This window comes from Cryptotermes secundus, unplaced genomic scaffold (assembly GCF_002891405.2).
Source record: "Cryptotermes secundus unplaced genomic scaffold, Csec_1.0 scaffold1116, whole genome shotgun sequence".
Lineage (NCBI taxonomy): Eukaryota > Metazoa > Arthropoda > Insecta > Blattodea > Kalotermitidae > Cryptotermes > Cryptotermes secundus.
The window spans coordinates 400,956-472,057 of record NW_019738890.1 but is presented as its reverse complement, the minus strand read 5'-3'; the positions used below and the strand labels follow the sequence as shown (position 1 = coordinate 472,057).

Genomic DNA, 71,102 nt, shown 5'->3' with positions numbered 1-71,102 from the left:
AAGCAGTCTTCTGGGATTTGGCGCCGTGTATATGTGGTGTTAACCCCACATATACACGGCGCCAAAGCCCAGAAGACTGCTTTCTTCATAGTCACCGCCGTGAAAGCCTCAAATCTTACATTCTGCAATATTATTTGACTGATACTTCACATCCAACAAATTATTTCAGTTTTGTAGGGTCAGATTTGTGAGCTAAAAAAATAAATAAATTACCCGTTTGGAGTTATGCACTAGCGTGACTCTTTTGGCCTTTCAGCCTTCATCCTGTTTTGCAGTCAGCAGTTCTTAGACGGCTGTCTCTGTAAGGGAAAGAATTTTTGGCTTTTGGATTTTGGATTCTTACTGATATGTTTGTGGTGTGTCACATAATTTGTTTCCAAGAGTGAACAGTGTACAGGACCATGGCATAGGAAATGTATGTAAATTAATTAATAAGGAAATACACTGGCCTCAAAATGAAAGACAGTAAGTTTGTTAAACAGTGAGTGTAAAGGAAGTTTTGTACTTCATATGCCAGTGAAGTTACTTACTTACTCATGGAGCTGAGCCCTTCTTGAGGAGCCGCCAATTCTGCAGCTACTCAAGAATTTCCCAGCATTTTATGGAACCCAAAGGTTCATTACTGTGTTCACAAGAGCCATCCACTGGTCCCTATCCTGAGCCAGATCTATCCAATCCATACCATCCCATCCTATCTCTCTAAGATCCATTCTAATATTGTCCACCCACCTACGCCTTGCTCGTCCCTGTGGTCTGTTTCCTTCCAGCTTTCCCACCAATATCCTATACACATTCCTCGTCTCCCCCATTCGTGCTACATGACCTGCCCACCTCATCCTCCTTCACTTGAATTATACTTGGAGAAGAGTACAAGTTATGAAGCTCCTCATTATGCAGTTTTCTCCAACCTCCTGTCACTTCATCCCTCCTCAGTCCAAATATTTTCCTTAACACCCTGTTGTCAAACACCCTCAGTCTATGTTCCTCCCTTAATGTCAGAGACCAAGTTTCACACCCATACAGAACCACAGGCAATTTCAATTTCACGATTCATGCCAGTGAACAGCTGCTCAAAATTTCGGTGTGGCAATTTTAGGAGTTGGAAATGTTAAAAAGACAGGAATATGATCCTGAAGATATAAATGTCTCTTTCACATTCACTTCACATCTATTGATTTGATGTTGATGCCAGTACTCACAGGATTAGAAAGAAAATAGGAGCAGATTTCTGTGGCTCCCAAGTGCTCCATTCAGAGCCAACTGATGTTGCTGTGCTTGTTGTGTGCTTCATACTAGTTTGTTCTTGGCTTATTCTTCGGTCCAGGAGGAGGAGGTAACATGTTCCCCCAGATAGTCAGTTGACTTTCAGTGGACTACATGGCATTATATCCCACATGAAAACTCTTCATAACCACTGCTGTGAGAATCTCTAATCCTACAAGGTAAAAGTACTTCGAGAAGCTTAACATGAAGGCAAGAGTAACAGAATACAGTAGTTAGATATGTAGAGAATTCGGCGCCCACCCCAGAAACGTGAAAAGGATTTTTTATGGTAGATTCACGACATTCGGTTGCCTGTAATATTAGTAATGATGGACCTCAAAATTTGTACAACTTTGGCATTTTACATCATAATATTCAGAGTCTGGGAAACAAAGTGATGGCTTTAAATGTGTTAAGTTCTTGGTCATTAAAGCCTGCCATCCTATGCTTCTCTGAACATTGGCTTTATAGAGATTATCATTCAGATATTAACATTGATCACTATAAATTGGTGGCTAATGTTTGTAGGATCTCAAATAGATATGGGGGTTAGATATGTTCATGGCTATAACACTATTCATAAACACAATTTGTACGTACAATTTTGTAATACTGAACGTAGCAAGAGAGGTGTGATTAGTATGGGAACAAAAATATTTAATGGCCTTCCGAGTGAATTAAAGAATGTAATAAATTTTAATGTTTTTAAGCAGAAACTTAAGAATTATTTGTTATGTAATGTCTTCTATTCTCTTCAAGAATCTTTTAATAAATGTTAACATGGACTGCTTGTTGATAAATCTGTCAGTATATTTTTATGCCTTTTTTGGAGTATTTCCTATTATTAATAATTGTTGACATAGACTGCTTGTTAATAAATCTGTCTGTATGTTTAAAATATTTATTCTTATGTTTTTTTTTTGAGTATTTATTATTCTTAAATTGAGTTGAAGATGTATTTTGGAACGTATTGCTGTATTATAGTGATGAATCACTGTGTGAATGTTATGTTATTTTTGATGTGAGGTTGTTAATATTTGACATGTCCCATTGTAATTCTCGCCAGCTATGGATGAAATAAATAATAATAATAATAATAATAATGTAGTCAATACAACAACAAAAAGGGAAAATTAAGACACTGATTTTTGTAATTTAGCCACCTGCTTAAGTCGATCATTAGTGGAACCACACATGGTCAACATAGACAGCTTTTATGGTAGGTAAATTAATATTAATATGCCCTTAATAGCAGGGGGCTCTTCTCTGGCAATTGAAAATCCTTTGCAGGATATGGAAATATTTTTTTATTAAAAACATGATGCCAAAACTGTGGGAAGAACAGTATGTGTTTAAAAAAATAAGTCCTTAAAGAGAGGTCTTCTTTTTAAATCCTCCAGCCAATCCAGGTAACCCTTTACATCTGAATACGAGTACCTTCATTTTAGGAAAAGCTCTCTTATGTGTGTACACAGTTTGTATGCATTCTGTTTGAGCATAATTAGAAAACCTGATTTCAGATTAAAATCTTTGGAGCCATTTGTTCGACACTTCATGGGGCAAAAGTTCCTTGATATTCTGGAGGTTCAGAAGAAGGAAGATGTTACATCTATCATGGGTAAGTCATGAACTTCAGTGGCAAACAGAATAACTGAATAGCATTCTGTGGCACTCTTGAATTAGTGTTGACAGATCTTGTGTTCTTCATTACAATTCCAAATGAGTGTAATTAAATCAGAATCAGAAATTTATGTCAGTTTTTAGTAATTATTCCTGTACACACAGAATTTAAATTCCTTGAAAAACCATGCAGAAAAATTAAATTGGCATTGAATGCATTAAAGTGCAGAATATCATGAAACAGAATGTTTATTAAGTTTTTAAGCTGTGAGTTTCAAGTTATAACAGAATTTTTAAAAATGAATTCATTTGCCTATATACAAAGTTCTGAAGTAACCAGTTATTATATGCACATCCTAGTTTACATTCCTGATTATTTTTGCACCTCTAATTGTTTATCCTTTGAGGAAGAAACACTGGCCTATCCTGTACTTTCATAGGTGGGTTTGTACCACTTAGGTCCTGAATGCCTCATTTAAAGCAGAAGATGTAGGATGCGTGTCAGAATTGGTTCACATGCAAATTGAGTGGTGGCAGTCTACACATAGTTCACTGTTTCTTACATGGTTATCATCTGCACCGAGGCTGCTGGTGGGATATGAAATGCTTAACATCATGAAAGGTTTGAGTCTGTTGCATTTTCATGTGTAGGCCTACATCTATACAGTATATATGTAACACTTACTGACAGTGAACAGCCATTTGCAATAACTGGTTACAAATGACCATAAGATTGTCTCCCCCACTAAACAGCATGGAATAATTTTCCGTGTTTTGAGTCACTCATGTGGCAAACATGATTAAAATAACTTTTTCTGTAAATGCCCTTGTACTTATAGCATGCTTAGAGCTTCATGCACAGCTGATTTGTTTGGATTTGTATTGACTAGAGGAGAGGAAGCAGGTTAAATTGCAGTGATTGCAGAATCCAAACTAAGATAATCTGCATGGCAAAAACATGATATGAATACAATTCTCAGGAATACAATAAAGACTCCATAAGAAGAAAAACTGATTAGCAGAAGAGCAGAGAGATTTGTGCAGTGGTGCTAATTAATTTAAGAAAGACCACTGACCAAGGAATTACTTGGTTGAAGATGAAAATGGTAATCTGCCTGGAGATTCTCACAGTTTTTATTGATAGGTGAGAAGATTACTTCAGTCATCTAGTATATATGGAGGCATGCAGTAGCATAGTTGGTTGAGACACTATGCAACAAGCCAGAAGGTAGTGGGTTTGATTCCCGATGAGGTCACTGGATTTTTCAATTTACCTAATCCTTCCAGCCGCACTATGGCCCTGGGGTTGACTCAGCCTCTAGCAGAAATGAGTACCAGGAATTTTTGTGGGGATAAATAGCAGCCAGGGCATAAGGCTGACAACCTTACCACCATCTCTGAGCTGATTATCTAAAGAAAGTGTGGGAGCCTTGACATCTCCTAACCCTATGGGCCTTCATGGCCTGTTACAGGGACAGCTTTACCTTTTACCTTACATTTACCATCTAGTATATATATGAGAATAATAATATTAGGGAGACTGAAGTGCATAGAGCTGAGCCATTAATATTCAGGAATTTTGAAATTGAAATTGCTGATCCAAGCAGGAGGTAGAACATTTAATTTCTGAAATTCACAAACTGTTTCATTCTGTTCGGACTAAGGAAGAATTGCCACAGCAGTAGAAGGATTGTATCATTGTGCCTACTACTGGCAGTAGTAATTATTAAGGAGTATTATTTTTCAATCAGCTGTATAGAAAATATAATTAGTTGGTTTCCAATGGCTGCATTTAGGATCATTTAACCCATTTTTCTTCTTGCTTCCCAATAGAGACCACTCAAGTTCTTACTTTCTTGCATCTTGAAGAAGTTTGCACTTTTCTTTTGGGAAGCTTTGCCAGGTTTGTTGCTCATTTTGCACTACCCAGGGGACATGTATGACTTAAAGAATGTCACGAATGTGAGCACATTATACTCTTAAGGTAAACTCCACACTTGAACAAAATTATTGGGGTTCATTAATATGGATTTAAATGTAATAGTTCATCTTCTGAGCAGGTTTACTGCCTCCATCAGATACTTGAGACAAGACAGGAGTACAATAGGTCTGTACATTAGCTATTTATAGACTTCAAGAAAGCCTATAACTCTGTTTGGACAGAAGTATTATACAACATTCTCATTGAATTTGGTTTAACCATTAGCTCGGTAAGGCTAATTATAGAGTATCTAAGCGAAAACTATACTAAGGCACAAAGATAAATGGTCCTTGATACAAATCCTGTTCTGAATGTCATAAATAAGGAGATGCTTTATAGTCATTGCTGTGGTGGTGCAGTGGTTCCCGGAGCAGCCCAGGACCTTCTTCATGGTGGAGATTCATCAGTGGGATGTTTGCCTCAATACCTATTTGCTACTGTTTTTAATGGCCTCTGTGTTTTTAGCTGAGAACAATCCCCAAATGAGTTTCATTTGAACAACCCTGATATAATGTTCCTTCCAAACCCATTTTTATGTAACTCATTGCATGCCACACACTGATGCATTGACTGGAGGAAACTGTGTTAAAGCCACCATGGCCAAATCAGAATGACATGCTGATGTTTGGAAGAAAGAATGGGCTTCCATATGATGTATACCAGCTATAGTTTGAAGTAATTGAAGAAGGTATTGCGGGTTTTTCTGTGCAATTGCATTAACCCTCAGACTGTCTTGATATTTCTTACAGGCAGTTCTGTGGTCGTTCTTAACAGTCAGAGAGTTAAATGTAACAAAGGTGTTTTTAGTATAGAAATAATCTGAGGATTCCTATAAACTTTGCATTGTTTGGTTTCCTTTTCAGTGAAGAATGAATGCGTAAATTCAGTACTGCCTATTTTGACAAGATACAAATTGACTAAGGAAGCTGGTGACTTGCTTTGTATCTCATTTACATCCTTGACTGAGTATTTATGGCTCCTGAGGGCTGCTTGTGAATGTCTCACTCCGTTTGGCTCACGGGCAGTTCTTTATCTTGCTGCTGCTGTTTCAGATTTCTACATTCCTTCAAATGAAATGGTCAGTAAGTAAATTGTAACCTGTAATACAGGTTTCTGTAAATGTTATGGTTTAATTATAAAAACAGCAATTATTTTCTGCCTTTCAGCCGATACACAAAATGCAGTCCGAAGCAGGCCCACCAACCATATATTTGAAGCTTGTCCCTAAAATGTTGGAACCACTAGTAAACATATGGGTACCTAATGCATATGTTGTTTCATTTAAACTTGAAACAGATGATGAACTTCTCATTGATAAAGCACATGCGGCCCTTAATAAATATAAGCACAAGGTATGTTACATATTTATGAGGAATGTAAAGGTTTTAATTTGAAACAGTTCATTTAATACAGTTAGATTTGAGATTTTCATGGAGGTAATATCAGTACTGTTGTCTTCTGGGATCTGCTGCATGTAGTCTAGTACATGTTTACAGATGATTCAGAGGATCATATTACATCCATCTTCAGTGTAGAAGCATAAGCTGAGCATCCAGTGAAGTTGTACAATACAGAGAGAGAGGGAGGGAGGGGGAGAGAGATATATATGCTGAGAAAGGCCCCCTCAGCTAGCCAACTAAAGAAAGGAGAAGAATGAGAGATTATTATTCTTCCTACTTCAGTTGATTTGCTCATTTCTTCTTTTTCTGGCCATCTTTCTTCCTGTATTCTAGCATTTGTATCTCCACACTTGGCTTATGCTGGGCTACTTGGTGTCACATCCCAGAGGACAGTAAGTTTCATTTATTATTATATGATAAAAACGGTATTTCATTTTTAACTCTTTAAATTGCAGTTGTGATTCATTGTGTAACAGGAATATCAGCTTTTTGTGCTGTTTCAGATGGTCATAGGAAACGTTCTTCAGACTCGAAAACAGAGAGTAGTTCTTGTGATGCCTAACACAACCAACGAAATTCAACTGAGTTCTGAAGAAATGGAAGCTGGACTTGAAATTGAATCAAAAATAGTTGCAGATATTGCTGAAAGACATAACTTATTTATGAAAGGAGCTTCATATAATTCTTGAGGTTTTTGTGGCAGTGTTTGGATTGTGATCTTCTTGGTTGTGTGTCATGCAGTCTTGTAGGCGGATACCAACATTTCGGAGCAAGTGACTACTGCATCTTTAATGCTAAGATCCACAGGAGGAGAAGTCAAGACAACCCAGTCTGGGGCAATATGAGCAGTGACAGCCCTTCTTGCAGCCTGTCTGTATACTCTAAATAGGCATGTCCAACGCATCAGTCGCGATCGACCGGTTAATCGCGGGATGATTTTTGGTTGATCTCATAGGCCTATAAGGAAATTACCCATTGAGCAAGGCATCTCTTGAAAATGAGATATTAACCCTTAAAAATGACATTTTTCTCAAGACTCTTTCTGGACAAGAATCATTTTGGAAGTTAGTGCCAAGATGCAGTGAAATTGTACACTCCTGTTTCGGTTCAACTTATATGTGTGAATCTGCGTTTTCTTACCTAAAATCTTACATTCCAATATGACAGATTAACATCTCTAGGATTGCCTGAAACTGGCCCTCACCCAATACTCACCTGACTTCCAACAGCTGGTGAATGAAATGCAGGCCCAGACTTCTTACTAACGAACAAGGCAAGTCTGTACTTTCAATGTATGTATGTTGCTTTTACAACAAACATCATGTGTCGTGTTATTTTTACCAATATTTTTGCTTATAGCGAGGTACTGTGATAGGAGGGGGTGGTAGATCACTGGCAGTTTTGACACTAAAAAGTCAATCACAATCTGTTTGAAGTTGGACATGCCTGCTCTAAATCATCCTCACGCTGCACGCTTCAACCCTGAAGATGGAGGCAGCATATTCCTCCAAAGTGTTCATATTCTCTTACAAGAGTCAATCGTGTCAACTCAGAAGGTCACACAGCCTGAAGGATCATCCTAGCTAATTTGTGTATGAAAAGTGAAATATTTTTATATGAACTTATTGTATTGTAATGTAGTATGTGTGACTATAAATGAGGTATGGATTGAATATCGGGTTTATTGACCACTTTTACACATCACTCAGAACTACATGTATTTACAGTGCTATTGCTGATCTGCACACTTTACAGGCCAGTACACACCCACACCAGGGTTCTCAGGCTTCACTGGTTGTATCCTGGCAACAGATTTCAACACAATAACTATACCAGTCTCACTGAATTACACACTCCAAATATCACACATAAAGTCTTCTCTTCACAGGCTGGCTTTAAAATCTCAACTGAACTCGTTGCCATCTCTTCCCAGTCATATTTGACTGCTGTCTCAAAGAGACTTCCTCAATTATTCTTCCAGCTGGCTTGGGATCCTCGTTATATAGTCTTGGACTGGATCCAACAGAAAACACTGTTTCCATCGTTATAGCTCAACAGTACCTTGATTGTTTGCTTGCTTATTTGTTGCCCCAGGAACCCATTTACCGAGTCTTTGCCTAGTAATTAATGTGCCATCGCCACACCACTCTCTCTGGTCATCTCTAACCTATATATGGAGAACTTCGAGGAGAGGGCATTTGACTTGGCCCCACACAAGCCCCGCTGCTGGTTTCGCTATGTGGATGACACCTTCGTCATCTGGCCACACGGGCCCGACAAGCTTAAAGACTTCCTGAACCACCTAAACAGTATCCACCAGTGCATTCAGTTCACAATGGAGACTGAANGGGGGGGGGGGGGGGGTGTATTCAGGAAGAACGGATACAACAACCAGCAGATCCACAGAGTTCTCAATTGTCAGCCCAACATCAGCCGGCATTAAGATAAACTGGGCTCAGTCGCCTTCCTGCCCTATGTCGGGACTACATTCAACCATAGTAGCAGAGTACTTTCCTGACACAACATCAAATCAGTGGGTCTGCCTCAAAACAAATTATTCACTTTCCTCCGGCTGGTCAAAGATAGCCTGGGACTAAGGACACCAGGTGTATACAGTATCCCATGCGAGTGCGGCAATGTCTATATTGGACAGATGGGCCACTCTGTGGACACAAGGTTGAAGGAGCTTCAGTGGCACATCTGTCTCGAACATTTGGACAAGTCAGCTGTAGCTGAACATAGCATCGATTCGGGACACTGCGTTCAGCTTCAGAATACCTCCATCCTCACCACCAAGACACGATATATGGATCGCATCATTAGGGAAGCCATTGAGGTTGAACTCCATCCTGACTATGAACAGAGAGGGGGTTTTGTCTCAGCAAGTCATGGAAGCCGCTCATCTGTTCCCCCAAAAAAACCCTGGGACATGACGCCAGATCCACAAGGCCACACAGTCCATGACCGACTCGCATAGCAGTCCCCCAGATTAAGGGTTAATGCCCTCCTGGTAGACAAAGAAGATCTGTAACAAGAAATGAGGATTTTTTTTATGGTGAGAGAATTCTGGTTAAGCTAGTGACTTCAGGACTAATGGTTTAGACAGATTAAATAATACTTACAGAGTAAGTGCTGAATGAAACTAAGAATATTTGAGAATCAAATCACAATCCTATGATGATAACAGATTATTACTAAATTCTTCTGATAATAATTCATTCAGTATATATCATCAAAATATTAGGGGCTTACAAGGCAAAGCAAATGACCTTATAAGTTCATTGTATCCATAACTGCACATTTGCTATGTTTAACGGAAGATCACCTAGATTACCTGGATTTAGATCATACTTATATAGAGCATTACATTCTTGGTGCGGAAAGTTGTAGACAAACTCTTGGATAAGGTGGAGTATGTATTTCTGTACATGAACTATTAAAATTTTTTAATGTTAATGTTAAATGAGGTCTGTGAGGTAACTTTTCATATTTAGATATCATTTTAAAACCCCTGAAGTAATTCAGAATTTTTTATCTTTGTTGATATAAATGTAAATTATCTTTCTGATGATAATATGAAAAAACAGTTAGACACCTTGTTATCTTCTTTTAACCTCTCTAAGTTGGCAAATCTGATAGCTCATCGGGGAACAAATCTAATATTTCTTGTTCTCCAAGAGAACGCTTCGCCTGCAACCGCTTTCGTCTCTGATCCATGTTGCACTGCTAACTTCCTGGTTCATACATGGAAGCTTGGACTCGAACAAAGGCTTTTTTCTTTAGGGTGTGACAGGAAATGAGCGTCATCATGTTACTGGCTAAGCTAGCAAACATTCCTGAGGTCAACTACGCAGTAGTTATGATGCAACATGGCCACACAGCGAGATATAGTCGGTTGCAACATAACGCGTCAGAAAAGGACTAGTTGGACCACCCGGTCTCCAGCGCTATAGAAACGTAGATGGCCAATTGGCCCCTCCGGTCCTGAATATGTTAACATTTGAAGAACTATTATTATTGTATAAATATTATGTATTTGTTCTTGACTTGTTCCATATCCTGTGGTGTCATCCTGTACTTGGATCTACTGAATGTGAATAAATACAAATTCAGATATTTGAGAATGATATGTGCGATATATAAGTTGTGAAGTTTTCATCGTGTGTTATGGTTCAGATTTTGGTTATTGGGGTTGCGACACTGAGTAGATAACAGTGTCTTGGAGGAACATGCTCCCTTCATCTTTCAAGCCTACCCCCACAACCTGACGGTGTATGTACTGTTTATACGGAACAGTGGTCTCTGAACTGTAAGTGAAAGCGAAAAGTTACCCTAAAAAGAGATTAGGTAAGTCAGTTCATAAGATAAATGCTCTTCTGCCTGTTCTATATATCTGTGGGTGCTGAAATAAAAACATATGAGGTAAAACATATTGTCATGTGTTACTGACTGGACACAGGGTTTGGTATGATAACTTGATTTATGCACCACATACATTGTAACTCAACTACAAAGTTTTGACTAGGTTTGAGCACGATAGACAGCCTCACATCCAAGTTCTGCTTTCAAGAACATGATCCTTTACATGGCTCCTCTTAGGTCTGTTTTCAGCTTCCATTTATTCCTTTTGCGCCTTTGCTGTGCACAGTTTGCCTCAGTTAATTGCGCTTCAGGGACTTGGTTGGTTTTGTGACATTTCTGAGGTGTGTTTCCATCCTCTGTGGATCCATGTTGTATCTCTTCCATAGCCATTTTTCCTTAGTGAATTCTGCTTCCAGTGACTTGATTCTTTCTGTGGCAGCGCTGAGGTCTGTTTTCATCTTCCTATTCTCCTGGTTCCATCTCTTCCATGCACAGTTTTCCTCATTCAGTTCCACTTCCAGTGATTGGAATCTCTTTATGGTAGCTCTCAGGTCTATTTCCAGCATACCTTCCTTGCTATTGTATCTCTTCCGTTGAGAGTTTGCCTCATTCATTTTCACTTCCAGGGATGTGATCTTCTTTTTGGAATTTCTCAGGTCTCTTTGTAGCCTCCTTTTCTCCCCTTTATATTTGTTTTGCACACAGTTTGCCTGAATCAGTTCTGCTTCCAGGGACTAAATTCTTTCCATGGCAGCTCTCAGAAATAATTCCAACTTTGCTTTCTCCTTATCAGAGATCATCTGCATGCATTTGGCCTCACTCAGTTCCATTTCCAGGTTCTCAATCCTACAAGTATATTGACAATATAAAACATCTGAGTTTGGACAAGTCTCTTCACTAGGCTGAAATTCTTCATCACTCACTACGTATTCACTACAAAGTGATGGTGACACATACAAATATCCCCGGAATATCTCGTCACAGTCTGGAAGTAGAGTAGTATGTAATTGTTCAGAAAAGTTGCTGTTATCCAACTTATTACTTTCTGTAAGTGGAAGTGGTGGCAAAATTTTCTTCTGTGCCAGGTGAGACCAGTTTGTTTCTTCTAAGAATGGATGCCTTTTGAGTTCCAGGAGTCTTTTGAGTTGGAATGAGGATATTGAACCATCTTCCTATAAATATAAAATCATTATCATATAAAATTGAATTGTTTAAACCAGCATTAAAGAGATATCTTTGCTCATGGTCATTTTATTCATTAGAGGAGATTTTTAATCAAAATAATTTGTAATACTGATTGGATGTAAATGGGAATAACTGTGTTATATTTTTTAATTTTAATTATGTTTATTACTTAGTATTATGTGATATTGTTTTATGATTAATGTTTAATGATTGTGACAAATGAACTTGGAGTAGTAAGAAGTAAAAGGTTGTATTTCTAACAGTGTATGAATCTATGTTGTTATGATATGGCTTGATTTAATGTTAAACCATGTATCTTTTTATGTTTTGTATGAGATTGTATAAGTTTGACTAGCTCTATATCCTATGGGTGCTAAAGCCCCTGTACAGGATTTGTGGAGTTATTTAATAACAATAAACAGTAAAGTTCCTCGGCATCATCTTTTCCTCCACCCAAACGCTTTCGTAGATCCTTGTCTAATAATTTAGAGATGAAGTTTGCCGCTTCAAAGGATAAGTCATCTGGGATATGGGGTTCTTGCGCAATTATTCGGAAAGTCAATTTCTCATGTGTCTCTGAATCACTTCGACGTTTAAGGGGTGACTCTCGTACGAGGAGTTGATATGTAACGATACCAAGACTCCACCAATCCACTGTCATATCATAGTCTGCGTTACTTCTTGCAATTACCTCTGGAGCCATGTATTTTAATGTACCACACCTTGAGTCTGCTCAATGCTTGTTGTGTGGAAGGAACATCCTGCTGAGACCGAAGTCTGGAAGGATTGCATGTCCATCGAAGTCCAGCAAAATATTCTCCAGCTTAACATCACGATGGATGATACCCATCTTATTTCGATTTCTGCAGCCTCATTTGTTTTGTTCTGATTTTTTGTCACACATTAGACAACAGCCACATAATGCTTATTTCCCAGTAGGCTCTATATTCTTCAGTTTCGGTAAAGAGCCACTCATTTTCCCCGGTCGTAAATGCCAAGAAAAAATGGATCAACAGAAGTTCTAATGTGATGGGTTAAGACTTCTTTGCATTTTGCCTTGATACCAGCCCATTTGTATCGACAGATGGAGAAACAAAAGCTCGTATTAATACATTCACTTCAGAATGTTTGGAACGGAGTGCACAGTTGCTCCATGTTTCTGATGGTTTGTTTCGGTAAGACGGACGACTTTGTCGTGGGTGTAAGCCGGGAAATCAGTGTTCTTATGTTACTCATGTAATGTATGTTACATATTGTTAAACGCGCCTCGTTTTATAATACGACGTAATTGCTATATATATTCCATACGGTCTATACGTTCATTGTCAGCTAGCCCAATTTCTGTTCGAGGCGTTGATGCCATCTGTTGGAGGAGCGAGAAACTTTACGACTTCAACGCGGGGAAGTGTATTATTTGAATTTCATGGCAGAGTGAGAGAGAAAGCTATCCAGGTTATTGATTTTCCCCACTGGGTTGCGCGATTTCATTTTTCGCGTGAAATAACGGGCCATCGGGCAGTGAAATTTTGTTAAAACCCGATTCGGGCCATTCGGGCTGTTACGAAGCATACTGTAGCGATCGGTAGCGATCGTATCGAGTGACTACATGGACGTAGGTTGATGTAGGAACAATTTTGTCGTGCTTTTAATACTGTATATTTGAGACTACTTACCCCACTTACCCAGCAACGAAACGAACATTAGCGCGACTGAAAAGCGTGCATTGATCTGCCAGGCGATCGCCAGGGCACAACTGACCGTAACTCACTGTGTTAGTGAAAGTACAGAGCAATATGGCACTAATGTGTGATGGTAACCGTTTGACATAGTTAGGACTGGAAGGATGGAGTTCCGAGACCCGGGCCATTAGAGGGTGAATCATCATCAGTATTGAAGCAGGTACTTAAAAAGTCCATAATTATCTCTTTCCATATAATAAACAAGCATTAAGTTTTCATGCAGCTTTGCTCACTATTAGGTGATATTCATCCTGGGGAGAAGTCAATACTAAACACCGAATGAGTAAATAGAATCAAGGCTTCAGTGTTCACTGTTGTTAGGAACGAAAATTAAATACAATAGAACGCCGATTATCAGAATTAATTAATGACAAAGGTGGTTCGGATAGTCAAACGTGGATAATTGGATTAAATTCTTGTCCACGAAAAATACCCTTATAACACTATTATAATGTACTGGACTATTATAATAATCACTCACTCATGGAGCTGAGTCCTTCCTGAGAATCCGCTAATTGTGCAGCTACTCAAGAACTTCCCAGCATTTTATGGAACCCAAAGGTTCATTATCATGCTCACGAGAGCCCTCCATTGGTCCCTATCCCAAGTCAGATCAGTCCAATCCATACCATCCCATCCTATCTCTCTAAGATCCACTTTAATATTGTCCACCCACCTACACCGTAGACCCACAGTGGTCTCTTTCCATTTAGCTTTCCCACCAGTATCCTATATGCATTCCTCTTCTCACCCATTTGTACTACATGCCCTGCCATCCTCATCCTCATTGACTTGATCATTCTAATTATTCTTGGAGAAGAGTACACGTTATGAAGCTCCCCATTATTTAGTTTTCTCCAGCCTCCCATCACTTCATTTCCCTTCAGTCCAGATATTCTCCTCAGCACCCTCTTCCCAAACACCCTCAGTCTATGTCCAAGTTTCACACCCATATAGAACCACAGGCAAAAGTATAGTGTTGTATATTCTGAATTTTATGTTTTTAGACAAGCAGTGCGCTGTGGGCTGGATGGCTGGGGTTCAAATCCCAGTAGGGGCAAGATTTCTCTCTACTCCACAGCATTCAGACCAACTCTGGGGCCACCTTTCACCTAGTATAAAATATTATTTTGAGGAACATTATTAACAGCTAAAGTTGAAATTTAAATGAGGTCTGCCACTTGCTCCTTTACTGTTTAAACCACTGGACTGTCTCATAGTACCACATACTTTAATATACTAGAACTCTGCATTCTTCCCACACAGTGTATTTGTGTGTTTCATGTGATTCTCGCAATAAACAGTGACTGTTTCCCTAAACAACATTAACCGGTTCGACTTTGTAGCAGAGACATAATGTGTTTCCTGTGAGGTACAAACTGGATTTGTATATATTACTTATAAATAATTAGGTATTTAAAGGGTTAATCCAATAGTAAACCTTATGGACGATTCAGGCCTGTTTACAAGCAGAGAAATCTTCACCATTGTGACATAAAGATATCGGTTTGGATGTAATAGTCCATTTGGATTAATAATATATATAATCATATCTAAACAAATGTTGGTTGAGTTCACTAGTCGAAAATAATTTTGTTTGCCAGACATTTCTCCACAAGAGAAGCCGCCCCTGCTATCACTGCTGTAATTACATTTGTCTGTAATAGTTTTCCTACATCTCAGTGTTAGCACCCTGGAGCATAATGTAAAGTATGGCTTTTTGTAGCAGTAAAGTGCTGCTGGCTTCTTCTGTGACCCTGCATTTGTTTGATTGCTGTGCAAGATATATGGATATATGATATTTCATACTTTGCTGAAAAATAAAGGGTTCTAGAAGTTTCACCATGGGGCATGCAGTAACGTAATTGGTTGAGGCACTATGCTGCAAGCTGGAAGGTTGTGGGTTCAGGTTCAGATGAGGTGGATTTTTCAATTGACCTAATCCTTCCAGCCGCACTATGGACCTGGGGTTGTCTCAGCCTCTAAGAGAAATGAGTGTCAGGAATCTTCCTAGTGGGTAGAAGGTGGCTGGTGCATAAATTTGACAACCTTACCGCCATCTGTGAGCTGGCTGTCTAGAGAAAATGTGGGAGCCTTGACATCTCAACCCTATGGGCCTTCACAGCCTCTTACAGGAATAGCTCTTTTTTTTTTTTACCCTTAGAAGTTTCACCATGTTCTGTGAGACAAGATTATAATACTAACAAAGCAGGTAATAAAATATTTGATGATTGCCGCATTTAGATTGAATAACAGGAAAATTGTTATTGACTATTTGACAGGAGCTTTACGCAGATGCTAGTAAAGCTCCCGTGACATCAGAGTTTCTACAATGGAGATCCCCTCAGCAGTGCAGACTCAAGAAAACAATGGGAACAATCTTAATGTGGAGCATGTGAACACCAATACTGAGCATGGAGATGAGAATGATGAAGCGAACACTAATAACAACCATCAACATCACACTGCTGTGGGAAGTCTGTGTGCACCAGCAGGGCTGACCTCCACACCTCGTAGCAGTGTTGAGGACCTGAGCGAGTATACAGATGCTGATGAGTCTGTCTCCTCTGCACCAACGGAGTTCTTGGCTGAAGTGAGTTTTACTGATGTTCATATCTGAATTTATGAGAAACACTGGACTGAAAGCAGTCAGTCAAACCCTCATTTAAGGTCGTTTTTGGGAAAAGTGGATTTGAACATTGAAGTGATGAAAATATTAAGTGGAGGAAATTAATCATCAATTGTTGACTTGGGATCATTGAAATTGTATGTTAAATAAGGGAAAACCTTAAATTGAGGGACATTAATACGGAGTTCGACTGTACTCTGAAGAACAAGATGCATTTTTTTACATTGAAATTAAAATTCTTACAACAATGACTAAGAAGATAACAGTCTCCTGGGTTGTAATACCATGTAGTTCAATAGAAGTCCACTTTAGTTTCAGAGGAACATACCACCCCCATCTTCAGGATTGAACATTAAGCCAAGCAAAAATGCAGATTGAAGCTAATGGCTTATTGTACTCTTTTATCGTGAAGATGAATCCAAGCAAGACACAGGCAAGAAATAAGCAGCTTGGCTTACTACTTGCCCTGAAGGTGGAGATAATATGTTCCTCTGAAAAGCTGGTAAATTTCTACAGAAATACATGGCATTATAACGTAGGTCATATTCTATGCATTTTTAAAATTAATCCATATCATTGGTTCTCAACCTTGGTCAGAATTCCATTTTATAATATATTATATTATATTATAATATTTTATAATAATAATATAATATAATATTACAGCCATGACAGTAGCGTAGTTGGTTGAGGCACTATGCTACAAGCCGGAAGGCCACGGGTTCAAGTCCCAATGAGGTGTATATTTTTTTTCAATTGGCCTAATCCTTCCAGCCACAATATGACCCTGGAGTCGACTCAACTGCTAACAGAAATGAGTACCGGGAATCTTCCTGGGAGGTAAAGGGCAGCCGGCGTGTAAGGCTGACATCCTCACCACCATCTATGAGCCGATTATCTAGAGAAAATGTGGGAGCCTTGACGCCTCACAACCCTATGAGGCTTCACTGCCTGTTACAGGGATAGCTTTACCTTTACAGCCATAACCACAGCAAAATACATCAGCAGTTTACAAACAGTATTAAGAAAATAACAAATACTTGTGTAGGATCTGAGGCTCTCACAACAGTGGATATGAAGGGTTCTATCTTCTGGGTTATAACATCATGTAGTCTGTTGAAAATCAACTAAAATTTAGGAGGAACTTGAAGGAGCTACCCATTTTATGCTGGTATCTTGCTTGGTTTATTTTCCAACCCTTAAAATGGAGCTGACATGTTCCTCCAAAATACTGGCTGATTTGCAGCTGACTGCATCACGGAAAAGAGAACTCTTCAACAAATATATAAGTCATACATATGAAAATACTAGTTTACACCATATTCTGTTCATTTACACAACAAAAGAAAAATTTGTTGGAAGGATTTCCTTGTCTTCCTTCTGCCTTGCATGTATTTATCAGTGTCTGTCTGTCTGTATATCCATCTGTATCTGTGAATCTGTCTCTGTATCCCCCTCTCTGTTTTTGTTAAGAGGTTTGGGAGATTACTTTGCTGTCAGTGGGGCCCCCTAATTTTTCATTTTCTGTGTGGTCTGTTTGTGTCTAGAGAAAATGTGGGAGCCTTGACATCTCACAACCCTATGGGCCTTCATGGCCTGTTATAGGGATAGCTTTACCTTTTACCTTTTTACTTATGGTAGGCTGAAATCTGTTAAACATGAATGTTATGTGAGAGAGATTTGAGGTTCTTAGGGTAATGACCATGGAACTTGCCACCTCCTATGATATGACACTGTGTGGACTGACAGAAAGTTACCAACATTTTGGAGCAACCTTCTGCTTCCAGGAGATGGGTGCAGCAGATTACTTTAAATCGTTAGTAACTTTCTACTGCACTACAGGCCACGTGTTCACACCAGGCCTGTAGGTTGCATGCGAAGAGAGGTACAGCAAGAAATAGCAGGACAGTGGTTGCAGTTGCACTGAGGCAGTGAAGGAGAATGATGCACTGTAACTAAGGCCTGTACACACCCTGCAGTCCTTGTTAATTAATGAGCTTGACCTAATCCTCTTCTCACCCTGATGAGAATTGCCAGGTATGTAGAAACATGAACAGTATGTGGCATCATATCCCAGATTACAGTAATCTCAAATCTCTTTATTATGTCAGGGCACATATTTCTTAATTTTATTTTATGGCTTGCTCTTTGCACAGTTCCTGTCTGCAGTGATGCTGAAGGATTATGAAACAGCCCTAAAATACTGCAAACTGAGTAAGTATGATGACTTATCTGCTTTTGTTTTGCTTTTTTTTTTTTTGTGCTGTCGGTGTCAGAGGTTTGTAACATCAATGATAAGATCATTAATCAATACGGAGTGGGTGGCAGAATGAAAATTGACGGGGGAGATCAAAGTACTTGGAGAAAACCTGCCCCTTAGTCACATTGTCCACCTCACATCCCATATGACCTGATCTGGGATCAGACCTGGGCCATTGCATTGGGAAGCCAGCTGGTGACTAACTGCATGAGACATGGCATGATCTGATGCGTTGTTATTCCATGTTAGGTGGGCCCCCTGTTGCCTGGCATGGTGTGTCCTGAAGTTGTAGGTGGAATAGATGGCCTCCAGGTATGACAGTCAGCTGTGAAAAGCTGATAAAGAGTGGTCTTCCAGCTTGGTAATTAGGTGGTGGGGCATAACTTCTCCTCACTAAAAAAAGCCTCCATGTTGCAACATATTTGGCTGAGCCTCAGGGTAAATCTTTGGAATGACTTAATAAATGGAAAATGAACATTGGATTTGGAACTTGGAATGTCAGGAGTCACTGTAGTCACAGTCAGTGAAAACTGCAAGAGAATTAGCAGATTGTTAGTTAGATTTAATGAGAATCATATAGCGCAAGAGAGACATTGAACCAGGAGATGTTTGAAGAATGCCGTCTTCTGGGATGTGGAGCCATGTAGATCCTGTATGAACCGACGTTTCGGAGGAACGTATCGCCTCCATCTTCAGGGTAGAAACTGTGAGCGAGGAATCAGCTTGAGCAGGTGGCTGCATCCTTCAGATTTTTCTACCCTGAAGATGGAGGCAATACGTTACTCCGAAACATCGTTTCACACAGGATCTACATGGCGCCACATCGTAGGAGATGGCATCCTTCATAGTCACCGTCGTGAAAATCTCAAATCTTAAACCAGGAGATGTTTATTCACATTTCTGCTTAAATATGAGTGCTTACCATTTTGACCATGCAAATGAAGGGAGCATGTTCTTGTGGAATGTTGGTACACCTATCTGTCATACCACACAACGTCACATCCCAGAAGACTGTAACCTCGTGGTTCAGTGTCCTAGTAATGAAACTTCAATTCACCTTAGCACTATACATCCATCTCAGAATATTATGTTTTCTTATTTCAGTCCTGCAGTATGAACCCAACAATGCTACTGCCAAGGAGTTCTATCCGTTAATTGTGGAGAAGCTGCAGCTCAGTGAGTATTGCTTACTCTGTTATGAATCGAGTGCCAGTTGGAGATGAAGCCCAAACTTAAAAAACTGAGGATGTGCTACTTGGGGGTCAGGGGTGTCGCACACTGCAGGGGACAGTGGTAGTTGATGTTCTCACAGCAGAGCTTATGATGAGTTCTGTCTTCAGGGATATAACATCATGTAGTCTATTGAAAGTCAACCAATGTTTTGAACAATATGTCACCTCCATCTATTTTTTATGAGGATATCAGAGCAGTTTTTGTGAAGAGTTCTATCTTCTGGGATATAATGCAGGGCTTACTACCTACTTCACACTGGTTTTTTGCTTCACTTATTCATCCCTGAAGATGGAAGTGGCATGTTTCTCCAAAAAGTTGGTGGATGTTGCACAGACTACGAGGCATTATATCCCGAAGATAAAACTCTTAAGTGATAAATGTGTTTGGAGCAATTGCAGATGAATGTGAAACTTGGGAAGAATATAAGGGACTTTCTCATAATGCCCAGTTCCCTTTCTAGTAAGAGGAATAACATGAGAGATGTTCAAGTGAAATCTATTCATGGTGCTGTAAAATCAGGTTTAATGAAGACTGCAAGGCCACAGTGATACAGGGGTTACAGCAGCAAGCCAAAAAGTTGTTTGCAAAAAGTATCCATCAGCTGATGTTTCAGTGGGATGCCTGCCTGGGGACTATTTTTAACACTCTGCTGCTTACTCAGAACAATCTCTGGACAGGTTTCATTTGAAAAATGGTCATAAATCTTCATGGGATATAGCGCCGTGTAGTCCACTGAAAGTCAACCGACTTTTCAGAAGAACGTGTCACCTCCATCTTCAGCCTTCACGCTGGTTTCTTGCTTGTCTTATTCTTCAACCCTGAAGATGGAGGTGATATGTTCTTCTGGATCATCGGTTGACTTTCAGCAGACTGTGAGGTGTTGTATCCCATGAAGATGGTATGCTTCATAACCATCCGTGTGAGAACATGAAATCCTACATACTGTCATAAATCTGTTTACAAAATTTGCAACTTGTCATACATTCTTGAAGTGAAACATTAAATATCTCCTTATGTCAGTAATTTTGCTGGCAATTCTGCTAGATTTTAGCAATGTTTTCATACTCTTTTATCCTACCATGTTAGCTATAGCATGAGGTCAGCAACACAGGTAATGCTGAATGCAGTATTATTTTTGTGAAAAAAGAACTATGATTACCTCTCTTCTGCTAAATATATTTAGATTGGTGACACAGAGTAAGAAATAGAGAATACATTGTACGTGGTGCGTTCTGCATATAATGCCTCCTATTTTTTTGGTTAATATGTAACGTCTGAGCTGCATGTTGGTGGTGTTGTAGTAAAGGTTGAACCTTCCCACCAATGTACTGTTAATTTGGTTGTCGTGGGACAGATAGCGACAGCAGAGCAGTCTACCAAAATGGCGTCTGACATAGAAGTGCGTATGAAGGAGAAATGTGTTATTGAATTTCTCACTGCCGAACAAATTGTACCCATTGACATCCATCGACACTTGCTAAAGGTGTACAGAGACAATACAGTGGATGTCAGCACAGTGATTCGGTGGGTAGTGCGTTTCAGCAGTGGCGAAAGTGAAGTGCACGACAAGCCACGCCATGGGCGTCCCGGCTCAGCTGCCACTCCTCACAATGAACAGCGCCTCATCTAAACAGATCAGCAGATAACAACCAGGGACTGTCAATTCTGAACGCTACAAAACGACGCTGACTAAGCTGAAAGCCCGTATTTCCCGAGTCAGGCCAGAGAAGCAGACAACCTTTCGCTTGCAACATGATAACGCTAGACCCCATACCAGTTTGGCTACCACCATGCATATTGGAAAGTTTGGCAGGACTGTCCTACCACATCCACCTTATAGCCCCGATTTAACACCTTCAGACTTCCATCTCTTTGGGCCTATGAAAGACGGACTACACGGGCTGTAAGAAAGTGGCTAGCCTCTGCTGACGCAGACTTTTACGGGCACGGCGTACAGGCTCTTGTTCATCGATGGCAAAAGTGCATAACGAATGGTAGTGATTATGTGGAAAAATAGCTTTAGAGGCATTATATACGGAATGCCCTTAGTAATTTCCTATCTTATAAATGTTTAACAATTTTGACTTTCTGTTTCAAAAGTTATTGGGGAAACACACACACTTCTATGGATATGGTATTTTGTTTGAATTTCTGTTGCAGAAACAGAGATCAGAACACAACCCCCTAACAATATGTGGATTATGCAATATCACTGTTCTCATTTCTGAGTGCCACACTGGCAAATGTTGAGACAGTGCTGTACTTATTAGTCAGTAGGACTTGAGGTTCTCATGGTGCTGATTATACAGAGTTATATCTTCTGGGATACCATGTAGTTTGGTTAAAGCTGATGTTTTGGAGGAGTATGTCGCTTCCCTCTTCAACCCTGAAGACAGAGGTGACATCAGTTGACTTTCAACAAACTACATGGCATTATATTGCAGAAGACAGAGTGCTTGTCATTAGATACTGAACATGGAATGACAGTGTACAAATTCTCCTTGTGTGCATTACTGTAGTTTGTAATGGATTTCACTCACTTCTCACATGATTCTAGATGGTACCTGTCACAGTCTTCTGTATAGAGAGCTCTTGCTGTCTCGTGCAAGCATGTGTATACCCCATCTCTTTCTTACCACTTGAGACATGGTACTACAGTATTACCTTTTACATATTCTGCAATAGCTGTGTTATTCCAATATTTGCAGATACATACTGAAGACTTAAATTGGGTCTGATCGTCATTGTTGTTGTCCTATAATATCCTCCCAGATTTGCATCCTTTTATTCCATTTCTTCTTTGTAACTTGTCACGTTTGAGGGAAGCATTTTTAGACTTAGGTTCCCCAATAGAGATAGTTCCCTGCCCAGAGCATAGACCAGCACTGGAAGGGTGAACATTGAAAGCCTCAGTGTTTTCTTCAAGTATGTTACATTCAGGTTTTTAAGTGATATTGCAGTTAGATATGTTCAGGGTGGGTCAGCCCCCTTGGTGAGTGATGGTGGTTCAGAGACCTCCAAAGTGATGTTCAGTGAGAATTTTTCTAAGCTGGCAATGTTGTTCATTGCTTTTATACCTGCTCTACATCATTTGGTAACATTTATTGAAAAGACAGTTCCTATAGTTTGCTATACTTCAAGCTTGAAGCTAATTTATTTTCTTTCCTCTCTTGTGACCTCTCATCCTGTCCTGCATTACATAATTTTTATGTTACTGTTGTTTATGGTAAATTCATTTTCATTCACCCAGGCTGCCAGATTTTTCATAATGTTCTGCAAATTTGAACTGAGAAAATAGTGACCATATCATCCATACATTCACATGCATGCACACTCTCTTTTTTTGTACTGATGTTGTGAATCTTACAGGATTGAATGACATCTAATGAGGCAATGCAGGATAACACCAGGCCCAAAGGGTCACATTCCATTCAGCTGCACGTCAAGAATCAATGTCTTATTTATACCAACAATAATTTATACCATGTTGTATGTTGGCATAATTTCAGTTAGAAGGTTCAGCTGCTTACTTTCCCTTATTGCCTTCTTTAGCTTCTTTATGAGTGTGATGATGTAAAACCCTTGGCACTAGTCATAAATGTATTTTTCTTGTGGGTGACAGAAGGGTAAAGAGCAGGTGACATTAAAGTCATATTATACATAACAGGAGCATATGGGAATAGTGATTGTTAATATAGATTAGACTTTCATTATACCTGCTTTTTGAAGTATAAGAGAATGTATTATATCATAGGCATCACCAGTATAGTATCAGGACCTAAACCATTTGACAGATTGTCTTACAATTCTGTATGAGAAACTTTCATGAACAGTTGTTGGATAGTTCAAGTTTTCAGGCATATTGATCCATAATAAAGCCTAATTTACATAGGGCCATGAGTGGACTTTTTCAAATACCCTATAAACCGTTTCACAGATTTTGTTGAAATTCAGTAAGGGAAACTTTCACAAAATGTTGTTAGGTACCTCTGATTTTCAGCCATATTGAACCACAATAAGGCCTACTATGCATAAGGTCATAAATAGACTTATCCTCAGATTCTGTTCAAATTTGATATTGGAGACGTCTACTAATTTGCATATCATTATTCCAGTTTTTAAGTACAAAGAATGTCATTTGTTATTTTGTGTGCTGAATTATGGAGAACTGTAACAAGGAGGTTATCTTTGAAAGTAGAAACATTACATTCATGCTTACAAACACATTGAATTTTAATAAGAAACATCCAGATCTATAAATATACCACTGGGCATTAATAGGTCAAAAATACCTTGTTACATCCTCAGTCAGAGTAAGAAATAATTTTCTTAATTGGATCAACCAGAATAACATTTAGTTATTACTGACCACATACGTCAGTGTTACATTTGTCCTTGCTGAATCAGGTTAAAAATGAAATAACGTCTGCATGAAAAGTTAAATACAAGTACAGTCAGTCTGCTCCTGAAATGTCAATTTTAAAAAGGTAAATTTATCCCTGTAACAGGCTGTGAAGGCCCAAAGGGTTGTTAAGATGTCGATGCTCCCACATTTTGTTTAGACAGTTGGCTCACAGATGGCAGTAAGATTGTCAGCCTTATGCACCGGCTGCCCTTTACCCCCCAGTAGCTGACTCAACCCGAGCACTGTAGTGTGGCCAGAAGGATTAGGCAAATGAAAAAAATCCAACTGATCGTGATTCGAACCCATGACCTTCTGGCTTGTAGCATAATGCCTCAACCAAGTATACTACTGCATGCGCCCCCTGAAATGTCAGTTAGTTACAAGAAGTGTTAATAGTGGTGTCAGACTCCTTGCATATATCAGACTTTCGGCAAAAACTTATGTTGTGCTAAAGAGTAATATCCTCTGGGATGTCATGCAATATAATCTTGTAGAAGCTTAGCAACATTTCAGGGGAATAAACTTCATCTTCAGGGTAGAAAAGTAAGCAGCATAGCAGTAGAGAGTAAGCTTCATTCATTCAAACACTGATAAACTTCTACCAGATTATGTGGCATGACGTCCCAGAAGAAAGTACGCTTCATAGTCACTGCTGTGAGAACCTCAGATTTGACTTATTTTGTATTGTTGCATAACCCACGCGAATACATGAAGCGGTCTTATGTGTTATTAATAAGACGAATGTGTTTACAGTGAAGGAGCAGGAAGAATCTAATAGCAGCAGCAACAGTGACAGAAGTGAAGACAGCAGCGGTGGCAATGATGACTCAAGCAGTGATGGTGAGGAGAAGCCCATGAGGTCTTCGGAGTCTGATTCCGATGCCACTACAGCAAGTTATTCAAGTCTGGAAGACGAGGAAGCTGACGGAAATGACAAACATCAGAAAAACGACAATGCTGATGCAGGTAATGGTAATGACCTGAAAGGAACACCACCAAAGATAACCTCTATAACAAAACTCATCAAGGAAATGACAGTTGAACCGTCTGTCACAATATCAGTAAGCGGAGTACCCAACAGCGAACCAGCCAGTGACACACATCAAGCATTTCAGAGCACAAGTTCTGATTCTGAGTCACCTACAGAACCCGTGAGCCAGCCGACGATAGCTGAACTTCGTGCCAAGGTGGTACCTGGTAAGGCGAAGTAATGCAACTGCAATAAAATGGGAGCTCGGCAGCTGTGCAGTGCTAGCTCTAGAGTGGTGATAGTTCACAGTTTGGAACACTTAAGGTAGCAGCACAGGAGAAGACAGAATCTTTCTCAGTCAGAAGTCTGGAGAGCCAAGGGTGGTAATAGAGTTTAATTGCTGACAACACTATATCTGTTTATCATATGAAATATTCTGTTTTTTATTATCATGAACCAAAAAATCCTTCAGATCCCCTACACATGAAACACACAGTTTCTGCCATTAAGATTGTGAGACATGTTTAAATTAATATTCTGTATTAATTTCATTTATTATATTAAAACACCTACAGAGTACATACAAAGTGAAACTTACTTTTAAACCTTAAATTAAGAATATGATAAATTTGATAGCATGGAAGGAGAATTTCTTATTTTCAATGTGTTATTCATCAAAGCTCCTGGAATCATCTTATATTGTCAATGTATTTCAGTCTAATATGGCTTACATATCACACAGAAATATAAACAGAGCAACAGTGTTGGTGCAGCACATAATCATTCTCGGTAAAGTTCAAGTACTGTATGCAGTAAAATATCAATACTGTTAACTCTAAATGATATGTCAATTGCAGAACATTGTGTTTATTTTGTACAGTTAATTATTGCTGAGAGGTTTGTTGGTGGTCATGTGTCAGGTATAAGCATTATTCCTGTTATAATCCATGCTAGGATGTCTCCTTTTTTGCCTTAAATTCAGAAGCACAGAGATGCAGTCCTGCATTCATGGAAGTTTACAAGCAAAGTGCAAATTATCAATCTCAGTATCTTTCACCAGAATATCAGAGGACTGGGAAGCAAAAGTGATGAATTAATACATCATTTTGAAGTAGACAACATAAATCATCACTTATTATGTCTAAATGAGCATCACATGGTTGAACAGGTGCTGCTGCATCTCAATGAATGGTTACCTATTATGCTCCAGCTTCTGGCCAAGAGGCCTACGTAGGGGACACATGTTTATTTTTGCTATGACAGATCGACATTTCAGTAAAATTGATATTTCTCATCACTGTAAGGAGCAGGACTTTGAAATCTGTGCAATTCAATTAGTAACTAAAACATCTAACCTAATTATATTAAGCTTGTGCAGAGCTCCTACAGGAGAGGTTAATGAATTTCTAAGGAGGTTAAATGCAACTTCAAAAATATCTGTATAGTCCAAAATCTGAGTTTATAATCTGTGGATACATAGACATAAACTGTTTAAATGAGAATAACCATAAAAAAGTAAACTCTTTACTAAAGTTGTATGATTTGTCACACATTGCGAATTTTGCAGCAAGAATCCAGAATTCCTCGGCTACAGCCATTGATAATATTTTTATAGATAGTGTAAGGTTAGGCTCTTCTTGTACATTTCCTATAGTCAGCAGTCTCTCAGACCATGATGCTCAATTTCTTACAGTTAATAATATTATTACAAAATATTATTACCAGAAAAATTAATAATTAAACCATTGCTCAGTTTCCACATCTGTTAGAAAATGAAACATGGGAACCTGTTTTCAAAAATAAGGCTATAAACTATAAGTTCAGTTGTTTTTTATATATTTTTCTAAATATCTGTGAAGCTAGTTTTCCTATTCAGCATAAAAAATGACCGAATTACACAAGGAATAAAAATATCCTGCAAACATAATAATCTCCACATGAGAGCATATTACATTAAGTATTGCAAAATTCTGAGCAGAGTCTTAAAAGAGGCCAAACTGTGGACTTATAGCAAAATTATATATAAAAAAACTGTGGTTTTAGTCCGCAAGCTAACTATACTGACATAGCGTCTGCCACTTATCAGCAAAGTTAGTGCCAACTTTAGCGGATAGAGGGTGTCGCGTGATCAGCACAACAAATCCCCGTGGCCATTAATTTCCATTTTCTATACTGGAGCAAAATTATATAATCATATAAAAACAACCTGGACTATAATAAAACATGAACAGAAAAATTACACGTGACTGAAATGATACCATCTCTTCTTACAAATGATGAAAAAGTAAAGGGCACAGAAGTACAGTGGAACCTCGCATAACGAGCATAATTTGTTCCAGAATCTTACTTGTAATGCGAAACACTCGTTAAGCGAAACAATTTTTCCCATATAAATTAATGTAAAATACAATAATGCATTCCATGCCGAAAAAAAATACTCAAAAAATTTTATGTATAACGTTTATTCAAAGAAAATTATATATACTTTGTTAAGGAGCGTGAATCATCTTCATCTTTTCTTCTATACAGGATGAACCAACCTGGAATGCGAATTCGACTTGCAGAAAACAAAAATGAGAATATATAACCATTGCATAGATATTCTTGTCACTCCCTTTGAAGCATCTATCTCCTTAATCTTGTCCTTGTTCTTGAGGATAGTGCAAATCATTGATGTAGACCGATTGTATATGCGTGCTAGATCAGCCATGCTCACACCTCCTCCTCGCTTTTCAATGATTTTACTTTTCATTTCTACGGTTATTTTTATTCTCTTGTGGCTATCTTTTTGCGGCTTTTTCTTCAGGGACATTTTTGCAAGGGTTATTAAACTTTGCACAAAAAAAATCACAAATAATATGTCTGAACACAAGTTTGGAAAAATGTGTGATCACAAGCGACACTAAGATGCTAGCGGAAGGAGTGCTAAACACAGACTGATGTAGCAAGCGCATAATCCGGGACTTCCCCTCTCGTCACTCATTATGCGGAATGTCGCTCGTTAAGCGAGTAATTTTTTTACAATTTGTTTTGTTCGTTATGCAAATTACTCATTATGAGAGGTGCTCGTTAAGCGAGGTTCCACTGTAATTGTTGATGCCTTCAGTACTTTTTTCCTGACAATTGCTTAAAATCTAAACTTGCATCATAAATTGAGAGGTGATGCCATTTCATTTCCTAGCAAATTCACTGCTTTTAAGACCATTCCAACCACTGAAACTGAGATAAAAACTACAATACATTCCCTCATAGCAAAATCTCCTCAGGTTATGATGGGATAACAAGTAAAATTTTAAAAATTTGTGCATTTCTAACCAGTCAGCCATTAACTCACATTTATAATCAGTCAGTATTCACAGTGATCTTACTTAATTGTCTTAAGATTTCAGTAAAAAGAAGACTACTAAAAAATGGGACAAAACTAGTATGTCAAACTACAGGCCAATTTCACTATTAACACTTTGCGGACTTGCGATTTGAATATTTAAATCACCCTGGGGATCTGTATTTTTATACCTGTTACCCTAACTTGTGCACTGTTCACTTCAAAAATTAATATAAAATCTCCTAATTAATTTTATGAACTATAATTTTTGGAGAACAATTACCAGTGCTCCTAGAAGTGCTTGAGAGTGTGATATTTCTGGAAACATTCCCCTTTGTGAAGTGGCATTACACAGAACTTGCAATGTAGACAGTCATACTCCTTTTTTTGTGAACTGTGCAAACACGGCATTGCCTAGAAGGATGCTTCCCCTTGGAATGTTCACTCTTCACAATTTTCACGAGGGTATGTGTCCACATATCACCCGAGAGTCGCCCAGGGGTGTCCACATGAGGCCTGCATGGGGTGGGAGTTGATAGGCTAAGTCACACTAAGTCTCTCTGACTCTCGTTCTGCCGCCACCATCTGGTCTGTAGCCCAGGCCTTTGCCACATTCATCAGAAATGCTTCCTATTTCAATTTCGAATCAGGGTTCAGAGTTTTGTAAACCAAAAATGAATTCAAAATGTCACAATTTATAAGCCACAAGGCAAGTTTCACTTTTATTATCTGTGGCCACAATTCTTTGTTGACCTCTGTCATTTCCACTGTCTGAGTCACTAATCACTACTACTCCACAAGGCACGTCAGATAGCTCATCGGAGAACAAGTCAGAGAGATCGCTTTGCCTTCAGTCACTTTTGTCCTTGAAACATATTCCCTTCTACTAACTTCCTGCCTGGTACATAAACAGCTGGAAGGGGCAAAGTTTATTTTCTTTTGGAGTAGGGACCCTAGCCAGCCAGGTCAAGTTACTGAATACCTAGCATACATTCCGAAGATTTATTACGCAGTATTCATGTGTCCTAAAAATCATGATATCATGCGACCGGTCCATCACGTTTAAAAGCGAAAAGCATGATATCATGTGTCTGGTCCGCAAAATGTTAACTACTTTCTCTAAAGCACTTGAGAAAGTTAATGCACAATAGGTTAAGCCATTATTTGCTGGCTAATAATATACTAGTCCCAGAACAGTCTGGCTCCAGGAAAGGCATATCCACTGAAATTGCACCATTTAAGCTAACAGTGTATTAATCAAAAAGTCTTATGCTGGTGGAATATTCTGTGATTTGGCAAAAGCTTTTGACTGTGTAAATCACAGCATGTTGGTTCACATCCTATCTAACAGAACGCAAAAGATTGAAATAAAGTCATCAGATTCACTCCGAAGTATCTACTAAAACTGGGAAACAATAAAGCATGGAGTTTGCCAGGGGTCAATTTTAGGGCCTTTGCTTTTCAATGACCTGCTTCGTATACTAAACACCTCATCAATACCCATAATATTTGCTGATGACACTAGTGTCATAATTTCTAGTAAAAAGGTAGATGATCTCTACATATTTTCAAACAAAGTTCTCTCTCAAATGAGTAAATGGTTTTCGGCAAACAAGCTATCCCTGAATATATATAAAACAAATGTAATAAAATTTATAACAAAGGAACTCACCACAATATCAATTAATATTTGATATAATGATAAATATACAAAAAACGAAATAAAAGCAGAAATCCTTGGCTTACAAATTGATAAACATTTAAACTGGAAAACTTATATGGATAAGATCTGTTTCATTCTGGTCCATCACACTAACAATATCATGAAAAGTTAAACAGTTCCGTCCAGTGTGACTGGTGAAGATTTTTCTTATTTTAATTATTTATGCCCTTACATGTTTCGGTCTTCAGAGACCATCATCAGAGAGACACCTTTACATTAATAAAGTTGGAGTTACTATTAAAATATATATTCTGAATGTTAAAATATATACATATAATATTAATAATTTACAATTGGGTGTAAAATCTGAAGTTTTTACAACTACAGCGGCTCTTCCAATACATTAAAATATTTATAATTGATTTGTTAAGATTTTATTGGAATTTATAAACCAAGTAGGTTTGCGTTGTCTTTCTTATTATTTCTCCTGATGGGGGCCGATACTGGCAGGCTAATTGGCCTATAATAGAAAACGGTGTAAATCAAAGGCTAAATGAGGAATCAAGAAAGCACTATAATAAACTTAATAATAAAATTTACAATTTAACTAAACTACACGCCAGAGTACACTCGATTAATAAATATTTTATCCGCGACTGCGCAATATGACTAACATACAACTCTCTGAAGAGAAAGGAAAGCTACTAAATAAAGGAAGCAAATATGATATGGATATCACACCAAAAGTTTGCATAAAACAACTAGTTTACGAAACAGAAAACACGATAAGACAGGTAAAAAACATTAATCAACAAGAAGCCATTAGATATTTTGCGACAGAAAACATACAGCAAATTGAATCAAAACAAAACATAGTAAACAAAGAATACAAAGAACAAACACACACAACCAAACAAATACAACAAAAATTAACATAACACAAAGCAACCATAACAGAAGCCGACAAAAGGAAAACTTTGGTCATTATTTATAAACAAGACCTGAATGATAAAGTCAAATCTTTTATCGAAAATAATATCACCAAGCTAAAAACAGATCCTACCCAAAAATTTCAAAGAATAGTACAAAATACTCTAAAACAATGTAAAAATATAATAGACCCAATAAAAAGAAAACAGGTACTCCAAATGAATCCACAAGCACCCAAACTGAAAGCAAAAATTAAAATCCACAAACCAGAGGCCCCAATCAGACTGGTTATAAACAACACTAATGCACCCACATATAAACTAGCTAAATACATACATCAAATACTAAACGACTGTCTAAAGTTAAAATACGAATACAACATCATTAACACAACACATTTTTCAGGAAATATGAAAAAAGTGAAACTAAACCTGGATCATAAATTATTAACAGTAGATATTAAGGACCTCTATATTAATATCCTGATCAACTGTACACTCCTTGTGACTAATAAATTACTCAAAGATAACCACATGGACAAAAGCATTATAAAAGAAATCATGTCCATACTTAGGACGATATTAAATCAAAACTATTTTCAGTATAATGAAAAATTCTACAAACCAAGATCGGGTGTAGCCATGGGCTCACCTTTATGAAGTACTATGGCAGAAATTTTCCTACAAGATCTAGAACAAAAGAGAATAAAACATCTACTGGAAGATGAAGAAATTATGTACTATAATAGATATGTAGATGACATTTTCATAATATATAATCAGACAAAAACAGCCCCCCAATGCCTCCTCAAACACTACAATGCACAACATAAAAACTTGCAATTCACAATAAATGAGGAAGTAAACAACCAAATAGCATACTTAGACTTAAACCTATTTAACAAACACAGACAAATAGAAATGGAAATATATATATATATATAGAAAACCCACAATGACAGATACAACAATAAATAATAACTCTTGCCACCCTAAACGACATAAACTAGCAGCATACAAAAATTGAATACACAGATTTCTCACACTGCCCCTCAAGGAAAATGCTAAAAACAAAGAGTTAAATACTATTATTAATATAGCACTAAATAATGACTATAAGAAGGGAGAAAAATAATCCAGATTGTAAAGCCAAAAAAGAACAAAAATGGGTTACATTTACCTATGCGGGAAATTACATACAGAAAATCACAAAACTCTTCAAAAACACCAACATAGAGATAGCCTTTAAAACAACACACACTATAGGTAAACTAGTAAATGAAAAACGAGAAACAAACCCCTATGAACAAAGTGGGATATACAAAATAATATGCCAAAGCTGCCATAAAGTATACATTGGCCACACTGGTAGAAATCTAACAAGGTACAAGGAACACATAAATATAAGACTAAACAAAGATGAATCGGCATTTGCCCAACATATACTAAACAAACGCCACCAGTACGGACCGATGACAGTAATCATGGAAATGGTTGAGAACGCCAAAAGAGGGAGCATCATGAATATAAAAGAAAACTTCCATATATATCACTTTAATAAACTCGACAAATTGATAGAAGAACAAAAACACACAAAGGAAAGTGACAACCAGTATAACATGTTCAACCTCATAATACAACATCAGTACATGCCCACACTAATGTCATAGACACAAGGTGTATAAATACATGTTACAACACACCCTAGAACAGTAAAAACAACACAGCGCGCCACAAACACATACAGGACAACATCAAAGGTAAGACAAAATAACAAAACTTTTACAAAACATAATATGGTTCCTGAAATAATACAATATACCCATAATATATTTGCAGAACCCTCTTCTCGAGAACGACAAGGCGGCACACGTTCGGCCCCCTCAAAAGAAAAATAATAAGAAAGATGACATGAGCCTACATGGTTTATAAATTCCAATGAAATCTTAACAGACCAATTACAGATATTTTAATGTGTTGGAACAGCCACTGTAATTGTAAAAACTTTAGATTTTATACCTAATTGTATATTATTAATATTATATGTATATATTTTAACATTCAGAACATATATTGTAATAGTAACTTCCAACTGTATTGATGTAAAGGTGTCCCTCTGATGATGGTCTCTGAAGACCGAAACATGTAAGGGCATAAATAACTGAAATAAGAAAAATCTTCACCAGTCACACTAAACGGAACTGTTTAACTTCTCATGTCATACGGATAAATTGGTTCCAAAGGTAAATGGAGCATGTTATGCAGTTAGGTCTGTGCTGCATATCAGCATTGCTGACACTCTCAAATCATTTTATTTTGCTTCCATTCACTCTATAAGGAAGTATGGAATTATTTTCTGGTGTAATTCATCTGACAAAAAAACGGTATTTACTTTGCACAAGAAAATTGTGAGACTCATGATGTGTGCCAAATCCATTAATTCTTGTAGAGATCTATTTAAGAGACTAGAGATCTTAAGACTTCCTTGTGAATATATATATATTTTCATTACAAATATCAAAGAACATTTTCAGACCAATGCAGATGTATGCAGTGTTAACACAAGACACAAGCACTATCTCCATAAGCACACATTATGCTGGGATCAAAAATTCAGTAATCTGCCATCTGATCTTGATAGTCTTATGAGTGAAAAACCATGATTTAAAATTGCACTAAAACCATGCTTAAACACAGTCTTTAGATGAATACTTATTGTCTAAAAAATGGCTCATTGGTGTAAAGGTTGTGTAAATAATATAAGTTGACAGTATTGATGTATATGTGTGGATGTGAAAACTTCAGTTGTACTGTACATATGTTTTGTATTTATATGATACATTCCACATCCTACAGGCATTTTGATTAACTTTGGATCCAGGGAATGCAATGCAATGCAATATGATGTAATGTAGTACACTGTAAAGTGTAACATGATCTCACTGTTTATCAGTATTTGTCAAATGCCTGACAGTTGTTTTATGTGATCGGCATGCCAGTTATGAGGCCACTCAGTAACATCTGAGGATTATTATGCTCATATTTATTACTTCAGCACAGATGTTGAACAGAACAAGACATTATGGAAAACTCCTCCATTTCTCCACATATTCACCAGAAGAACAGAGGTGCTTATCCGAGCGAAACTCAGCCTGTTTGATTCCTTTGAGGAAGAAATTATGTCTCAGTGTTTGCATCCATTGGTGCACTTTGGGTTTCACCTCATTGTTACATGAGGAGTGTTTTCCTTCATTTTTGCCCCAGAAACGAAAGTGTGTCTGAAACTGTCATCAACAGCTATCTCTCCACACAATTTGAAGTTCTCACAGTGGCGACTGTGAAGAGTGTGGTTGAACTACATACTACTACAACCCATATCTGCAGACACATCTCATTTGTCCTTGCATTTTGTGGAGGAACAAAAGGTTGGTCTCTTTTCCTTTGTTGTTCTGGGCATTTGTATGGAGGAAATAGAAGTCAATATATGTGTAACATGCCTGCAGATGTTGCTGGACAGCCTACATATATGCATTAATTCTGTTAGTATGTACAAAACACTGTACCAGGATCTCCCATAAGGTCTCAGTAGGGGTTCTGTACACTACAAACAGGTTAAAGTAATTAAATGAGGTTTGTGTATGCATACAAACTGTATTTAGTGAGAACTTTCTGATGCTAAGCAGAATATGTTTATCTGTTTATCATTAACAAGGATAAAGTTCACAGCAAGGATCAATCATTCATTTTAAGTACGAGTACATTCAGAAAATGAAACTGCCCTAACCTGTGCTAAGGGAGAATTTAGGGTCCCTTGATGATGAGTATGAACATAATGACTTCTAGAATGTGACAGTGTGTAGTCTGGTGGAGCATTACCAATATTTCATTCCTACCGCCATACCAGGCTACATGCCCTCATATCCCAGATAACAGAAATTCTTGCTTTAAATAAAACAAATACCAACAGCTGCATGCTCAGCAGTTACATGCCACTGTCTCAGTGGGAAAAGGTATGTACTTTATACTCTGGAGGCCAGATATCTTGAGTGGCGTTTTCATGATTTTTCACACTCCCTTCAGGTGAAACAGGCCATGATCACATCCATTTTCTTCCCAACATTAACCCCTTTGAAGGTTACTGCCTTCTGTAAGCTGAGCACACAGAAAAGTGGTATTAATGTAGGGAAGGCAGCCCATGGCTGGGGCTGTACATGATAGATATACTGAAGGCAGATGTAAAGGGAGGAGGTAAGGATGGTGGAAAGGGGGGATGAACAGAAGTAGAAGTAAATGGGTAAAAATAAGATAAAATATATAGAGTGAAAGATAAAAGAACAAAACAAAATAGTGTGTCAGTGCCACTTTTTCCCATCCTTGGCCTACTCTTCTAGCCTGAAGGCTGAGGTAACACATTCTTATGAAATGCTGGTAGTGACATACCAGAATATGTAGTGTAACATCTTAGAAGGCAATAATCTTATAGTCACATCCAGGGGAACCTTAAATCTTGCATTGTCTCCACTGTGATGAGCATTCCCTAAGTAGTTTAAGATTATTCTGCTGTTTATGAAAGTTCTTGATATGGAAACTGTCATCAGCTAAATATCCTGAAATTGGATGCCATCCAGTCTAGCTGTCACACCACTCTCCTGTTGTCCTTCTATCTACATTTCATTCTCTGGTGTCATGTATTTCTATCCAGTTTTCCAAGACAAAATTATTCTCCCTGTGTGAATTTAATGTTCCAGGCATTGGAGCCTTCTTGATTTGATTGCCTTACTAATAGTATGTCAAGAATACAAACTGCAAAGCCTCTTGTTATATAGTTTTTTACCCTTTCTTTGTTACCTCATCTCTCTTAGGTCTAAATATGTATCTTTGCTGAAGTCAAGAATGGTGGAGCTATACCTCAACTCCCCTAAACATCTTCATGTTATGATGCTTAATTAAGCACTGGGAAAACCTTAGCCTTTACCTAAATTATTAGTCAGAAATGTGCTGTCACTTCTCATTCAGAACATAACCTAAGGAGGTGATAAGGAATTGTTAAATATATTAGCAATATGATTTAGTATTTGTTCCACTTTTGTTGCCTATTTGTGTGTGGGCTTGTAAAACAACATGATTGTTGACTGACCTGATGTTGATCAGACTTTCAGGATTTATTCAGTGTGGCCTAACTTATGTTTCACGAGGGTAAGGAACGTAGAGATCTCTTTCCTCAACAATTTATGTTTTTTATCATTAGATGCACAAGTTCAGGGAACATATCACTGAGCACAAAATGAATGTCCATGCTTGCTGTAAAGGTGAATTGGCATACACTTTTAAAAATCTTCTGGAATATGACACTATGTAGTCAGAAGTTCACTGATGTTTCAGGGGAAGGTACTACATTTTCAGGGTCAACAAGTAAGCCAAGTAAAGCAATAAACAAGCAGCCAGTAGCAAATAAGAGAAATGCATTTCCTCCATCTTCGTGAGTGTTCTGCTTGCCACCTGCTTCTTGCTGGTTAACTGCTTGGCTTACTTTTTGAGCTTGAAGATGGAGGAAGTATATTTCTCCAAAATGTTGGCAAACGTCTGACTGTATGGCATCACACATTAGAAGAAAATAAACTCTGTAGTCACTACTGTGGGGACCTCAGATCCAACCGTTCTTAATTTAAGAAAAGTATTTATGTAAAATTGGGCACGCAGTAGTGTAGTTAGTTGAGGCACTATACTACAAGTCGGAAGGTCGCAGGTTCCATCCCTGATGGTGTCATTGGATTTTTTAAATTTACCTGATCCTTCCAGATGTACTATGGCCTTGGGGTTGACTCAACCTCTAATAGAAATGAGTACCAGGAATTTTCCTGGAGAGTAAAGGGAAGCTGGTGCATAGGGCTGACAACCCCACCACCATCTGTGAGCTGATTGTCTAGAGAATGTGGGTCTTCATGGCCTGTTACAGGGATGCTTTACCTTTTTTTTTTTTACCTTTATTCATGTAAAACCTGAAGTTAACCTAGCATTGCTGTAGGCCTATGTAATTTAGTTACTTTATGTGCCAACATTAATGTACACAATGAAAATAGATTCTAGTAAGTTGAATTATCCTGTTTTTTAGCATGAAGGAAAAGATTTCAATTGAAGCTGCAACACATTTCAAAAGTTATCAAACTACATCGCTTCCAATACAGGCAAAGCGTGGGGTGCTTGTGTGATATAAATGTCAAGATTCTTTACTGCAAGAGAAATTGTACAAATAAGGAGTGTACTTTTGTGATGTCATAATGAGAGCCTGTCAGTGAACACTGAGCACCTCTATGACTTTCTAGCATGAGCTCTGTGTCCTGGACACAAACAACAGGAGAGGAATGGAACTTGAAGCCTAAAGGACTAGGAATCAACAAAACTAGAAGTGATATATGTGACATTTCCAGTGTGAAGAGATTTTTTTTTATAAACAGAAAACCCTATTAACTTTGGATGTTACATTTTAACTGTGTTATTAATGTATGTTATGCCATTCTTCCATATATTCAAGTAGGGTGTAAAGTTTGTTATTGAAACTGATGACAGGGAAAGATATTTCCACTCATGAAAAATGAAGAGCATTGTTTCACTGGGAGACAGTGAAGGAACATCCTTAGATGTTTACATTAAGATTATATATGTATGTGTATGTAGCAATTTCCATGACCCACTGTATGTTGTGTGGTACCTACAGAGACATTTATTGTATATTATTGTCTCTTTTTGTGATTAACACTGACAAAGGAGACTTCAGACTGACATATTGGGTGGAAGGAGATGAAATTAAATGTACTATTATGTAGAAAAGTAATATATATCATCTATTAATGTCTGTATGGAATATAAACTCTTATTTTATATACAAACTACTTTTGAAGAAATAAATTACAACTACACTTACAAAAATATACAGCAAAATTCATATAAATAAATACATAAATTACTACATTAAATTTGTTAACTTATTTTTCATTAAAATTGCTTCAGAATAATGTCTTGAAGTTTGGCATTGATTGCAAGCATTTTTTGTATGTGTTAACAAAGAGAATGATGTAGAAAAAACAATCTTATCATTTTTTTATTTTGAATTGTTGAATCTTATCAGTTCACTGACTCCTAATATGGCAGATCACATTCAGTTTTTAGTAATCAGTCGCTTGAGGTAAGCTCTGAAAATTAAGCAATACCATGAGGACATGCTCTCAGCCCATGCAAATTGAGGCAGCACCTACATGTTATAGGCATCTTGGGAAGCACCATGTACAGGAAATGTGAACACAAGGAGGAATCCTCCTATCACACACCTGTCAATGCCCATCTATGGCTAGGCATAGAATTGAGATCTTCAGCTCTGTGTGGTTATTGCTGAAGATATTAGAGGTGCCTTAATCAGTAAGCCTCTACTTCCAGTAGTGAGGTCAGGGCTCTTGTGGGAAGGCAAACAGTTGGAGGCTTTTCATCCATAAATCCGTCCCTTAGTGGAATCAGTGCCAGCAGAAGAGACACAAGGTAGTTCAAAGGAAATTAAATGTTTGGGGTGTCTTCAAACTAGCAGAATCATGTGTAAGGTAAAGGTAAAGTTGTCACTGTTTAACTGATTAAGCACTGTGCCATGAAAATATATGGGGAATGGAGGTATAGCTCCACCATTCTTGACTTCAGTACTTCATGGAAGTGAGTGGTGATCTCCATGCCCTGGCTGCTTTACCCCTGGTACCCACTGGATAGGAGGCTGGGTGGACCCTATAGCCAGTCTGGACCCTGGAGTAGAGAAAAAAGTTGCCCCTGCTGTGAATTAAGCACTGGCCATCCAGCCAGTAACCTGTCACTATACGGACTGAGGCATCCCGGCTCTCTAATTATAACAACAACAGTACTAATAATAAGAGGAAACAATGACAGCAATGATGATGATGATGATGATGATGATACAGTGTGGTTTGAATACTTAGCTATGCAAGCGATCAATTAACTAACTGTGGAGCTGGCTCATTCTTTACAAGCCAGCAGTTGCTCAGCCACTCAATTCACAGAATTTTATCAAATTCATATCATATATCTTTATGCTGAAACATCCAGAGTCAAAGGCATTTCACATACAGTTGGATTGTTAAAACACTCAGGTGATATTGAAGGGTTATAATTTGAAAATGGAACCTAGTCCTCTGTATAGAACCAGGATTGCGCAGTCAGTATAGCAACTGGCTAAGGGCTGGATAACCAAGGAATTGGTGCCCGGTGACGGCAAGAATTTTTACTTCTCTATGTCATGCTGACCGGCTCTGGGGTCCACCTAGCCTCCTATCCAATGGGTACTGGGGGTTCCTTCCCTGGCGCTAAAGCAGCCGGGGCGTGAAGCCAACCACTCACTTCTAACTAGTGCCGAGGTGAAGAAAACGTGGATATGTATATATGTTACACAAAATATATATATATATATATATACACACGCACACACAATGAAGAATTATGGGAGAGTGGTTGAATATATTCAACCATTCTAAATTAAGAGAAAGTGACTGGCCAACTGTCAGTCGTAAAATGACTTTGAAATGAAGCAAGAAGTAAAGAGGAATTTTGTAGAAACGAAGACGAAGGCGAACGTTGTGGTACCCCTGCTTGCATTTCCCTTGGCGTTGACATTTCGCCTTCAACCAAGACCCTGAATGTACGCTAAGAAAGTAAGTACCCAATAAGCTTTGTCAAACAGAGAATTGCAGTTTTGATAACTTATACAGCAAGCCTGAGTGCCACGTGGTATCAAAGGCTTTTTCGAGTCACGTGGTCCGTCAGCCTCATACATTGCAATGTCGTGCTGTGAAGTGCATGAAAACCAAACTGGCTTGCGTTGAGCAGGCCTCTTTCTTCAATATGTTTACGGAGGAATTTCAAAATAACTTTTTCGAATAGTTTTCCTGCCGTGGACAGAAGGCTGATCAGACGTAAATGTTGAGGAAATTTTGGGTCTTTACCGGGTTTAGGTAAAGTTATTAATTTTGCTTCCTTCAAAGTATTTGTAAAACGAAAGAGTCGAAAACAATGTTTGAATAAATGGGTTAGGTGAACCATTGGTCGTCTTGGAAGGTGCCTGAGGCATTCATTTGGGATGCCGTCAATTCCACAGGCCTTTTTTAATTTCAGGGATTTTAATAATTTCTGAACGTCACATGGTCTGATCCTTTGAGGGAGGTTGTCGTCTACGGTTTCCAGCAGAGCTTGAACTCTAGCCTCTCCCCGCTGTTCATGGTTTTCGTCGCACAGGTCATGTGGCGCGAACTGAATTTCCAAACAGTCGGCAATTTCGTTGGCTTTTTCAGAAGGATGAAATTTAAGGCCAGAAGAACCATGAATAGCAGTTGATGCCCTTGGTCCGTCTCTCCTAAGTATAGATTTCGCAATGGACCATATACTCTGCNTGTTTACGGAGGAATTTCAAAATAACTTTTTCGAATAGTTTTCCTGCCGTGGACAGAAGGCTGATCAGACGTAAATGTTGAGGAAATTTTGGGTCTTTACCGGGTTTAGGTAAAGTTATTAATTTTGCTTCCTTCAAAGTATTTGTAAAACGAAAGAGTCGAAAACAATGTTTGAATAAATGGGTTAGGTGAACCATTGGTCGTCTTGGAAGGTGCCTGAGGCATTCATTTGGGATGCCGTCAATTCCACAGGCCTTTTTTAATTTCAGGGATTTTAATAATTTCTGAACGTCACATAGTCTGATCCTTTGAGGGAGGTTGTCGTCTACGGTTTCCAGCAGAGCTTGAACTCTAGCCTCTCCCCGCTGTTCATGGTTTTCGTCGCACAGGTCATGTGGCGCGAACTGAATTTCCAAACAGTCGGCAATTTCGTTGGCTTTTTCAGAAGGATGAAATTTAAGGCCAGAAGAACCATGAATAGCAGTTGATGCCCTTGGTCCGTCTCTCCTAAGTATAGATTTCGCAATGGACCATATACTCTGCGATGTAACTTCAGCGTTACCTATTTTTGTTTCCCACCGTTCAAGTCGCCTGATTGATTTGGTGACCCAATTGACTGCCGTTTTACACGTGGATCCCTGGTTTCTTGCCACAATTTTCGTAGCCTCTGTTTATATTTTATCAAACGATCTAGACCAGGAAGATCGTTGCTTATGTCCGAAAGTGTAATTTTACTTGTCGACAACCTATGTGCCGAAGCAATAGAGGCTGCAAAGTCGCGTGCCGCTTTATCGGCTTCTACCCCCCCGACTTAATTTCTAGTTTAGGTGATATTAATTCAGAAGCGAGGCTTTGAAACCGCTCCCAATCTCTAAAATTTTCAATGTNAGGTTGTCGTCTACGGTTTCCAGCAGAGCTTGAACTCTAGCCTCTCCCCGCTGTTCATGGTTTTCGTCGCACAGGTCATGTGGCGCGAACTGAATTTCCAAACAGTCGGCAATTTCGTTGGCTTTTTCAGAAGGATGAAATTTAAGGCCAGAAGAACCATGAATAGCAGTTGATGCCCTTGGTCCGTCTCTCCTAAGTATAGATTTCGCAATGGACCATATACTCTGCGATGTAACTTCAGCGTTACCTATTTTTGTTTCCCACCGTTCAAGTCGCCTGATTGATTTGGTGACCCAATTGACTGCCGTTTTACACGTGGATCCCTGGTTTCTTGCCACAATTTTCGTAGCCTCTGTTTATATTTTATCAAACGATCTAGACCAGGAAGATCGTTGCTTATGTCCGAAAGTGTAATTTTACTTGTCGACAACCTATGTGCCGAAGCAATAGAGGCTGCAAAGTCGCGTGCCGCTTTATCGGCTTCTACCCCCCCGACTTAATTTCTAGTTTAGGTGATATTAATTCAGAAGCGAGGCTTTGAAACCGCTCCCAATCTCTAAAATTTTCAATGTGTTCCGAAAGATTCCTAATTTTAACGTGATCCAGTTTGTGGAATACTATTGGTAGGTGATCTGAATCCAAAATATCAGAGACGATGACATCTGACACTCTGATATTTTTGTGAACCACAATGTCTAACACGTAACCATTCCCCGCAGGGGAATGAGTGGGGCATTGTGGCGCTGAGATTTCTAAATCACTCTTATCAAATAAATCAATGAGTTTCAAGCCTGAGGGGTTTGAAACTGCTATTCCAAAATGGGTGCTTAGCATTCACATCATCTGACAAAATAGTCTCACGTCTAAAGCTTAATAGCTCATTGATGTCAGCATCACTCCAGGCTCTGCCTGGAGATTTACACGTATAAACACCTTCAAGCAGTACTTCACTATTCACTACTGAAACAAAGGGTGGTAGGTCTACATGGTTATGGGGAATGCCTTTTCTAACTGCAAAGGCAGTACCGCCTTTTCTGCCAGAGTGGCGATTCTATAAAAGTGGTAATTTGGAATAAAGAACCTCTCATGAGGTTTCAGAGGTGTCTCTGAAAACAGGGCCACATCTACGTGTAGGTCTGTGCAAGCATCTCCTATCAAGAATTCATTTTATAGGATAGGGCAGGTGCAGTCCCGTGAAACTTGTTTGCCAACATGGCCGCCATAACACCACGGTGAAATGCTTCTGTCACCTCTACGCATCCTACATTAACTAAATTTAAAATGGCCGACAGGGCAGAGAATACAATCATCAGTAAGAAGGTATGCTAACACAGCAACTATTTTGAGTGCTCCCCACCCCAATGCTTTGTTCGCTAGAATTGCAATATTTTTACAACCAGATCTCTTGTACTGTACAGGTTCCCCCCCTCCAACCTATTTCTATTCTATTCAATTTCACTAGTCAAGGAGGATGAGGTTGGCAGGGCATGTAACATGAACGGAGACACGATGATTGCATATAGGTCATTGGTGGGAAAGCCAGAAGGAAAGAGACTACTGGGAAGACCAAGGTGTAGGTGGGTGGACAATATTAAAATGTATCCTAGAGAGATAGCTTGGTATCATATGGATTGGATTCATCTGGCTCAGGATAGGGACCAGTGGAGGGCTCTTGTGAACACAGTAATGAAACTTCGGGTTCCATAAAAGGCTGGAAAATTCTTGAGTCGCTGCACAATTGGCGGCTTCTGAAGGACTCAGTTCCATGAGTAAGTTCAATATCTCTTCACCCATATCCTTTGTGTTGGATTTGAGTGAAGTGCTATTAAACTTGTTCCCCCACCCTTTCCAAAAAAAAAATAACAACGGAATAAGAGCCTCTGCAGCTCTGGAGTACAAGAGATTAGGTTGCAAATTATTTATCTGGAGAAAGTTTATCACCAGTGCCTGGAAAGTCATAACCTTTCTTTCACATGAAACACCTCTTTAACCAAAGGCACTGAACATTGTGAACTGTAACATACATATTCTTGGGGGTAAAGGGCGGCTGGCGCATAGAGCTGAAAACCTTGCCGCTATCTATGAGCCGAATGTCTAGAAAATGTGGGAGCCTCAAAATCTCACAACCCTGTGGGCATCCACGGCCTGTTACAGGGATGCCTTTACTTTTTTCTTTTACTTTACTGCCCTCCTAAAGCAGTTTCACTATCTACACACACTTTTAACATTTCTATCAAACATATGGTCTACATACAAGGAGCAAAGCTTGAGGAAGCTGTCCTTTAAAGGAACAACCTCTTTTTGTTTGCTACAAGAAATCAGTATTTATAGTCAGCCCTTACTGATACCATTCAGTCCAGAATATTTTGTCTTCTAATCTGTTGTCTAAAAACATAAAATCATAATTTTGCTTGTGGTTCTGCATGGGTGTGAAACTTGGTGTCTGACATTAAGGAAGGAACACAGACCGAGGGTGTTTCAGAACAGAGTGCTGAGGAGAATATTTGAACTGAAGAGAGATGAAGTGATGGGATACAGGAGAAAACTGCATAATAAGGAGCTTTGTAACCTGTACTCCTCACCACACATAATGAGAATGATCAAGTCATGGGAGATGGACTGTGCATGTAGCACAAATGGAGAAGAGGAATGCATATAGGATATTGGCGGGGAAGCCAGAGGGAAAGAGAACACTACAGACATAGGCTGGTGGACAATGTTAAAGTGGGTCTTAAGACAGGATAGGGTGATATGGACTGGATTGATCTGGCTCAGGATAGGGACCAGTAGAAGGCTCTTGTGAACACAGTAATGAATCTTTGGGTTCCATAAAATGCTGGGAAGTTCTTCAATAGCTGCACAACTGGCGGCTTCTCAAGAAGTTACTTAGTCAGAACTTATTTCAACTACAGTACAGTACAGGAATGCACATTTATCATATTAATACATCATCATCATTATTATTATTAATCTTTATGGTACATATTTTTACTATACTAGAGCCAAAAAATACACTCCGGTACATCTAGCTATATGCATAATAGTAGTAATAGTAACAACAGCAGTCATAATAGTAACAATACGAGTATAATATAAACTTGTGTTAAGTGTTATTGGTAGTATTTACAGATATGCAGATACAAACTGAAGATAATTAAAAAACAGCCCATTGAACAATTAAATTCATCAGTTACAAATATTGTGAAAAACAACCTTTATTACAAAATATCTTCAAACTAAAGAAGCACTGATATCTTGTTGTTCAAGCTCTGGCTAATTTCTTCTTTATTACAGGCGTTACTGAGTCCATTTCTCTTCATGTGGCATATCATATGAATGAGTATTTGAGAGAAGAAAAGCCCGTTTAATAATATTCTCTCTGGCTATCCCGAATGATGGTTCAATAAAACTTTTAAGGATTTGGTTAATGAACAGAATAGCTGCTCTCATTTCAGCTCTGTATATAGGCTGATAATGAAATGATCATTCAATGAAATAACTAGCAAATCCTTAAAACTGCAATATATTTGCCAACTGAATAACCATTTTAAAATGTACCAGTACTGTGTTTCAAATGCTAAAACTACAAAAGAAATTACATATGAATTTATCAGCCCTTAATTCTACAAGACAAAATGGTATGTCTCTTGAGCAAAAAACATAACACTTATCATTACATTTTAAAACACTTGAATTTGTTTTTCTTTATCACGTGACTACTGAACAAGTCATCTTGATAATTTTAGGGGAATCTGCCACAATAACTACTGGTAACACAACCATATTTGGGATTCACATTCGCAATCATAACTGGGGATCTGAACCCCAAATGGAAAGGAATCAGATTAATGGCAATGGTTGCTGTTGTTAAAGGCTCAAACTCTCACATCTGGCAGCAGAAAAGCCCAGTGACAATTGTGAATATCACAAATAAAGGGGAGCAGCAGGGGAGAGAGGAGATTTAGTTTGTTAGATACTCACATGTTGCTGAATTACAGGGTACTTCTTATACTAACACTAAAATTTACAACCAGGCAAGTGACAAATCACATAAACATTTCCTGCCCAGGAATACACATACACACAAACCACAAATTTATCAGTATTACAATTATCTTTCCTGTAGCCAGAAGGTAGTCTCACTATGGATCAACATAACATAAACATATGCTTGTTATAGCATTCTATGTATGAACATATCAGTTGTGTGTATAATAATTAAATACAATGGCTTCTACAATTATGTAAATACAACACATGTGTGCATCTTCACGCACACACACAACACTCAGGTATATCAGTAACACTGCCCAAACGTGAAGCATTTAGAGAAATATATTAATATATTATGCCAGAGGTGTTCAAAGCAGCTAATGACATCTTGCTATTAGTGATATATTTATGTATAATGATCACTCTGTAAGAAGTGACGCTGTAGTATTTGAATAGGGAACATTCTGTATGTGATTCGATAACTATCAGAACTTTGAAAAAGTTAAACAAGAAAAGAGCCCATGAATGTCATCTCTCTTTCCATTCTATTCTAAAACCATCACTGGTACTAAAAGGCCACATCATACCCACATTTGCAAACTTGGAAGTAAAAATATATAGATTCATATCTATATTTAAAATTTCTGGTGTCTTCATTATTGAATTGACCAACTGCGTAAATTTTAACACAAAATTAGAAAGAAATTAATTGCAGAACCACAGAAGGGGGTAAAATAATTGAGAGTTTACATGTAAATTGGGAGAACATACAGGTACGTATAACCAGTGTATCATGATTACAGGTAATGAACCTGAAGACATTTTATTACTGTTAATTCATCAATCATCAGACTGCCCACATGAACTAGAGTTCAAGGTTTTTGGGTTCACAAATATACTGAAAATCCACACTGTAGTGCAATGAGAAATAATATGTGTAAAAACTATAAATTATGTTGGATCTGACTAAAATTTTTAGTTGTGTTATGTATAGCAGTAAAATTGTGCCTCTCTTATATTATAAAGTACATCATTTTGTAATTCAATTTAGTTTATTATACACTGGTTTGTTGTTCCAGGTGCATTCTCCTAGTCCAAGATAAGTTTTTTACAACTGTATGTTGTATGTTGGTTTTTTAGTCTTTCAGATCATCTTGTGAAGCTTGCTGGGATTGTTGGGAATAACGAAGCTTTTCAAAGTAGCAGGCAGAAGTGGAATTGGTGTGCAGCATATGTGAATGCAGAAGTGACTGTAAGATAATGGTGTTGTATTTTGAGGTCTGAAGTACTGAAATGGTGATGTGGACATCTTTGGAACACATCATCATATAATAAATCACAAGAAATTGCCAATACTAGTACCCAATACAGGAACATTTAAGGAAATTAAAAAAGGTAATACTGCATATTATATGACAGGCACTACTTTAAAAATATACATACTCATTTAGAAATAGACATAACTTAGTATTTTTTTACACTTTTACTCATATATATAATTTTTCACTGCATTAGTGTGTGTTTAAATTTACTTTTGTGTTACACCTGGTGATGACTGCATAGGCTCAAAACATGTAGTATGGAATAATTACTTTTAGTATAGTTCATGTAACTGCTAATCCAAAGATCTTAAAACAGGAGGCAGTCTCATAAAAAAACTGAACTATATTAATGTCACAATGGCAGGCATAGTTACATACCTGTAAGTGAAATAAAATAAATCAAATATGAATATAATTATTTCATCAGTTTCTGTTTTCCATTTTTTTGCTGTGGACCTAATACAGAACATTCAAATATACATAAAATTTATTAGGTATTCATGATAATCACAGCTATTAGCACAATGTATAAGTACTGTAGTACCATTTTTGGGTGTAATTCAAATACTTCAAAGCCTAAGACTTCACGAGACCCTAATCAGGTGTGTAGTCCTAAGTGCCATGGCAATTTGGCACACATTTTTAGGTTAAAAGAAATGGGTATAAATCGTGATACAAAGCCATTCTCATTATCTAACGATGGCTTTACACTTTCCAACACAGAATTTAATAACAAACACACCATCAAACACACATATTAGAAGAAACTTTACATTTTCTCTGTTACTAAAAAACCACCTGGCTTGACTACAGTCCTGGTCCTCAGCTACGATATAAATGGGACCCCCATAAATTATTTTAAGAAAGTATTTGAGAAAGACTGAGTAATATATACGAAAGATTTTACTAAATAATTATATGGGTAGGCTTTTCAAGATGGAAGTTAATTTAACAAAACTACAACTGAAGGGAAGTAATATTTTGACTGTGAAAAGGTAGCAAAGGTACAACAAAACTGTTCTGAGTACTCCTCATAACTGAAAGGTGGTATGAAAATCCATTCCTACAAAAAGATTTGAAGTCGAAGTAAAGAAACTCTAGCAATAAAAAACGTCTTGACATTCAAAATGGCACTTAAAAAAATAGTACTTTGATAAGAAAGGTGTTAACTAAATTACAAATGTAAGATGTGATGCTTTCATGGGGGCCAAAATTGATAAAATGTTCTTTAAGTATGAGTTGTGTCAGTTAACTAGAAATCACCCATGTTTCAGGGATCATTTCTGTCCCACCTTCAGGGTCTACTGTGATTAGACGTCGATAATTCTCAACCAACTGACATGGCTGATAGCCTGAGATTTTACATATTACTAACATAAAAAATTTACAAATGGATATGTGCCGTCAAGAATGAAATGTATGTTCATGTAGGTGAAACTGCAAAGATACTTAAAAACCATCATTTCCTTGGCAACATCATACAGTTACACCAAAACTGAAAGCAAGAAGCAACACTTGCATGTGTTCCTGCATCTGATGATGCCATCACTTCAATTAGATGTGATGCAGTCAGCCATTTGTTATCTTTTAACTTTTATAAGGCAACAGTGTGTGTTGTGGTTGACCCTTTTACTTTCAGTATTTGGAGGCCCATAAGATCTAAATTTATTACGTTACTACATAATCTGGTAGTGGAATCGTTTCCAATCTTTTTTTCTCTTAATTATGTGAATATACTTTAGTTTCTGAATGTGAGTACTATTCCCTCTTGAAGGTTTTAGATACTATACTGTGATAATGGTATGGAACTTAACCATATCATGAGCAAAGAACAAAGTTATTCCTGTTTGTAGCATTTGATTATGATGGTTGTCATTACCAGTGCTTAATTTCTAAAGAGGTATAACAATTCTTGCATGTTCATTCTGTTACTGCTCCCAGACATTCAATTTTTAAACTCTCTGAGATAAAGGTAAAGTTACCCCTGGGCTTCAAAATTAAGCACAATGCTATGAAGATGCTTGCTGGAATGGATATATAGCTCTATCGCTCTTAAATTCAAAACTAGATAGAGGTGAGTTGTCAGCTCGATGACCCTGCTGCCCACTGTATAGGAGGCTGGGTGGATCCCAGAAAATGACTGGATGTTATGGAGAAATCTCTTGTTCCTGAAACTAATCGAACCCCAACTTCTCAGCTATCCAGCCCATAGCCTAATCACTATACCAACCGAGGTATCTATTTTCTGAGCTTTTATAAACAATGTAACCAAGTATGATAAATGAGTGGTAGCAAAATGGTTCTCGTATTATGAGATTCAGTACAATCCCTTTCGTTCAGTCACCTTAAGAGAAGTCATGACTTAGAAAAGTATACTGGGCATAAAAGGTGTTCCATTTTTCTCGACATGTTATTTGAAACATTTTTCATTCCAACAGATATTTAGTGACATAAATATGTCACCCAGTATATAAATTTTATTAGTAAATATACATTATGTTGATACTGTGTACATGGTATTGTGTAAGAGTAATATTACACAACAGGGTACAATAACATGTCAGTGTTTCATTTGTGACAAGGCAGCTTCAGTCTTGCATAAGATCCTTCTCCTACATTATTCAATGACCAAACTCTGTAAGAGCTGAGGTTCTCACAGTGATGATTACAAACAGTAATTTCTTCTTGGATGATATGCCTTATAGTCTGGTAAAAGTTTACTGTTTTGGAAGAATGTACTGTTTCTAACTTCAGGGTTGAAAAGTAAACCAGGCAAGCAGCAAGCTTGCTTAGCTTACTCTTAAATCCTGAAGATGGAAGCAGCAGGTTCTTCCAAAACGTTGGTACACTTCTACCAGACCACAGGGTATAACATCCCAGGAGACAGTACTCTTCACTCATGTGACTTGTAAGAGATCAGTATTCTGAACACTTAGTTAATTGAGAAGTGAACAGCAGTCTTAACAATAAGTGTCCTTTCTCACATATGTTTATAAAGGTAATTTTAGAGTTCATGAACAAGTAAAATGTCTGATGGCATGCTTTATTGTTGGCCTACTTTCCCTCTCTTCAACATTTGAACCAGTTGACATACTTCTTGTATGAATGTCGTGCCAATACAGACCACCTCAATGTGGCACTTCTTAATTTCCTACAGTCAGTAACACCATGACATATGTGCAAACTTGTGAAGCTACAGCCACCCTAACACCACTTCATACACACCCTTCAAATGATGTACAGTAGTAGATCTTTGAAAAATATGCAACTCCTCTGAAGACAATTTTTTGTATAATGTGAAACAGCATTGTTAGCTGCATTAGATCTTCATTTATCTTTCAGTTTTATGGTGCCAACTAAGGCACCATTGAAGCTGAAATGAAATTTGGTGTGGAGATAGATCACAAACATGGCTACAGTTTCTGTATTAAATGTAGTGAGTCATGAGATACAAACATGGTGATGATACATTATTTTTAGAGGTTATGTCTGAAAAATATGACAGAGACAAAATCGAAATTTTCAGCGATGATGATGATTTTACATATTTACAACTGCAAGCAATAAAAAAACTGACTCAAGTAGGCTTGATCATACAACCATTTACATATTACATTACTGAAATAAGAAATTAACAACCCAAGATTTGTAGGGCTTGAAGTAGGAAAATAAGTTTTATGAGTTCTTTCCATACACCTTGTTAACAAGTTGCTGCTTCCATCAAACAGTGCTCAATGGTACAAATGTTCCTTTGAATTTCTAAGTGCTACCTCAGAAGGCATCATGTTCTAGATACATCTGACAATTTCCTTATCTTCCTTTATCTACTTATCAGAAGAGATGATGTACATACATGGAACGGTTTACTTAGTGTGAAGCTAAAATTGCAGGGTAATGTACAAATATAAATTTCAAGAGCATGGGGGGCCCAAATGATTTCTTATTTTGTGTGTGTGTGTGTTTTATAATAATATTCATGTGAGGCACTTGTGGCAAGGATTACAGCCCCCACATGCTTCTGGAATTGGATTCATTTCAATCTTAGTATACAGCTACTGTCGTAGTCCAAACAATCACTCGTAACATTTAGGATCAGTAACAGGGCAGGAATCCAGTTTAGATACTGCTTACTAAACAGGAATAGCATTCATAACCAGGCTACAGTAATGTTTCATCAAAAATATTTTTGTTACATCCAATGTCTGATATATAATAAATTGTAAGGCATATTATTAGTACCTTCATTCAGATGAAAAAGGGATTACTTCAAATTGCAAAACAGCTTTCCAGTTACAAAACACAGCTTAAAGGAGGTGTATTCCAATAATAAAAAAAGGTAAAAGGCTGCATGTTTTTAGACTACGGCTTGATGCTAAGGCTGGAAATACTGATAATCACACAACTTCATGACGCTTCTTAATATACACATATTTTAGCAGATACTGTTACATTTATAGAAATAAATACAAATAATGTTAAGGTTGTGAGGTTAATAAAAAATTCATAGTAGCATACCAACTACAATTAATAAGGACTGTCCCAAAATCTTGATAGTTCAATATCAGCAACTAGTTTGTCTCCACTACTAACAAGAAATGACTTGGTAATGGACCACATACCATGTTCACGTACAACAGTTTCAGAATCGAGATTAAAAAAACAAAAATTTTAAGACAAAGGAAATTTTATTTAACAGGATTATGAACCATATAAAAAAATTAAAGAAAATTATGTCCTCTTATACTTGTATACCTACAAAAGTCCTGACAATGTGTGAAGAAATTAATAAGATTAAAAATTTAATTTCTTTTAGGACAGGATAGAGACCTACTCATTAGCTAACTTACACACCTCTGGCAACAATACTGGGTACATTCTGATTAAAGCAAATAAATAGGCCACTGGAAGCAATATTAACTAGGCTTGTGCTATATCTGCACTCTTTCAGGGCAGATATCAGGACTCTGGACTGATAACCTTTCAAACAGAAAACTGCAACTAGAAAAGAGCATAACTTTATATTCATAGCAATATGTAGAGTAAGGTGAAGGTCAAGCTTTCCCTGTAATAGGCTGTGGAGGCCCATTGGGTTGTGAGACAATCGAGGCTCCCACCTTTTCCAGACAATTGGCTTCAATGCACTGTTCTGTCAGAAACACAACCTAATATTCCTAGAGCCAAAATGAGATTCCAGTTCCTTAAAATGGCAGATACACACTGCACATAGAAACCTCAAACCTTGATTATCTAGCAGTTTTCATAAAGGGAATTTCATATACACAATTCATGGCTACTCAACAATAACACACTTCATGTTTTATATGTAACATTCATTATAGTAAAAGTTTATAGGATTACTCTGTAAACCAAATAAAAAATGTCGCACACTAGTACAACTATAAATAAAGGTGTACACTTCCTAATTAATCTACAAAGACATAATCTCTAATAAGTTAAATGATTAATTCAGTTTCGTTACTACAGTAAGCTTGTATTGAAGATGTACTTTATTTTACAATGCCAGTAGGAACACAAGCTATTTTTCCACATTATAGCTGATAACAGAAGCAATTATGTAACATCTGGACATATGAAAATCTTAAATATAATTTTCACACAGAAGAGAGTGCCCACTGTGATCACCTTCCACACAAATTGTTTGGAACTCCCATACTCCTCCCATCTGGAACAGATCTTATTAAGGGCATGATAAAAAAAAAAAATTTAAAATGTTCCATAATGAAACTTTAGATACACATTTCTATTTCATAGTAAGGAAAATAAATTCGTTTTAACCCAGAATACCAATTCTGGCTTTGTGATTACAGTCTGATAATTATGAGTTATGAGGACTACTGCCTTATCATGAAGAGAAGGTTTGCGCGCCCCAATGACCCAGTGAGCTATGCTGGCAGAAGAGTAAGCCCCTGGTAGAGCCACCCATGCCAAGCAGGTCAAAGGCTAGGGGTCAGATGAAATGTTGTCCCTGGTCCTCCAGGCTGGGGGGTTCACAGTGGTGCTAATGCATGAAAGCTCCACGCCATTTATTCCTTATATATTTCTGAACAATATATAACTTTTTCTTTTAAGTTCTATATAATCTTAGTACACAACTGGACTCTAATCCCATGAATCAATCAATCACAAATGATGATAATTACTAAGATGAAATTAGTAGGGGAAAAAAACCCGATTCTTGGTTTATTTAACAACAGTTATGTTACTCTTTTTTTACATAAAGAGGTACTTCATTTTATCCACCTATAATAAACTTATGTTCCTTAAAATGATAAGTAAACATGAATTATTTTTCATGTTTGATCACACAGCTGCCTGCAGCGAACATTACAGGGCCAACCCATGCATCACAATTATGTTTAATGAGAGTTCTGTTTTAGTGGACCAACACACTGATACATGTTTTGGCATCAGCTCCTAGGCATCATGGTATCCTGTCTGTAACAGGATCCTGCTGCATGCACTGATCACAATTATCTGACACTGATACATGTTTTGGCATCAGCTCCTAGGCATCATGGTATCCTGTCTGTAACAGGATCCTGCTGCATGCACTGATCACAATTATCTGACACTGATACATGTTTTGGCATCAGCTCCTAGGCATCATGGTATCCTGTCTGTAACAGGATCCTGCTGCATGCACTGATCACAATTATCTGACACTGATACATGTTTTGGCATCAGCTCCTAGGCATCATGGTATCCTGTCTGTAACAGGATCCTGCTGCATGCACTGATCACAATTATCTGACACTGATACATGTTTTGGCATCAGCTCCTAGGCATCATGGTATCCTGTCTGTAACAGGATCCTGCTGCATGCACTGATCACAATTATCTGACACTGATACATGTTTTGGCATCAGCTCCTAGGCATCATGGTATCCTGTCTGTAACAGGATCCTGCTGCATGCACTGATCACAATTATCTGACACTGATACATGTTTTGGCATCAGCTCCTAGGCATCATGGTATCCTGTCTGTAACAGGATCCTGCTGCATGCACTGATCACAATTATCTGACACTGATACATGTTTTGGCATCAGCTCCTAGGCATCATGGTATCCTGTCTGTAACAGGATCCTGCTGCATGTACTGATCACAATTATCTGACACCGATACATTTCGCCCCACACACAGCAATCTTCATCATGATACACACATTAGAAATTACATCACTATGCGTGTGGCCATTACAGGAACAATGGAAATGTCTCACTTAATAGGAATATTAGGTATTTATTGAGACTCCTTTGACAGAACTGGACATAACAGCTGAAGTTAAGGCTGGAGACAGGAATGAACACGCATTAAAAGTGCACCCCTTGCTTCTGTAACTTTCTGTGAGCTTCTTTTACAGTAATAGCACACTGCAATTATGCATATCTTGTATAAAGTATAATAAAGTTGACAAAATAGATCATATTATTCAATGACTAAATGAAAGGTTAAATATTAAAATAGTGGGTCTGTAACATGACAATCAAATAATTAATGAATAATTACTATGGAAGCACTAGAGTCTTTTAATGTTTAAAAGCAGTGTACTCTTCACAGTGGCTGTCATCCACATTGATATAGATCTTATAAAAGTTACACCAATTTGAAAAACAAGCAAGTTCTAATTCACTGAAGTTTTCAAATACTCAGTCCCAGAAATTATTGAACCTTTCAGAGATTTCTCTCCCAATTGTCAATCATCTTTAAATAGAGATCTTTCAATAAAAGGCTCCTTTAAGGCAGGCAAAGAAACTTAATTTTTGTAAATTTATGTTAACCTCAGATTGAGTGTGAACACAACCACTGCAGAATTTATGAACAGTGGGTCATGAGAGAAACGTGTAGCAGTTACTACTTGGCATTCACAAGGTGAGACAGTAACCCTTCCACATTCTTGGCACTGATGCTTCGAATCTTCCATATATGAAACAGTAACTGCTCATGCGATTAAGGGAACCAGATATTTCCAAATCCAAACAGCCGAAAGGATATATATTTTGACTTTTTTTAAGAAGTGATTATTGGGGCTATGGTTTTTTGGGTCATGACACCAAGTTCTCTTGTGGGTGGATAGCTGCCTCCATCTTGGGCAAGGAATCAATTCAGTTATATACACATGTTACCAGTGAGGAGAGAGGGAGCAGAGTCTGGGCCAACAGGAACTGTGAACATGAAAATGGCCCTGAAGAGGGCAAACTTCTCTTGCATTTCTGTTTTCAAAGGCAATATTGTTGCCATGTAGACGGGCATTTTACTGTTCACTGTTCCTATTGGCCCATACCGGGCTCCATTTCCTCTCCCTATCCTGCGGATCTAAGTGACCACTTCCTTTCCAACCTGCTTACACAGCACAAAAATTCCTCATCCTACACATAACACTATAATAATGCATATATATTTTAATAGTTTTATATAACATCTTATCCACGTAACGACCACTGTGTGATATTAAAGTATGAATCAATGTTACTGATTGGTGGATTATAGACGGAACATTTGATAGACTGTGTCACCTTACACATTTCAACCCTGAAAATGGAGGCAAAATGGTCCTCCATAATGTCGGCATCCACCTACAAGACCACGTGGTATCATAAGCCAAAAGACTGAAGTTTTAATTGAAGGGGTGTACAAACAATATACCCTCAAAGGAGCTACAGCTTTCATCCACGTTCTTTAAACTGGGGTTATATATGCAAGCCACCAGAAATTCATACTGAGTGAAGTGTAGGAGCTTGCAACTCTTATGAGAACAAGAATGTCTTAGGCGATGGAATTAGTACACCAAACTGAGCATATTTAAATGTCTGTACCTTATTTACCAACAAACACATTAAAATGATCTATTAACCCTGGTTAGTTTTGGACAAAACACTAATATACAGGAAACATAACAAAACAGAACAAAGGGTACAGATAATCTTCAGCCTCGACTGAATCTCTAAAATGACAACTACAATGACAGTCATCCCTGTAATGATCACCAATATGCACAATTTTTAAATGAAATCACCAATCACACCAGTTTAATGTTTTAAACATTATTTTCTCCCACACTCAGTTAATAATATTAAGTACCCTGAAAACTAAAAGTCTAAGTGAACACCAAAATCTGACCACAATCACGACAGCGTGCACATTTCACAATTTTTTACAAATACAACTGTATATATTTCAGCAAATTTAAAAATAAGACCAAGAGACTTAGGCATAGTAGTTAAAGGAATGGTTGTAAATAACACATACCAAACTAGAGGTATATGTATTAACTTGTACTGTACTATGTGGGAGCGGACAGGAGAGGTCATGTCACACGAGGCAACTCCATTTCTTATATCCGCTTTGTAGTTTCTCAGTGGAACACACTGAAGCCTCCTGTAACAAGTGGTTTATGGAAGAGAACATGGCAATTCAAGGGCAAACAGGAACCCGGCAAAGCAAATCCTATGCTGCATTATCCAACATTTACATTTACAACCATTGACTATAAAAAGTAACTTTTGGATTTAAAAAGATGAATATTGCATTTACAAGGCCTTGCAAGTCATGTAAAACAAAGTATATGTTCTTACATACACATGTGTCATTTAGTAAAGTCATAAATTGTAAAATTTGCAATAGAATTAAAACTAGTTGTGTTGTAATTATGTGAAAGTGCAACATTGGGGGCAAGATGATGCAAAGGAACTCTGAATTTTACAACACAAAAAGGTATGTTATTAAATATCTAAAGGTCTGTGACAATGGCCAATTTATTACACACAGATTACGTTGGACACTGACCATTGGCTGGTGCATATTTGATATAAACACAATGCTTCAGGATGCGGCTCTAGTTCCATCTTCAGACAACTCAGTGTCAGTATGCCGACAGTTTTCTTTTATTGTTTTTCATGTTAGTACTAATGGTCATTGTTGGGATGGAACCCACTGAGGTGCTTAGTGGGCTATGTATCACCGTAATACTCATAGGATCCTGGGTCAGATCCCAATGATCACCACTAATATCAAAACAAATAATAATAAGAACATCTTTCTGTGCAATTACAACCAGTTACTTGAAGCTGGAAGTACAGTTATCTCCCAAAGCATTATGCATGCAACATTTACATAAGACAGTGGACAATATGCTACATAATAGTCATATAACAAGGTACGTTGGAGAATGGTGAAAATTTCTCAATACAGTGATAAATATTCACAACACAAGACAATGTAAACACAACATCACAACAGACCAATGAGCAGCACACAATCCAAATGTTTGCCTGGCAAAAGAATGAACAATGCATGCAATTTTGATTATAGTAATCTTTGGAAAGATAAACAGCCATCAACCACAATGTTCTTCTTCATCTGGTAGAATGAATGACCACCACTTATGAGACAAGTGCTAAATCAAACATGCTGATGACATTGCTTCAAAGAAGTCTGGTCAATTAATGTTCCAATTATCATCGATAATGTTATCATTTACAAACTGGCTATAAAAAAGTGTTGCAGTACTCTATTCTAGTGTCTTCCTTGTTGACTGACATACAAGAATAAACTATCCTAACACAGCAACACTATCTCAAAGTAACTCTGTTCAAGGATAGGATATGCCTATCAAAAATGTTTCCACAACCCATATACATTTAAATTTATTAAAACATTGCATATGCAAACAGTAACAGTTATAGTACTGATGATGAATATATAACATTACATTTGATTTCAGTATTACTGATATCTATTCTCATGATACTGCACTATTGCAGGAGCTCACGCAGTAGTATTAGTTACCATAAAACCCCAACTTATGAAAGAGGCAGCATTATTTCATAATAACACAACCTAACCTAGCAAATGACCCCATGCTGAAGAATACATAAGCCCACACTTCCTATGTGGCAAAGGAGTTCTAGTTGAATAAATATTATATCACCTGGGACCACCCCATTAAGCTAAGTGGAGCACTTCAAACAAAGTGTGGGTTTTCCCAGGGGGTTAATTTTACACTGACTTGCTACAATATATTGTAGATGGTAGTGGTGCAAAGGTCGCTTGATGGCCATGGCTATATCTGATCTATTCACACAAACAAACAAAAGCAAACTCCATGGTTTTTGGTCTGCAAGCGAACTATACCTATTCATATTCCATAATACATGCCAACTACACGCCACATATTCTCCTAAAAATATTATAAACACACAGAACAGAAAAATACATAACTCATTTTGGACCTGCTGCATATTCTTATATAATGCAACAAAACAAATTTCGACGTGTTATAATCTACAACTTAATCACTACAAGAGGTAATTTTGCTGCTATCATGGATCTGGAAGCACAGCTTTTATTTTCCTGACATCATAGTGATGTCAGTTTTAGAATGGGTGGTCACACACCTCCAGACATACTTCCGTTCACTAATTTCAATCACTAGAAATCACATCACAGAATTCCGTATACAGTTTGCTTTATTTATTCATATATGGCTTACTTAGCAACATTGACAGTAACATGGCCTATAGAGCAGAATATCAAGATTCATAAACCATGAATTAGGAAGAGTATGGAAGGAAAGGGCCATGCCCTAATCTGAGGTTCTAGTCAAATACTTGCTTGGAGGGACTGAAGGGAAAAAATGTAAAACCGTCCCTTTGCTTAATTAATTAAGCACCACATTCAGTATTCCTAACCTTGACTCCAGAGAGAGGTGAATGATCAACTCCACTCCCTGGTCACTTTACCCACTGAGAAACAGCCCCTTGTACCCACCGGATAGGAAGGTGGGTGGGCCCCAGAGCCAAAAACCACAAAAACATCAGTCAGGATAACCAGTGTCCCAGATGAGAATCAAACTGGGAACATCAAGAATACATGTCAGAAACTATACAAGATGACTTAAACAATAACTGCTTGAGCCAATTGCTCATTTTATATATTTATATAGTCAACTAATTTTATAGACTATATGGAACAAAGCTATATCTGTATCAAAAATTTGTAAACACAACTTTGGAATTCTTACTTTAACAGAGTGAGAGATCACTATGTCCTATCTGAACCAATGAAAACAAAGAACGTACATATTATTTATGACATATATGGAGTGCTCTGGAATCAATAATTCATATCTAACAGATTGAAGCACAAACTTCATCTCAACTGCTATAAGATAGAGACATTAAGTTAGCATCAACAGAGTTTATGGTAGTGAATGAACTGAACAGGTTATGTAAAAACAATGCAGATGAAGCAAGAAAATTTTGTCTGATTATTCAGTTTAGACTACAAATGGAATGAAGGTTATCATCACTTGGGATGTGATGCTATGTAGTGTGGCAGGTCATAAATCTTGGAGGAATGTTTTTCTGCCTATCATGAAGATGTTACTTTGAAATGTCAGTAACGACCTATCAGACTAAACACTGTCACATCCCAGAAGATGGCAATCTTCATAACCACTCAATCTCCAACAAGTATTCTTGTTCAAGAGTACCATATTCTGGGACATAACGCTGTGTAGTCCACTGAAGGTCAACTGATGTTTTGAAAGAACATGTCACCTCCATCTTCAGGATCAAATAAGCTGAGCACAAAACAGTGTGAAAGTAGGCCACCTGTTTCCAAGCTGGTATCTTGCTCAGCTTATGTGAAGACAGAGGCGACATATTCCTCCAAAACTTCAGCTGACTTTCAATGCACTACCTGGCGTTATATCCCAGAAGACAGTAACTCTTCATAATCACTACTGTGAGATTCTCAAATCCCACAAAGTATGCTTGCTGTCTGGTATGCCTTCATATTGGCCAACATTATGTAGCATCAAGTGCTGTATCTGTTTTAAGCTATGCCGCATGTATGAGTATGGAAACCTGTAAAATAATCACTACGTAAGGTACATAAGATTTTGGGTGCCATGTCTCATAAGTGCATCGAACGATCAGTCCTTATCTATTACATGTGACTGTCCATGTTACATGAGAAGAACATTGCTTCCAGTACCATAATCCACTTGTCAATTCAGTATTCTTTTGCCATGACAAATGAAACATCCAGGAAAACATTACATGAGCTGCTTTATCCCTAAAACCCAACTATAGAATACACTTAAAAATATGCAAAAAATATTGTGCAATTTTCTTTTTTCCTGAAAGGGAGAAATTGGGGAGAAAAGAATAACATCTTAACTACAATACTTATATTTAGAAGTTCTTTACAAAGAAAAATTATGGAAGTATGTACTTTTTGTTTGAACTTTTTTAGATGTAAAAAAAAAGCACCAATGTTTGTTGTTTCTTGTGAACTGTACATATGGTGGTTAGTTACAACTACATCCAGGAGTATGATGTAAGATGGTACTGTCCTAACACATACGAGAAGGGATATTTACACATTTAATCTGATGATTTCATATTTTAACTTGAACTCATGTCCAATGTTACAGTATATGATAGTGAAGTGAAAACTATAATTGCTAACCTCAGTTCACTGGTACATAAAACTGTAAGTAACAGCACTGGAGCATAAGAGATATATATATATACATTTTAATACAGGACATGATGGAGACAGAGCATCCCAAAACATGGGACACCCACTCCATATTGACACATCTGGATGCTCAAGAAAGCGTCATTACAAGAGAATCATTTAATAACATTTGTATTTAGAGCAGGACAGTCATAAGTTACAGGTAACACCAACAGAGTACTACCTTCTGGGATATGATCCCACATGGAATCTGGTTGGAATAATTTACTAATGTTTTGGAGGAATGTACTGACTCCATCTTCAGGGTCAATGAGGAAGCTGAGCAAGCTGAGCAAGCAATAAGGAAGAAGCATGCGGCAAAAGCTCTGCATGGCTTCTTTCGCTACTTGTGTGGCTTACCCTTCTAGATTACACAGATATCATGCTGAGTGTCACTGTCAAAGTCATGACTCCTCCTTTGTATCTGGGAAATCTTGGGTTCAAATGGCAGCTTGCAGATCAGGTCTACTGACTGAGGGTTTTCATGATTTTCCTCAGTCCCTCCAGGAAAATGCTGCGATAGTACCTCAAATTAGAACACGGCTGCTCCACACCATTTCAAATCCATCACTGATTAGCCTGCCTTCCTTAGTTTGTAAAAATAAAGATGCTTATGAGATAACCTTGATCTGTATCTCCCTCCCCTCACCAACACTGCTAGGCAACAGCTTGGTAAAATGTTTCTGTGGCAATGAATAAACATGCAACATCAGAAGAGCTGTTGGATGCAGTGTTTTCTATGTGGATTGTGTCATATCAAATATTTAGTATGCACTGAAATGTGAGTAGGCAATTAGTCGATCCCAGAACTTCTTGTTAATTATCCTACCATTCAATGCTATACAGTCTGAGATACTGAAAGCATTGTTAAACAAATAAGTACATAAGGTCACATATCAGAAGATTCTTCAAAGTCACCCCACTGTGTAGGCCTCAAATCCAACCAATAATATTCATATAAATTTAAAATATATCAATTAAAAATACAGGCCATGCAAGAGCACCACTATGCTGACCGAACCAAGTATATAGGAATAAGCAGAGAATGCATCAAACTTCTTAAAATTACAATAGTCTATCAAGAAAAGTATGTCTTGACACCTCTTCCTTACATTTCTTATTCTGCAGACCTGAGTTTGAGGCAAATTATCCTAACTGGGAACCCTGCAATTCGTATCAGTCTCTCCAGACAAATTCTGGACTAGTACTAGACAGGCCACTACAACTATTTAATCTTACTCATTCTTACACAAATTTTGATCTTCAAATGCAAAGAATCTTGGGGGGGGGGAGAGCTTAAATCTTCATTCTATCTTCAATTTGCTTACATCAGTTCACACTTTATATTAAAGTAAGGAATCTCATATTCATACTGTTGTCCTCTAATGTATTTTTTTAGACTGTTTTTGAAAAACAAAACATAAAAACATCCATGTATATAAAATGTATCAGCTAAACATAATGAATTCAATTCAAGCTGATTTCCATTAAGTAGGAGGCTGTAAAATAAGTAGAGAAGGATACTAACCTTCAATTCAGTAAAGTTTTCATGGCGTCAATATCAAACAGTTTAAAGACTATTCATCCATACCACAACAAGGATACCAAATTCCATCATATCTATATACAGGTTGTTTCACGACTTTAGGGCATAACTGCAGGAGGTGATTTCCTAGGTCTTTGTGATGAAAAAAGTTCATATAAACATGTGTCCGATTTTGGACGGTTACGGAGTTATGACCATTTTAAACTCAGAATAGAAGGTAACGATTACTGACAATAAACAGAACAAAATAATAAACCAGCATAATACATGATACATTTAAAATATGAATGTAACGTTAACTTCATGAAATTACCTTTAATTTGAATTTATTGGTGCTTAAAGCTGATTTTCTAAAATGTCACCGCCGGCCGCAACACAGGCTGCCGCTCAGTTGTGAACTGCGCCGGATATACCAACCCACCCCCTCTCAAGTGTCAAGATAACGAGAACGCTCTGTCTGTAGCTGGCTAAAAATAGCGACCTGCCAGCTGACAGACGCAGTTCATACGAGGGCATGTACGGGAATGAAAAAACGGTCATAACTCCGTAACCGTCCAAAATCGGACACGTGTTTATATGAACTTTTTTGATCACAAAGACCTAGGAAATCACCTCCTGCAGTTATGCCCTAAAGTTGTGAAACACCCTGTATACAACAGACAGATGCATCACTCATTACATCAACCGAAAATGGACACAGAAACAGGTGGATGCCATCTCCATTTAAATGTGTGTGATCACTCAAGACAACTTCACTGCATATAGTTTCTATGAAACTTTCAAGTGTTACATAACCTTAAATTACTTGAACTTATAACTATCCTGCATCTGAGTAGCTTACTCTCTCTCTATACAGACACATTACAGCTGTTATGTTTCTTCAAAACTAAACAAATTATGAATTACTGAAAGTGATAATTCCAAGCATATTTCATTGTATGTCATAAAATTCATGAAACAAAACATAATACATATTATAAAGGCAATCAAAAGGCCAGAGTGTTACAACAGTAGACACCAACGTAATAACATGTTAGTATATGCTCCATAAAAAGTACTAATACACCAAAAACCAATAGTTCCTAATGAATCACGATATTTCTCCTCCTTTGGTTCCTTCATACGTGAAGTAAATAACCACTGCAGATACAGTCAAATACCTTAATTCAGTTCTGATAAGAATTATAACAAACTGCTTATTCTTCAACAAAGAACCTTAAGAAACTTAAATGGAAATGCAAGAATTTATATTGTTAAAGACACTCTTTTCTCAGACCATTCCTCCAAGCCTGTTCATTGAGCTAACACCTGGTCCAGTGCCATGAAGGGGATGTGGATATAGATGTAGAAGTTTTATCACTACTACTTATCATGTGTAGGGACAGTACCAAGGAGCAACTTCATCTTTCAACTGGAGAACTAGATAGCATAGTGGGGTGACAACAGGTATTGAGCAACCAAAGAACTCAGTCTTGAAACCAACAGATGGCATAACTGGAACTGGACAAGTGAGGTACATGACAGACTGACTACATTGGCCAAAACACTTACAAGCAAATTCTCATGATGCCAAAGTTAAGCAACTACTGCTGTAGCAAACACAGGTATTACTTTGGGTACTGTACACAGTCTTCAGTATTTTCCTACGCAACGTTTTGGAAACCTGATCAGATTCCTTCATCAGCTGTAAGCGAGGAGATATTCATACCCATTAGCGTTCGTTAAGAGCTAGTCCTTGTAACCGTATCACTGAATCATGTTTTAAAACACTCAAGATGATGACCGATATCCTAAATAACAGACATGCTTAATGTAACACACCACTGTCAGAAACATTTAGACTCGACTGCTACTGTCACATCCAATTCTGGATAATTCAAACCTTTCAGAATTTTTGCTTCAGAAACAACCAAATCATACAAAATTCCATGAGAAAAAGATACATTTTTATGTTCATGAAGGAATCTATGATGTATCAAATATGACATTTTGTAGAAATAATAAAAGAATTTTTATAACACCACATCCATATTACTTTTTACGATAATGGCATCAATACAACCCACATCCATGTGAAGGTAATTCTGTAGCAGATACCTCTGAGAGACCTGTTTTATACATCAATTTGTTCTTTTTCTAGAACTGTATGCAGTCTATGTACCATACTCTTGACTGTATAGCAATATGATTTATCCCAACTGTTTATTTCAAAGTGATTTACTCTTTCATGCATAATACAGCATGATTAGATTTAACATAATCTTCTGGCTTGTGTACTACAGAACATTACAGACTTAATGTATGTGGAACCTGACATTAAGCAATAGAAATTAATCAGCACATTTTATTTTTGAGCACTCGCAAGAATTTGGATGCTATGATATTTACAACAGAAAATAACCTGCAAGAACTCATACTGATCTTACTGGAACATTCTTTTTGTTTTAAGAACCTAGAATTAAACCCAGATATATCATTAAATTCTACTTAGGCATATAAATGAGCAAATTTAGGATACTAATTAATAAGGAACTTTATGATTTATAGGGGTCACCTAGTTTTGTTAGGATAGCAAATTCTAGGATAATTGGATGTGGACACAAAAACTCCTTAGAAAACATACAACTGGAAGACCTAGATGGAGATGTGTAGATAAGATCTTGTGTGGTGCTGGGAGGTGGATGGAACTAGCTCAGGAACATGTCTAGTGGCAAGTTTTGGTGTTAGTGGTATTGAATATGTGGGTTAGTTACAGGTATCTGAATAAAAATAAGTGCATCTGTGCTCTTTACCTGATTCTCTCTCAGAATTTCACAGATATAAATTAATGTAAATAGGGACATATAACTTGCCCTCTGCTTAACAAATTAAGCTCTACACCATGGAGGTGTATGATCATCCAGATCACGGCTAGTTGCTATACCGACTGTGCTATCCCAGCTCACTTACAGAGGTACATGTTCTTCTATTAATGATTACAGAAATGAAACTGCCCACTTACTGGCATGCAGTATCAAGTGACTATCATAGAACAAGTTATTAAAAATTAAAAATCACTATGTATATTTAAACAGCATGTTATCAACATACTGAAGATCCTTACACCACACAAAACTGAAGACAAAATAAAGAGTTTACTTTGCACCTATTATATACACATGTAGTGATATACATCTTGTAAAATGTGTATGTCATCCTTGTTAAAATTTATGAGAAGCCTGCAAACCTATGCCCAACCTGTAACCACTGTGGCTGCAATAGAAAGAACCCCCTCTTTACATTTCAACTATATGTTGATGGCTCCCAAGTGTTTTGACAATGTGTCAATCAATTTTGGCAGCATGGAACTAAATTACTGGTACAGGATGTAATGCACACTTGTCAGCACACATTATCTGTCTGAATCAAGTGTGTATATATAAAGTTTAAGTGGGCATGCTTATATGAGCATGTGCTGCATTGTGTTGAATATAACAGCCATCGCTGGATTAACATTAAAGTTAGTTCAAGAATATGACATGGTCATAAGTAGTAACATTCAACTTATAAATGTAAAAAAACTAGAAACTTCCAAACAAGAAAACCATATTCATTAAGACAAGCAGCTAATATGGTTATAGGAAGTAATCACATATTTAATGTATACATTAATGAACACAAAAGATGAATGTGATCTGAGGTTATTATTGTAATGTCTATGAAGGTTTAATGACCACCTTTCTGGATATCATCCAGTGTCCTAATTCTTATTTTAAATGTCTCCGAGATCGGGCTCTGTCTCTGTCCTCAGATAGAAAACCTACTCTGTTGGGCACATCAACAGATCTAGACCATAACTTGAGATAAATGATGTCTAGAAAATCGATCACTGTATTATCATACCATCATGATGAATTTCTTGATCTTATTTACTAAGTTTACAGAAAATTACGGTCTTCTGGGATATTACACCACGTAGTCTGGTAGATGGTTACTAACATTTTGGAGAAAAATGTTGGCTCCATTTTAAAGGTTTGGCTTCTATCCTGGAAATGACAGAAATATGCTCCTCCAAAATGTTGGTTATCATATATCAGACTACATGGTCTCAAATTGCAGAATGCAATTACCTTCATAGTCACCATGGTAAGAGGCCAAATCCTGTGCCACCAGCAATCATTAATATAATCATGTCTGAAAACATGTAAAAGAGCCCCAACTACAGGACCAGTTTTTATGAAACTCAGTATGGTAATCTTACATTAAATTTCATTAAGTAGTTTAAATTTTTCTTTACTTCTGGCAGAAAAAACAGATTTCCTCTTCTCTTCAGTATCTAGATGGGCCCTGGAGCACAAGTCTACAACCCAATGGGTACTGTGGGCTCTTTCCACACAAGTAAAGAGGTCAGGACTGAGCCATTGAGCACAGAACATTAGAGAGAGGCTTGGTTATTGCAGGTCATAACCAAGCAAGGAGTATGTGAAGATACAGCAGACTAGCAAGACTTTGGATGTCATGCAGTTATTTGTAGCTTGGGAATGATAATGAAAGTGTTGTAATTATCTGTAGCTAAGTATAATAAATCTCCCATAAATTCAATTAACAAACCAAACCCTGTGTACAGTCAGTTATCCACGGCAATACAACATATTTTTAAAAAGTGCATATTCTTACCCAACTATCCCCTACCAAACATGGGATAACAATTCTTTATAAGGTAAAGTTGTCCCTGTGCTTAATTAAGCACTACGCCATGAAGGTATATGGGGGAGTGGCTGTATAGATCCATATTTTCTTGACCTTGGCACTAGTTGGAGGTGAGTGGTCAGCTTCACGCCCTGGCCGCTTTACCCCCCGAACAAAGAGCCACCAGTACCCATTGTATCAGAGGCTGGGTGGGCTCCAGAGTTGGTCTAGATGATGTGGAGAAGAGAATATTTTTGAGCCTACTAGGACTCAAACGCCAACCATTTGGTTGCCCAGCCCATAACCAGCCTCTATACCAACTGTGCTATCCTGGCTCCAACAATTCTTTATACAATACATTATTATCCTAGTAGTTATATACATTGAGAGAAAGGGCAAAACCTTTGGGTTCAGGAGTGCAATGCATGATACACTACCTATCCAGTAAACTGAACATGCAGTACCACCACCAAGTACAGAGATTTTTGGTTCTAATGGCAACTGAGTATACTGATCACACTATTTTGGGATGTGACAACATTGAGTTTGAAGGACAGGTACCAATATTTGCAAGGATCATACTCAAGGCTGCATTAAGACTTCGAGAGGTGCTGAACTATATTAAAGAAGATACCTCTATATCTGTACATGAATACACACAGGGGTCCCAAAAAAAGTATACACACTCTAATAGAGGTTTTCTATGCAGATTTACAAAGCTGAACCAAAACATAATGTACAGTGTGTAGTGTGATATTCTCTCACAAGATGATGCTAGTCACACAAATTCCACAACCACCTTATTAAACAGCAGGACAGTCAAAGAAAATGGCAGCAGAATGGCTGTCATTCAAGCAATGCAAGCTAATTTTGAAGTGGTACTAGAAATTTGAAATTTTTGTGAAGTATAAAGACAGCGGTGGCATGAATTTGCAACAAAACCTCAGATATGATTAACAACTGCAAGCATCTGTGACGAAGTTGAGACCAATGGTACAGTGGTACAATTTATTTTGCATTGCTTGAACAACCGTTCCACCACCATTTTCTCTGTCTTGCCATTTGATAGGGATGCTCTGACATTCATGTGACTAGCGCCTTCTCTTGAGACAATATCACAATATACAGTATGTTCTGTCCAAACCTCCCACATTTTAATATATCACTGCGAACAAATTGTGATAAATTATGGATTATATTTAACACTAGATGAAAGAAAAACTCAAAGAATTTTGTTTTTCTTCAGTGAAGCTATAGTATCTGGTCGCATATACCTTGACATGTTACAACAGTTCCTGCATCCCCAGGTAGCCAATCTGCAGCCTAACATAATCTTCCAACAAGATGCAGCCCCACATTGCAGTCGGGATGTTCGGAGGTCCCTCAATGCCACCCTCCAAGATCGCTGGATTGGATGTGGCGAACCAGTTCGGTGGCCACCACGTTCACGTGACCTCACTCCACTCAATTTCTTCCTCTGGGGTTATGTGAAGGACTGTGTGTTCGTGGCTCCAATGAATGACTTCCCAGATTTACGAGCTCACATCCGTGAAACAATTGCTACTGTACCAATGGACATGTTGTAAAGAACGTGGCAAGAAATTGAAAACAGATTGGATATTGTTTGTGCTACCAATGGTGCATGTGTAGAGGTTTATTAGCGTGTCAAATAAATTCTTTTGAGTCCTTCTTGTATTTCCTGTAGCTTCACCATTCATACTTTCTGTTCTAACAACTGATAAAATGTGGGAGGTTTCAATGGAACACCCTGTACACCACACATTACATTTTCATTCAACTCTGAAAATATCTGTACATAATCTCTATGAAAGTGTCTGTGTATATATATTGTAACGTGTTTCGTTACTGAAGACGCCGTAGAGATGGTTAATTGGTTTATTTAACAATCTACAACTAACGGCTATAATTAATGATCACAATATTACGGGTTTCCACAGTTTACAAACCCTACAACATGGCTGGCGGGGGGTGGGGGAGGGCTCATAGCTCAGCATGTCACAATATATATACATTTTCAAGCCCCTGTGTGTGTGTGTGTGTGTGTGTGTATATGTCCATGTATGGGGAAGTACACAAAGATGTAGCTAGGCAGCAATCACATAGCCACACCGCAAGGAGTGATGCCACCTTAAAATTTCATTTCAATCATCACAGCTGTTGCTGTGTGTGTTGTTTCCACCAACTGAATCTGACAAGACACAGTAATATGTTATCTTCCAGATTTCAAAAGATAATTTTATATAGTCTTGTGGACATGTCTTTTCAGTACCTTGGGGCCCCTAAGACTCTGAGCCACTATACTGGAGCTTATTTAGCTTATATGTGAACCTGACACTGATGCTACTGCCTCCATCTTCAGGGTAGATACAAGTGCAGGCTGCAGGTTCTTCTGAAATATGGTACCTACCTACAATACTACACAGTGCTATGTCCCCAAAGATCATGACATGAAAACAGAAGTAATGTACTCTCATCTGTCTCGAGTAGATTCATATTGGACTTAGGGACACCAGCTTTTCTTTTCCAGGTGTAATATGACACATCTGCTGACATATTAAGTTACACTGATAGGGCAGTAACAGGATCTGAACCAGGAGATGTGAAGGAAACTGCCTTGTCTCTTGCACGATCTTACGCCAATAGAGGCTCTAGTAGAGGGGGGAAGGGAGGGAGCAGGAGGGAACAAGAAAGAGAAACAGAGTATGGTTATGCCATCTCAAAAATCTTAATCTGTCACCTTCAAGATACTGTCATCGTGGACAAGCCTTTTAAGCAAAGAGGTGGACTGTACTGCTGTAACAACCGTGCCTCAACGGTACATGAGGACACTGGAATGATAGCGTCAACCAATGGTAGTGGAAGCCACAAATGGAATTCGACCATCTTTAAAATGACAAGAAATCAGAAGGTATTACCGAATCAGTGTAACTAATTATAAATTAATTCCTTGGCCAAAAACACAGAGTAAAAAAATACTGAGATTAAAATATAAACCAAGTTCAATCTCATTCACAACTGGATTTAGCATTTCTATCATTTGAAGTTAAACGTTTAAATTTAAAATATGGGGTTTTTTGTATGTTGAGTTTATGTACATTTTCCAAACATATTCTTAACATTACTCCTTATCCGTAAGGCTGATAAGAGACTGACAATAATTATGCTTTTATATTCAACACAACACAGTACATTGTGGGCATGCATGTACATGAATGTATAACATCTGTATGTACTGTACTATTTAGATCTGATTTGAATACTAAAATTATAACCTGACTGGATTCATGCATGGATCCGATATCAGTGCACTAATGGAGTATCTACACAAAAGATATATAACATGCCACCCAATACTGGAAGAGACACAACAGCAACGTAACAGGCATGCACAAGTCCGCACTGAAAACACGCATTTCAAATCAGTGTCTACAGTTTCATCAGAGTACATTATGGTAGAGGCCGGGATAGCACAGTCAGTATAGCAACTGCTATGGGCTGGACAACCGAGAGATTGGAGTTTGATTCCCGGTGGGGTCAAGAATTCTCACTTCGCCATGTCATCCAGACTGGCTCTGGGGTCCGCCCAGCTTCGTATTCAATGGCTACCAGGGGTTCTTTCCCCAGGAGTAAAGTGGCAGGGGTGTGAAGCTGACCACTCACCTCCAACTAGTGCGAAGGTCAAGAAAACGTGGGTCCATACACCCACTCCCAAATATGCCTTCATGGCATAGTGTATAATTAGTTAAGTACAGGGACAACTTTACCTTTACAGATTCTCACTAAATTCATAGTGCAGAGTCCTATTTGAGAAGCTGTTAGTAGCACATACAATCATTAAATCTGCCTTTTATGGAACACAAAGGTTTATTATTGTGTTCACATGAGCATAACACAAGAGACTACCTTCAGCCAAATGAAAACAGTCCAGAACCTCACATCCTATTTCTTTAATATTATCCTTCTATTTACACCTCAGATCTCCCTAGTGGTGTCTTCCCCTCAAATTTCTGCCTAACATTTTGTGCGATTTTTCGCCTCTCGCATCTCATCTTTCTTTATTCAATCATTCCAATAGTACTTGGCGAAGAGCGCAAATTACAAAGTTCTTCATGCAGTTTTCTCAAACATTCTCTTACTTATAACTTCTTTAGTACAAAGACTCCCTTCAGTAATCAAATTTCTGACACCATCAATCTACATTCTTTCCTTAATGTGAGATGAAAGTTTTGTGTCCATACAGAAACAGAGGCAGTAGACTCTGAAATGAACTGCTGCAAACATTTCATATGCTCTTAATTTCTTCATGAGTGCAATTTTGATCTGTTAGCATTATTTCTAAATATCTGAAATCTGCCACATTTACAATGATTACTATCTATTGTAAGTACTGAGTTAGGCAGATATAAAAATGAACAATATTTAGCTAACAATCCAAATAAATTTACAAAAACTCTACAGCATGTAGAAGGAATCATTTCACGAACAGTGTGGATACACTTGGTCACCTGTATTTTTTCATTTATTTATTCTTAGCTTATAAGATGATGCTATCCACAGTTCAGAAGAAAGGATGTGGATACAAACTACAGGAACACAACTGCCTGGCAAAGAATCGTTTTTAATATTAGATAAGGCAGAAAGGTAAAACTAAATTTACCCTAGGGCATAGCAATTAAGCACTATGCCATGAAGACGTATGGGGGAGCTGAGGTAGAG

General features: G+C 37.7%; 2 protein-coding genes across 3 annotated transcripts in view; both read left to right on the top strand.

Moving 5' to 3' along the window:
- LOC111871309 (phosphopantothenate--cysteine ligase) overlaps positions 1–7,616 on the top strand; it is a 19,997-nt gene extending 12,381 nt beyond the window's left edge. Inside the window, exons 1-5 of one of the 2 annotated variants that reach the window (XM_023864319.2) lie at positions 2,787–2,881; positions 3,343–3,505; positions 5,728–5,942; positions 6,031–6,216; positions 6,768–7,616. In XM_023864319.2, the coding sequence (XP_023720087.1) occupies positions 2,864–2,881; positions 3,343–3,505; positions 5,728–5,942; positions 6,031–6,216; positions 6,768–6,953 (768 nt within the window). In that variant the 5' untranslated portion in view covers positions 2,787–2,863 and the 3' untranslated portion in view covers positions 6,954–7,616. Of the gene's footprint in view, positions 1–2,783; positions 2,882–3,342; positions 3,506–5,727; positions 5,943–6,030; positions 6,217–6,767 lie in introns of those variants that run through there. The other variant, XM_023864317.2, reaches the window with a different exon arrangement.
- Positions 7,617–13,234: 5,618 nt separating this feature from the next.
- LOC111871305 (uncharacterized protein DDB_G0287625) lies at positions 13,235–27,419 on the top strand. Its single transcript, XM_023864309.2, has 5 exons — positions 13,235–13,710; positions 15,833–16,143; positions 18,336–18,393; positions 19,544–19,615; positions 24,831–27,419. The coding sequence occupies exons 2-5, from the start codon at positions 15,883–15,885 to the stop codon at positions 25,286–25,288; spliced, it is 849 nt and encodes a 282-aa protein (XP_023720077.1). The 5' UTR covers positions 13,235–13,710; positions 15,833–15,882; the 3' UTR covers positions 25,289–27,419.
- Positions 27,420–71,102: the final 43,683 nt, after the last annotated feature.

What these genes read in the sequence shown, in the direction of transcription:
- LOC111871305 (XM_023864309.2), top strand. Translation starts at nt 15,883, where the DNA reads ATGGAGATCCCCTCAGCAGTGCAGACTCAAGAAAACAATGGGAACAAT. An exon ending in CCTAAAATACTGCAAACTGA is followed by an intron (nt 18,394 to 19,543) that starts GTAAGTATGATG and finishes TTCTTATTTCAG; the next exon opens with TCCTGCAGTATGAACCCAAC. An exon ending in TGTGGAGAAGCTGCAGCTCA is followed by an intron (nt 19,616 to 24,830) that starts GTGAGTATTGCT and finishes ATGTGTTTACAG; the next exon opens with TGAAGGAGCAGGAAGAATCT.